Source organism: Callorhinus ursinus, unplaced genomic scaffold (genome assembly GCF_003265705.2).
Source record: "Callorhinus ursinus isolate GAN/ISIS: 27379988/994484 unplaced genomic scaffold, GSC_fseal_2.0 scaffold3, whole genome shotgun sequence".
Taxonomy (NCBI): domain Eukaryota; kingdom Metazoa; phylum Chordata; class Mammalia; order Carnivora; family Otariidae; genus Callorhinus; species Callorhinus ursinus.
In genome coordinates, this window is record NW_027397065.1 from 28,133,460 (window position 1) to 28,203,199 (window position 69,740).

The following is a 69,740-nucleotide window of genomic DNA, read 5'->3' on the forward strand; positions in this document are numbered from 1 at the left end:
AAAAGGCTCAAGAGCCTACTCTGATGGTGGCATTTATCTAAAACATAGGATGCTATACCTTCAGAACAGGTAGTTCAGAAAAACTGGCCTAATTTAAATTTTGACTGATGTCCAAGAAGGTCTTCTCATCTTAGCTACTTTCAATTTGTACCCAAAATGCACTCCAAACTGAAGCAAGAGTCAACCCATCAACTAAAAAACTAAGCCATGTCTTGTGTAAAAAAAGGACTCCAGGAAATTGGTTCACCTGTACTCATGATACCAACAAGCCAAAGCATTTAAAAAAGAAAAAAAAAGACAGACACCTAAACAAATGTATACCTCCATTTGAAAAATAAAATCTGAACTCAATCAAATGCCCTTAAAGTTCTCTTAGCCAGTCCTCAATGCAAAGTTAATTGGAAAAAATCTGAAAAGAACCAAACTCATACAACAGAGATAAATTTAAAAATCAAAGTAAAATTTCCCCAAAAAGCCTATCATTAGCAATAGGCTCTCAGCCATCAACTGATAAGCAACCAAAAACCAGTAAGTTGTTTCCCTTTAATTTGCCTGTATATGTACATTTATGTATATATTTAAGTTGTACCAAAAACTGCTTACAAATGGCAATTCCTGTGAAGTAGATGATGATGAAGTTCCAGGTAATTCTAGCATGTTTCCTAATGTACTGGTACTGGAGTCTGGATCATCCTGAAAAGATAAATTTATTGAGTTTAATTGCTCTTCTATGGTAACGTTTGTATCTCCTAGTGAAAAGGGGGCTGGGAGAAGGGCTGCTTTTTCATTGCTGCCGTCCACTTCATTTCTTTGCTTATTTTTCTGTGTTTCAGTTTGAGGAGCTAATGGCAAGAATGGCGATTTGACTGCACCGTGTCTACTCTCTGGTGTGCTGTCTTGTTCATTTCCCATGGCCACGTCTACACCATTCTCTGATTTAGGCTCATAATTGCAGGTGGCATTGGTCTGAGTTTCCTCAAAGATCTCCTCTATACTCTCATCCTCTGTGACTGGCTGTTCTGGGTCCATTTCAGAATCTACATCTGCATCGTCCACACAAGTAAAATTCTCAAAGTGCAGAAAGCCATTCTTGATAGTCTTTGTTACTTTTACCTGGAGTTCAGGGGAGTTATTACAAGAGGGTTCCTGTTTCATAGCAAGTGCTGTTGGACCACCAGGACTCAAAGAAGTGCAAACAACTGGCGACTGAGCTCTTGAATCACTTTTTTCAGGGTCTTGAAAGGATTCTGATCCATCAGCAGACCCATTTAAATACTCTACATTGATCATGGAGGCCAAATCCTGTAGTCTCCGCAGTGGAATGTAACAAGATGGAGAATCTTGTCCATAAGCATTTTGGGATGTTCCACTGGCAGTCGATAACTGCATAGTACACCCATTAAGTGGCTCAGAAAAATTGGATTGACCATTACCGAAAGGGCTGTCCTTGTCTTCAGGGGCATCTAAATTCACTGGATTGGAAAAGGGCAGCAGACAATTTCTTCTAGATAGTTCACAGGTCTGATCCATCCTGGGCCAGCATCAACCTGGAATCCAAAAACAGCAATTAATCGGAGTTTATAGGCCATTTGACTCTTATCTTCAAAATGGCAGCCAATTCTCAAGGCCTAGTGGCCTCGATGCCTTTTTGCTGCACTTCCATGGGCGGAAAAAGTTCCCCAGCTGACGATGGAAAAATGGCCTCGGTGAGCCTCCGCAAACTCCATCTTCCCGGAGCTGGGCAGATCTTGCCACATGCAAACAGCCCGTCCCTTTTTCCTGCACTGCAGACTGGTGGACAGTTGGGCTGAACTAAAATTAAAATCCCTTTGGCAGTAGAAATTCCTAAATCTCAAACAGGAATCGCCCTCCCCATCCCCCGCCGGGGGGAGGGGGGGTGTCCAGCGGCCGGATCTCCAAAAGGGAGGGGGCTGTAGGGCTCCAGGGGGGCTCCCGGACGCTGCACAAAAAGGTTACCCCCCCCTTCCTGGCTCGCTCGGGCGCAGCGGTCACAATAGCGCTGCACCCTGCGCCCAGCCGGCGCTGAAGCCCTTGCAGCGGCCGTGCCCAGGCCGCAGGCGAGTCGGCCGAAGCGGGTGCACCCCGAACCTCGCCTTCCAGACTGCAGGACTGCTCAGTCCACGGCTGCAGGGCCCAGAGGCCGGGACGGGCAGGGGGAGAGAAACGGAGGCAGCCGGTGAAGCCGAGTCAGGGCAGCAGCAGCTGCTACAGCTTGACAAACATGGCTGCTGCCGACGCCGCCGCCGCCTGCCCGGGCCGCGCTCCTTCCCGCAGCCGCGGCAGCACCTCCTGGCCGAGCCGATCGCACTCATCAATATTAAGCAGCAAGCAAAGTTTGCCGCAGGAGGGCAGCCGGCCCCGCGCCCACCAGCCGGCTACCCGAGGGGAGGCGGAGGCCGAGGTGCGCGCGGGAGGCCGGCAGGGCAAGGGCCGCGCCGGGAGGAAGTTCGCGGCGGCCGGGCCGGCTAGGCCTGAGCCCGGCTGGTAGTGATGGAGGGGGAGGGGGCCCGCGGCTACAACGCCGCGGGCCACCAACACCGCGCCGCGCCCGGCCCTCCCCCGCGCCCCTCACCTCACGGCCACCACCATCTTCCCCGCCCGGCCACCTCCTCCCTCCTCCTCGCGCCTGCCCGCCACCCACCCCAGCGCACTAGTTACCGTGCCCCGCGCCCCCTCCCGGGCCGGCTGGGGGGAGGGGGTGACCCTCATTACACTGGGGCGCGAGCGGAGCCTTGGGGAGAGAGCGGAGCCGCTCGCCGCACCCCCCTCCCCCCGCGTCTCTCTTCAGGGGAGAAGGCAGCGAGCGCGACCTGCCCCGGCCTATTCCGCCGCCGCCTCCTCCTCCTCACACCCCCACCGCGCGCGCCCCCGCGGCGGCGCGTGCGACCCAGCGCCTCGCGCCGGCCCGCGTGCGGCTGGGGCACCGAGTGCGCGCGCACCCCTTCCCCCACCGCGCGCGCGCTCCCTCGCCTCACTCTTCGGGGTTCAGGGCGGGTGAAGTCGGGCTCGCGAGCGCGCCGCCCAATCAGCGGAGCCGCCGCTGCCGCCCCCTCCCCTCCCCTTGCGCGCCCGCTCGCGGCCCGGGCCTACGGGCCGGCCCGGCTGCCCGGGCGGGGCCTGAGGCAGGCTCCCCAGGGGCCTCGCGCGCCTCCCCGGAGTGTCTGGGCCTGCGGGCGTCGTGGGTGGCACTCAGATCCCCTCACTTACCTCGGGGCGCTGCGCCGGCCCCGAGCTGCACACGGCTCCTGCACCCTACCCAACTCGAGCCCCAACCCCGGCGGCACCTGGCCGGGCTGAGGCCTGTCCGACCGCCCCGCCAGCCCCGCTCGGGCCCGCGTCAGTCCCGACCTCCATCTTAGGTTACAGCCCGGCTCCCCATCCACTGGGCACCTGCCCTCAGCCCGCTCGGCTCGGCCCGAGGCCAAGGCAACCCCCCCTCCTACCGCGGGGCTCACCTGGGGGCTTGGGCTGGGGTCTTCGAGGCCTCAGGCCCCGAGCAGGCGCGGCCGCAGGTGAACCCCCTGCCCGGCCGCACCCCAAACCCACACCACCATCACCACAGACCAAGCTGAGCAGGAAACAAAATGGAGGCAGCAGCTCGGGTCTGCCTCCCCGAGCCAAGCTTGTGCAGCCTCAGGGCTCCCTCCTGCCGCAGGCCCGACGCCCGCGAGGCAGGGGGCTGGCTCGTCCCGGGCAACACAGGCAGCCGCCCTAGAGCAGCGCAGACAGGCCGGGGACTCGGCCCTTCGGTCCCCACAGCCCCTCACCCACCACCCTTTCCCTTCCCCCTCCCCCTCATTTCTCTCCCTCCCCCTGCCCGGCCTTGCGGGGTGAGCAGCGACCGGGAGCCGGGTCGGGTCGGGTTACCCGCCCGGGCACTGCTTGCCCGGCCGTGGGTTCGGCCGGGGAATGAGGCCAGGCGACCCCCGCGCTGAGCCCACCCCCCGCACCGGAGCCGGGCAGCAGCCTGACAGCGCGCCCGCACCTCGGCCTGCCGCCGTGCGGCCCCCGCCCTGTGAGGCCGTGTCCCCTGCCCGGGCACCGCCGGGACGAAGCTCCCTCACCACCCCCGGGCCCAGGGGTCTTCGCTGCCTCGGGCGGGGCAAGGGGCGCGCTGGGGGGAGGGGTCCACTAATCCCTGCACCGCCTCCCGCGCCTAGTCTGGGTCTGGGCCTGGCACGGGGACTCGGGCCGCGGGCGCGGGCGGGCGTCAGTAGGTGTGTGCGCGCGGGGCAGGGGACGCGGGCTGGGGGCCCGGAGGGGCCGCGCCTCGCACCGCGGACGCTGCAGTTCTCCGCACCCAGGCAGATGGCCCTCTCGTGCCACAGCCGCCCAGCGCAGGCCGCCGGCTCTGCAGCCCTGATCCCCCGGGAGCGCGCGCCTCGCCCCTGCGAGCCGGGCTTCGGGACCCCGGCGGAACTGCGTTGGGAGGGCGGACCGCCGGGCTGGCCCAGCAAGGTCTAATGGCCTAATCTTCGGCCCGGTGCTGTCTGCTCCCAGGGCGCCTTGGACCTCGAGGCCTGCACCCAGCGCCCCGGGCCCCGCAGCCCTGGCCTAGAGCGGCCGCGATGCATCCAATCATCAAAGGCGGTGCAAGGACAGGTCAAGGAACCCAAACCCAGCCTCACCCCGGGACTCCGGCCCCCTAGGCCCTTCCCCCAATTCGGTCTGACTCCGTCGCCCCCTGGGCCTGTACCCCGGCAAAAAGCTCACCGCGGCAGCTAGCTGTTACCAAAAATGCTAAGGGCATCCTCGCTGTTCCCAGAGAAAACCACGATCTACCGCCATAAAAATCCCGCCTCCTCCAGAAAGCCTTCTGTGATTAGAGTTAACTCCATCTCAAAGCTGAGGGCACCGCCCTCGAGAGCCACGTGACTACCATTCCTCCCTGGGCTTAGTAAATGTGCATAATTATTGCCCCAGTGGAGTGTTTACCCGCAGCCCTTCTATCTGTTAGCCGTGAACCCACTTGGGAGAAAGGCCACTTTTGGCCTTGCCCTGTACGGTATCGGCACGGGGATCCCTAAACTCCACCCTTCAGCCTTTCCCGTCCTTCACCCCGAGATTGGTCCCGGTAAGCTAGGAGCTCAGGATGCCCCTAACCTCCTACTCTCCAAGGCCCACAGACCAGCCATGGAGGCACACAAGTAAACACAGGCTTAGCACACCGTAAGTGCTGGGATGCAGGCCCTGCCAAGACAACAAGCAGACTTTCTGGAAGGGTAGATTACCCCCTGGAACCAGAGTAATGCCCCCCCCTCCAACTATGACCCCATAGGGGTCCCAGGGGGCCTCTGAAGGTTCCCAAGTGCAAAGTAAGGTTGGCAGTGTTCTGTGCACTAGGACCAGCCAGAGAAGAGCTGGGTCTACACCCCAGGGTCCCGCCCTACAGGGACCAGCCCTTGTTCTGCTAAGGAGAAACTCCTGCCAACCCCTTCTGGGCAATTCAGTGGGGAAGCTTTGACTGTTTCCTTCTTCACACCTAATAATTTGAGCTAAGCATTTCTGACTGACAATTACACCCTGCCAATTGCCCCAATTCATCAACGCTCCTCTCAACCTTTTACTTTCCCACAGACCATCCTGAGGGCCTCAGAACTGCCCCTGTTTGGCCTTGAGCCAGTCACTTAATAGCCCCAAGCCTCAGTTTCCTCATCTGTGGCTTCCAGTGCACAGGGTGGCGTGAGGTTTCTCTAAGGTAAAGGTCAGTTTCAGGGGCCTGTACAGACTAAGCACCTGATGAATCCTGAAATTAATTCATTGCTTCATTCGGCAACCATTTCCTGCATTCTGGGCAATATGCTGGGTGCTGGGAAAACAAGGGTGAGATGCCTGCCTCAGGAAGCCCCAGGCCTCCAGAAAAGACAGTTAAATAAAGGTGCTAAGGTATGAAGACGTGCTGGGACCATGGTTACTCCCAGAGCTGACCTCTGGACATCACTGCCCTACAGGAAACCCTCTTTCCAACGTCCCAGCCCCCAAGAGAAAGAAGTAGGGGCCAAAGGGAGACAGGCAGCTGGGATGAACCTGCTGGGCCTTGGGGAGGCTGGAACCCCAGGTAAAACCTCCTGGACTTCCCTGGGGTGACATCAGGGGGCCCTTCCTGCCTCTTAAGTAGAACTTGACTGCAGTGGTCTCAACTACAACAGCCTCCCTCTGGGGCCTCCGCATCCAGCATGTCCTGGCCAAGCACCTCCTGTGGGTCAGTTCTGGGTTGAGGGGACCCACAGGACCCCATATTCTCACAAGGACACTGGCTCTTGAAGTCAGGGAAGAAGGGACAGGGCTCTGTCCTACCCTCCTCATCTTAGCTCAGGGAACTTTTCTGGGCCTGAGTCTCCCATCGATAAGACAAAGATTAGAATCAAATACTTGCTAAGTCTATGCTGTATACTGGACACCATGCTGGGTACTTGGCACACATTAGTTCCTTTAACCCTTCAGCAGCCCTGTGAAGAACTGAAGTCCAAAAGTTTAAGCTCTTCTGCAAGGTCTCAGGGCCTTAACTGTCACCCGGTGTGCTTGGCCTTGTATCTGTTGCTCTTAGCTGGCACACAGATACCATCTGTGAGTGCCCAGCACAGTGCCTGCCTCACCCACAGGTGCTCAGGAATTTAAGTGTCAGGCAGTGAGATTACCTTAGCTTCAGTTTCCTCATCCATGAATTATGGTTACTGATAATTCCTACCCTGCTGAGATAGATACTTGTCAAGGCATTTGGCCAGTGTACAGTGACCCCTTTTTTCTTGGAACTGCCCCCTTCATTCATTCATTCATTCATTCAGCAGATATTTATTGAGTTCTCCACTCATAGCCTTGTGAGGAAGGCAGATAAGTGAAAACAAGCTAGAGAGCTGAGCACTAAGAGAGAAGCTAAAGGTGCTGGGAGTTCGGGGCGGGGTGGTTCTCGGGGACAGTCAGGGAAGCAGTAACAGGTCTCAGGTGAGGATGGGAAAGGCCATGGGTGCCTGATCATGCAGGGCCTTATTGTTCAAGTTAAAGAATTTAGGCTTTCTCTAGAGGGCTGTAGGGAACCATAGAAGGTTAAGGAGCAGATTCTAGATCACATCTATGCAGTACAAAGCTCACTCTGCCAGCAGTGTCCAGAAGAGATTGATACTTCCCCTAGAAACACATCCTTGGCCAGGGCCTTGCCTCTGGGATATGCTAGAACTGCCTTGTTCCAGTAACAGTTGTGGCTTCTCCTCCTTCGTGCCAGATGTTCTCCAAGACACCCTCTCATTTAGTCCTGAGTGGGGCACTGTTGTTATCTCCATCTTCCAGAGAGGAAGCAGCATGACTTTGTCAGAGCCAAACTCCTAACACATCTCCCAGTTCAAGCTCTTCATCCCTCCTGGACATGGGCGTCATCTGCTTTCTGACTAAACAGCCAAGTTTGGTAATTAATCCCAAATGCTGCTGGTGAACACCACAACCATCCCTTCTTATGGGTCTAGGACTTGAGAATTCCTTTCTCTTCCCACTCAGTGGTTTCCCCAGAACTGGATCAGGCTTCTACTTAAGATCAAGGAAGGCTTGGTCACATCTGAAGCCATACAGCTTTCCAGCACTGTTTCCTTTCTACCCCAAATACCAGGTTTCTGTCTGCTAACCTGACCCTGTAGCCCAGCCCCAAGGACTCAAGTTTCCACCTTCAAGTGTTCTTTTTCTCAGACATTCTCCTTTGAAAGCCCTGTGTGTGCTGGCCACTAACCCCTGCCCTTTTGCCCTCATCACTTCCTTGGCTGCCCAGTGGACTCCCTGTGCCAGGACAGGCCACATTTCATCCAGCCTGTGCCCATGCTCCTCCCTTTGCCTTTTCTCCTGTTCGGAAAACTCCTGCTCAACCTCCGGGGCCCAGTTTAGAAGACTCTGCCTCCTGGAACCCTTCCCTGATCCCACCCCAGCATGAGCCACTGCAGTAACTATTGGCTTCCAAATATGGTCCCAGCCAGGGACAACAGGCTCAGGGCGTGCACTTCTCTGATCTCCAATGACCAAGCCCAGGACTGTGAGGCTCAGAGTAATTACCAGAGAAACATTTCCTGATGCCTGATCTGTCCCCTCCCCTCTTCTCCAAGCTTGTGTCTCCATTAGACAAAAGAATTATGGTTTGAATTATGGACCAAATGGGTAAAACTTCAACCCTCCCTAAATGGATTCTCAGATGTTTGGGAAACACACATTCCTCTGTGCCAGACAATGCTTTCAGAAACTGTAAGACAATCTATAGGAGCTGGAGTCAGATAGATATGGGGTCAGAAGAGTAAGAGAGCCTATAGGATCTGGAGTAAGAGAGCCTGTTAAGTTGCACCCTCAGCCCCCAGCCTGGCACTTCTGAACGTACTGATTCCAAGGGGAGGAGTAGGAAGTGGACTGGGGGGATACAGCCTGCAGCCAGCAGAGTGGTTGCACCTCCTACCTGCTAAGGATTACCATTTTACGTTCACCCCCTAATTATCTCCCTGCATGCAGAGCATATTATCCTATCGTACAGTTGGAAATAGAGGCAGGGGCACCTGGGTGGCTCAGTCGGTTAAGCATCTGCCTTCGGCTCAGGTCCTGATCTCAGGGTCCTGGAATCGAGCCCCGCGTGGGGCTCCCTGCTCAGCGGGGAGTCTGCTTCTCCCTCTCCCTCTGCCCCTCCCCCCACTCGTGCTTGCTCTCTCACTCTCTCAAATAAATAAAAAATCTTAAAAAAAAAAAGAAAGAAAAGCAAAGAAAATAGAGGCTGAGAAAGGAGTGGCTTGTGAAAGGCCCTGCTCTGGCAAGTGGTGAGATGGCACAGATTTCATACCCAGTGTCATTCCAGAAGTACTAGAAGGAGGTCAGGTAAGATAAAAACAGAGATGAGACTCTGAGGTAAGGGCTTAGCGAAGTAAATGGTCTTCCACATTTTTGATCAAGTGCTCCTTTAAAGAATTTCCAGAGAGTATGTATATTAACCTGCTCACAGTTGAAAGGTGACATCTAATTTGACTTTTTTTTTTAGATTTTTTTTTAATTTATTTATTTGACAGAGAGAGAGACAGCGAGAGAGGGAACAAGAGAGGGAACACAAGCAGGGGGAGTGGGAGAGGGAGAAGCAGGCTTCCCGCGGAGCAGGGAGCCCGATGTGGGGCTCAATCCCAGGACCCTGGGATCATGACCTGAGCCGAAGGCAGACACTTAATAACTGAGCCACCCAGGTGCCCCTAATTTGACTTTTTTTGAAGTCATATATTACAAGTAATATAATTTTTGGTGTATTATATGTGCACTTTTTTTGAGATTTTATTTATTTGAGAGAGAAAGAGTGAGCATGAGCGGGGTTGGGGGGAGAGGGAGAGGGAGAAGCAGGCTCTCCGCTGAGCAGGGAGCCCGACATGGGGCTCCATCCTAGGACGCCTGGATCATGACCTGAGCCAAAGGCAGATGCTTAACTGACTGAGCCACCCAGGCGCCCTGTATGTGCACTTGAAATTATTTCTTCATCAAAACCTTGGGCCTATAGATTCAGCTCTATTGATCTAGAGAAAACAGCCCCCATATTTCTAAAATGGCAAAGCCAGGTCCCATCATCAACTCCCTCAGCCAACTGATTGACTATCAGTCCAAAAAGATGACTGCACTTCTCAATGAAAGCCATTATGCTATTATTCATCCCCATGACAACCATCCCCTGCTGGGTTCTAGTCCTGGGACAAACAGCCTAGAGCCTTGCCGTGAGTTTGTAGTGAGGTCCTTGGGAAGCTCTGAGGGGTCTCCCAGCACCCACTTTCCTGAGGAGCTCTGCTAGGGAGATTTATTTGGATGAAATGTGGCTTTTCTCATAAAAACCATCTGAAAGGAAACATGGAGAGAGGCATTTCTCAGGTAGACCAAGGATTTTATATGAGAGGTATGTAAGTATGAGAACTTGTTTCATAAACTTCAACCATGTCAGAACAATCCAGAAAATCTTTTGCACCCATCAGGTACAGACTTCAGGCAAAAAATGTGATTGGGAAAACAACCATGCTCAGAATACTCTGGAAAATCTTCACATCCCCAAGGTGAAGACCTTAGGCAAAAACTATGTTTGGAAAATGCATGAGTGGCAGCAACTGTTGGAGAGGGGCCAGAGAGAGAGGGATTTTTCTGAAGGCAGAAGAGACTTGGTCTTGTGTAAACTATTCCACATCAGGGCCTGTGTTTGCTGTTTACTCTGCCTGGAAGACCGCCCTCCCACGTCTCCCAGGATTCTGTCAATCAATTCAAGAGTCCGTCTTCAGACAGGGTTTCCTGGCTCCTCCCTCACCTTGAGGAGCCCCTCTCCACCCCAGGTCACTCTATCACATCTTTCTTTTGAAGTGACTTATACCAATTACTATTCTCCAAAATTATCTGATTTTTTTTTTACTCCTTATTTCTGTTTTCTTTTTACTGAGATATAATTCACACACACCTTTTAAGTGTACAATCCAGTGGTTTTTAATATACTCACAAAGTTATGCAATCATCATCATTATGTAATTCCAGAGCATTTTCATTACTCTAAGGAGAAACTCTGTGCCCAGTAGCAGTCACTCCCCTTCCCTCCCTTCTCCTAGGCCGCAGCAACCACTAATCTACTCTTTTTCTCTATGGATTTGCCTATTTTGGACATTTCATATAAATTAGATTATATAATATGTGGCCTTTTATTTATTTAAAACATTTTTTATTATGTAATCTCTGTGCCCAATGTGGGGCTTGAACTCACGACCCAGAGATCAAGAGCCACATGCTCTATTGACGGGCCAGCTTGGTGCCCTTAGTACGTGGTCTTTTACTGAGTATAATGTTTTCCAGGTTCATTCATCCTGTAGCATGTATCAATACTGCACTCCTTTTTATGGCCAAATAATAGTCTATTGTACAGATAGACCACATCTATTTATCAATTGATGTCCGTCAGTTCATGGATATTTGGCTTGCTTCCACTTTGGGGCTATTATGAACAATGTTACTTTTAACATTTGTGTACAAATTTTTGGGTGGACATATGTCTTTATTTCTCTTGGGTATATACCTAGGAGTGGAATTGCTGAGCCAGATGGTAACTCCATGTTTAACTCTGAGGAATTTTCTGAAGATGTTACCAAAATGACTGCAACATTTTACATTCCCACTAGTGATGTATAAGTGTTCCAGTTTCATCACATCTTTACTAACACTTGTTGTTATCTACTTTTTTGAGTACAGCCATCCCAGTAGGTATAAAATAGTATCTCATTGTGATTTTCATTTGCATTTCCTTAATGATGCATCTCCCTAATGATGACTGAGCACATTTTAGTGTGTTTATTGGCCATTTGTATGTCTTTATCAGATTATTTGTGCATTTTTAAAATTGGGTAATTTGTCTGGGACGCCTGGATGGCTCAGCTGGTTAAGCATCTGCCTTTGGCTCAGGTCATGATCTCAGGGTCCTGGGATCCAGCCCCACATCAGGCTCCCTGCTCAGTGGTGAGCCTGCTTCTCCCTCTCCCTCTGCCTGCCACTCCCCTGCTTGTGTTCTCTCTCTCTCTCTCCCTCTGTCAAATAAAAAAATAAATTCTTTTTTAAAATTGGGTAATTTGTCCTTTTTTGTTGCTGTTGTTGAGTTAAAAGAGTTCTTCACATATTCTGGATACAAGTCCTTTATTGGATATAAGATTTATAAATATTTTCTCCCATTCTGTGGATTGCCTTTTCTCTTTCTTGATGGTATCCTTCAACATACAGAAGTTTTTCATGTCTGGGCAGTCCGACTTGTCTATTTTTTCTTTTGTTGCTGTGTTTCTGGTAATATCTAAGAAACCATTTCCTGATCCCAGTTCATGAAATTTTACCCTATGTTAACTCCTAAGAGTTTTATAGTTTTAGCTCTTACATTTAAGGCTTTGCTCCATTTTGAATTACTTTATAATGTGAGATGGGGATCTAGCTGTATTCTTTTGCATGTGGCTATCCAGTTGTCCCAGTACCATTTGTTGAAGTCTGTCTTTCCCCATTGAATGGTCTTGGCACCCTTGTTGAAAAATCAATTGACCATAGAAGCATGGATTTATTTTTGAATTCTCAATCTGTTCCATTGACTGATAAACCTATCTTTATGCCAGTACTACACAGTCTTCATAGCCTGATTTGGCGGGCATGGGAGAGGCAGTGGGAAAACACAGGAAATCTAAGGAGAATTCCAGGGAGTTTCCAGAGAAGTCAGTGGTAAGACCACCTGAGGCCTGACAATCAAAAAGGCCCCCCACCTCCTGGGTTCCTGGGTGGCTCAGTTGGTTAAGCGTCTGCCTTCGGCTCAGGTCATGATCCTGGAGTCCCGGGATCGAGTCCCGCATCGGGGTCCCTGCTCGGCACGGAGTCTGCTTCTCCCTCTGACCCTCCCCCCGTTCATGCTCTCTCTATCTCTTTCTCTCTCTCAAATAAATAAAATATTAAAAAAAAAGGCCCCCCACCTCCCAAAAAAGTCCTGGGTCCCTCATGTGGAGAGTCAATTTATGGTCTAGAGTTGATAATAAGCACCTTGGGGAGACTTTCAGAGGCCTTAAATGATAGGGCATCTCCAAGATCAAAACTGGAAGCACAGGCTTGGATAGTCAATGGGAAGGTGCAGTTGGTTTCAGAAGGTCTAATTAGTTTATTAATGAGCCTACAGCAAAAAATAAGATCAGAGAGGAGGACTTGGGGGTCTTCGAGTGGCATCTCCAGCCCTGCCCAGGGAGGGATCCCAGGGGGCTGCCAGGGGATTTAGGGCCAGGATGAGCCTGGGTCTCCAGGCCTGGCAGGGACTGAAGCTAAACCACAGTGACGGAGGCCCCTGCTGCCTTTTACATCCCAGGCCTGTGACAGTTAGGGGTCAGAAACACCCTTGGAACACCCTGTTACATGCTTCCCGTGTGCCGACACCAGCTCCTCACTGTGGCCTAGGACTCCTTCCAAGATGTGGTCCTGCCTGCAAGTCCAGGCTCATCATCTACTTTATTCCCCTCCTTCTCCACCCTTCAACCATACCGACCTCCTTTAGTTCCTGGATGCAGAAGGCCTTGCCCTGTTAGTCCTAGCCTTCTCCACAGTTCCATGTGGTGGGTCTCTAGTGTGCCAGCCGGTGTTTGAGAAGCATCATGCTCTGAAGTTATGAACACAGACTGTGGCCCAGAAGGCCTGGTTTGAACCCCCAGCTCTGCCACTTAATAACTATGAACCTCTCTGTGCCTGTGTATCCTCCCTGCAAAGTGGGATTGTTGAGAGTTAATATGAGCTTTAAATAGTGCCTAGCACCTGTAGAGTTCTGCAGTGGTTATAGTCATGATTATCATATTGTTCTAGTGAGGCTCAAAGAGATCAAGGTCTGCCCAATCTCTCAGAGCTGGCCTTCAAAGATGTTCTTCCAGTATACCCTGTTGTGTCATAAAATATCCCCATCTAACGACTGAAGTTTTCTGCATTATAAATCCCATGATTTTGTGTACTCTGTTCTACTACTACTGTTTCTGTAGGTTAAATTTACCCTTGTGAGACCAAATGAAGGGATTGTGGGGTTAGAAGACTGAAAAGGCATATTGGCACATCCTTGTTGACAAGCAGTTTACATTCTAGTAATGTAATAGGAGTAAAAAGTAGCCTTGGGGCACCTGGGTGGCTCAGTCGTAAGCGTCTGCCTTCCGCTCAAGTCATGATCCCCAGGGTTCTGGAATCCAGCCCCACATCAGGCTCCCTGCTCTGCGGGAAGCTTGCTTCTCCCTTTCCCACTCCCCCTGCTTTGTTCCCTCTTTCATTGTGTCTCTCTCTGTCAAAAAAAAAAAAAAAAAAAGTAGCTTTAACACAAGTCTGAGCATGGCAAGGATGGCGAGCTCCTTGAGGAGAGCAGTATCAACAATCATAAAAAATATAGCACCTGGGTGGCTCAGTCGGTTGGGCATCTGCCTTCAGCTGGGGTCATGGTCCCGGAGTCCCCGGATCGAGTCCCGGGATCGGGACTTTACAGTCCTCACAAAAATACCTAGGTATTAGCAGTCCCATTTTATAGATGAGGAACCTAAGGCTCAACAATATTAAACACCTGTCCTTGGCCACATGGTGATTGAGTGACTTGAACTTGATTCTGTCTTCCTTCAGATCACCACTTTGGGAGCGCCTGGGTGGCTCAGTGGGTTAGGCGCCCGTGACTCTTGATTTCCACCCAGGTCATGGTCTCCCGTGGTGTTAGCGAGGCCTGCATAGTGTTCCGGGCTGGCAGAGTCGGCTTGGGATTCTCTCTCTCTCCCTCTCCCCATTCAATAAGTCAATAAAATCTTTAAAAATAACAAATCACCGCTTTGGACCCGTGGGCCAGGCATTAGAACCCCGCCAGAGAGTGGAAAGAGGATTTAGCAAAAGGGCTTGTGTTCTTGGCTTCTGGGCGGGCGGAAACGGGGCGTGGTGGGAGGAGGCGGGGCACAGCCTCAGGTTCCGCGAGGGCCGGAGGGCATATAGGCACGTGGCCCTCCCGGCCCCAGGTCCCGTACAGTTTGGGACACCGCATCCCTAGGAGAGCGCCTCTGATTGGCCGGCTCCGTCAGGTGAGTCCCGCGGACCAATCAGCGGCGGCCAGGCCTTGGGGCTGCCAGATCCTCGCTGCTGGTGTGGAGTATAGGAAAAGGTGGTCTTTGTTGGGATGTACCCGGAAAAGGCGGCCAATACCAGGTGATGTCCGGCGTGCCAGACCTCAGACCGGGTAGTCCGCTGGCCCTCCATGTCACCAGCCTTTCCCCAGCGCTCCCAGAAGACGGAAGTCCACTGTGCCAGCCCTCCTCTGGGGATCTGGATCCCGCCCTCCTGATTCCTCCGGCTTTTGTTCATCTTGCTCCTCTTGCTCCTCTGGAGCTCCAACTTTCCGGTCTTCTTGCTCCTTCCTGGCAGCCCACAAACTGTAGTCTCTCTCTTAGGAGAAAAACCTCAATGCCCCTCTAGCCAGACTCTGCCTCTTCTCCCCTCCACTGCCTCTGGCCTCCCTTCTTCAAATCCTCCTTCATCTTCCTGCAGTCTGTCTTCAGGTCACCAACAGCCCCACTTTGACCAAATCTGGTGGCATTTCATAACTTTTGCTGCACTTCTGGGAGCATTTGACTGTTGACCTTTTGGAACTGACAAGGTTTCCAGGGACTCCCACTTTTGTCTGTTACCCCTTCTATCAAGCCTTTCTCTATGCATTCACATTGCGGGGATGCCTCCCAATTTCCCTGTCCAGCAAACAAGCCCACTTTGCTGATCATTTACCAGTCTCCTTGAGGGATCTCATCTACTCATCACTGGCATTCCCTAAATGCTGGCAATGCCTGAGTCTCAATCTCTAGATTTGTCTCAGAGCTCCAAACTCATTACCTGCACATCTTAGGTACCTCAGGCTCAAGGTAGGTTATTCACTCAATATTTATTAAGCGACGTGCTCATTTATAATATAAATATATAAATATTTGTTGCTGTGTGCCAAAAATTGTCTCCTGTGACCAGCACACAGTAGATGCCTCATTACTGTGTAGTGATTTCTTTCTTTCTTTTTTAATATTTTATTTATTTATTTGACAGAGAGAGACACAGCGAGAGAGGGAACACAAGCAGGGGGAGTGGGAGAGGGAGAAGCAGGCTTCCCGATGTGGGGCTGGATCCCAGGATCCTTGGGATCATGACCCCAGCCAAAGGCAGACGCTTAACGACTGAGCCACCCAGGCGCCCCTGTGTGGTGATTTCGTGTAGGAATGAATGTCCGGCCTAGAGCCTGGCACAGAGGAGGTGCTCAAAGTTGCCTCATCCCTCGTCCTGGTTCCTCTCTATCCTGGGATGGAAACAGTCCCATCACCTCACCTCCGGTGCAAAAGCCACATAATTGAGCTAAACTTCAGAGAGAGAAAGCCAGAGTCAAAGTTCTCCTTGTTCTGTCTAACATTTCACTCCCACGGTAGTCTGATCTGTAGACTCAGCAAAGGCAGCACTGCCCTAGTGATGGGAGCAGGAGCTCTTAGAGGAACCTAGAAGACATTGGAACTTCGCTCTGGTTTTGGCGGAAAGGGGGGGTGAAGAGGACTTTCGTGTTACACTATTGCCACCGTGTGACTAGCTGGGGAATTACATACATAGGGGTGGTTCTCCAGCCTGGGAAGGGCTACCTGAACACAGGTTCTCTGAGCACTGAGAATGTGTCCCCGGCTGCCAGTGTCTTCCTCTGCTGTCCTGGCTCCCGCGGGCCTCCAAAGCCAATGCTGTCACCTGTGGAGGAGGAAGCATCTCACCCCTGGGTTTAGGAACTATCTGTGCTTCTCTGACTCCAAAACTTTTGGGGGCTTCTCAGTGTGGCATTTAAGACCCTGAAGAGCTGGTGCCCTTGACACCTGCTCTGTGCTTGGAACTCAGGGTGACCTGTTCTGGACCTGCCCAGAGATGCTGTCTCTGCTTTCTCCTCCCTTCCCAGCCAACCAATCCTCCCCCCTACCCCCCTGCAGGCTTTGTTTGTCCTGTCACCTCCCCAGTGAGCATGTTCAGTTCCTGGGACAGTATTATTGTGAACAGCAATCTTTATTGAGCACCTACTATATGCCTGGTGCTGTGCTGGGCCCCTTATGGGCATTTATTCCATATATTCTTCACAAACCGCATAGAGCAGTTTCCTATGATAATTCCGATTTTGTAGAAGAGGGTGCTGAGGCAGAGAAAGGTAAAGGTAAAGCCAGCCATCAGGTGACAGAGCCCGGGCTGTAACTGCCAGCCCAGCTAGTGTGCTGAAGGAGGCAGACAGACTCTGGCTCAAATCTCATCTCTGCCACTCTCTACTGACTTCCCAACTTTGAGACCACTGTCCTGTCCAGCTCTAAAATGGGATGGCAGGGGCGCCTGGGTGGCTCAGTTGGTTGTGTCTGACTCTGGATTTTGGCTGAGGTCATGATCTCAGGGTTGTGAGATCAGGCCCCCAGTCACGCTCCTCGATGACTCCTCCTCCCTCCTCCCAAATAATAAAATAAAATGGGATGGCAGCTCCCACAGTACACTGGTTCTGGCTCTGAGGGGCAGGCAGCAATGGAAACCTAATGCCAGAAGATGAGAAGTTGGGGGCAGGGGGCTGCAGTAGGCAGCCCGAGCTGGTGTGGAGCACACTGGGCTAAGTAGGGGTCCCGTCTGGGAGGCTACAGCCCCAGGCAGCAAGAAATAGGGGCTCAAGGGTCCAAGCCCACATCATCTCCCATCTATGCAACCCCTACTTATTCTCCCCACACCCACTTTAGCCTCTTCAGTGCCTTTCTCTCTTGGCAGCCTCGTGTGGGTCTTTCCAAACACACATCTGATTGTGTTCTTTGCTGCAGAAAATTTTGTCATTCACCAGGGAATCAACCCCTCATTCCGGCCCGGGAGCCACGTGGGGGTCTGTGGCTGCAGCCCTACCAGCTCTGTCAGCTCTGTGATTCTCTCTGGTCTCTAGCCCCATGCCATTTCCTTGAAAACATTGTAGGCCTTTGCACATGCTGTTTCCACTGCCTGAAACACTCCTTCCCTCTCCTCTTTGCCTAGTTAATGTCGGGGTGCTGGAAGATCTCCTCCAGGCTGATGGGGAATTTGAGACCTGAAAGAGGAGTAGGAATTTGGAAAACCAGTAGGGAGCAGAAGAGTGTTCTAGGAAGAGAAAACCTGTGAAAAGGGATGGAGATGCAGGGGTCCAAGAGGGGTGGGGGAAGGAGGAAGAGCAGAGGGAGAAAGTTGGGATTGAAACTAACAGGAATGAGGGATGCCTGGATGGCTCAGTTCGTCGGGCAGCTGACTTTGCCTTGGGTCATGATCCCAGGGTCCTGGGATTGAGTCCGCATCGGACTCCCTGCTCACTGGGGAGCCTGCTTCTCCCTTTGCCTGCTCTGCCTGCCACTCTACCTGCTTGTGCTCTCTCCCTATCTCTCTCTCTGACAAATAAATAAATAAAATCTTAAAGAAAGAAAGAAAGAAAGAGACTAATAGGAATGAAGTGTGCCTAAGGCCAGGGCCAAATCCTCAAATGCTTTGTTAAAGAGCCTGGACCCAGGGGCCCCTGGCTGGTTCTGTAGGAAGAGCATGCAACTCTTGGCCTCAGGGTTGTGAGTTTGAGCCCCCACGTTGGGTATAGAGATTACTAAAAAATAAATAAATAAACTTAAAAAAAATGGGGCCCCTGGATGGCTCAGTTGGTTAAGCGTCTGCCTTCAGCCCAGATTATGATCTCGGGGTCCTGAGATAGAGCCCTGTATCAGTCTCCCTGCTCCCTCCTCTGCTTCTCCCTCTCCCTCTGCCCCTCCCCCCGACTCGTGCTCGCTCTCTTCTCTCAAATAAATAAATGAAATCTTTAAAAAAAATTAAAAAAAAAAAGAGCTTGGACCCAATTCTGAGGGCAGTGGAAGGTTTTTGAGCAGGGATAATTATAGTAGTTTTGCCCACCTGGGTACAGTAGCAAGGGGCTTACCAGCACTATTCTGAAAAATACAGCACCCAGAACTGAATGGTCCTCCAGGAATGACCTGATCACCACCAGCAGGGGAAGACATCTCTTCCCAGGATCCCTGGGTGGAACCTCTGTAGGGATATCCCAAGGCCCCTCCCATCCCCACTCTACATGAGGATGAAGTGGGATGCTGCACTTCTTGTCGCTTCCAGCAGGTGGCACCATCACCCCAGTGTGTCCCCCTCCACTCTAGTCCCTGTGCTGGAGACCCCTCCCAGGGCGCAATTATAAGGCAGAGACCTCAGAGAATGGAAGAGATGGATGAGGAAAGGAAAGCCAAGGGATGAGGCTGGGGGAGGTTGGGATGCAAGGCATGAGGATGGGAGAGTTAGGGTGGTGGTGTTTCCCTGTTGCTTTTTTTCAGAGTCAAGCACAGCACATTGGTCTGACTTAGATTTTCACCATTATCTGCCCTGCCCGCCTCCTTGCCACCCTTCTTCAGGCCCCTGAAACACTCACGTGGACTCCACCTGGTCCCCAATTCTTCGCCCTTTTGCATCTGCAAGTTCTTGAACAACTTCCTGCCCCCATTAGCAAATCCTCTTATTCTACATCTTAGATCAATTTCCACTTCTCTCCATCCCCTGGCCACCCCCTGGTCCAAGCCTGGGGGACTGCAATGCAACTGTCCAGGATAATACTGGTCCCAGGTCAGATAATAAGAGGGGAAGTGGACAGTCCCTCTATGGCCTCATTATTTCTGTCCCCTTGGGAGACCACGTGTGTATTTTGGGAGTGCTGTCCCAGTTCCCAGCTCTGTCTCTAGACTGCAACAGTCCCCTCACCCATCTCCCACATCTGCATCAGCAGTCCCTTGCTTCCTGGTCTCTTCACTCCCCTAGGGATGAAATCCACAGCCTGCAAGGCTCTCTATAGTGTGGCCTCATCTCGTACAATGTTTTCTCTTACTCTGTGTATGTTCTGCCCAAGTGGCGAAATTAGGATGCCTCAAATTTTCCCTACTCCTGCCTGCTTTCCAGACCTTCGCAGAGACTGTTCCCTCCGCCTGGGATGCTTTCATCCTGCTAATCCCAAGGCCAAGTGCTCCCCTCCTTCACCACAAATACCACTTCCTCATGGAGCCCTTCTCTGAGTGGAGTCAGGATCAGTTACCATTGTAGATGCTCAGAGCTGCAGAAAATTGGCCTGGGGAGTCTGTGTTTAGTCAGCACTTTCCTGGGAGTTGGTTTAATGTCTCTTTCCACCTCTAGATTTTACCTCAGGACAGGAGCCTGTCTTCATCACAGGGTATATCCAATGAGTAGAATGGCACCTGGCCTGTAGTAGGTGCACAATAAACGTTAAGTTGATTTACTGTGCCTTCTGGCCAACAATGGGTGCACACACACACTCAGACCCTCTGCCTGGTTAGCTCTTCATTCTTCTCAACCTGAGCACCCAGGTCACCTCCTCTGGAAGTATCACTGAACTTCACTGGGGAGACTGCTGCTCCTGGGCTTCATTCCTTTGTCTGTTTTTTTAATTCCCTTTGATCCTCATTCCCCACTCTTATCACCCTGCCCCTTAGGCAGTTGTGCTAATGATTTTGTCTGTGTTCTCATAATGTGTGTTTTCTGTGTCATTTCTTTCGCGCGAATCGCTTTATGCGTTAGAGCTCATTCCACTTCTTACCCTTTCCCCTCAGCACTAGGTTTCTGAGGTCCTTCCATGTGGCTATGTCCTTGGGGTCCTCCGGACATGTTACAGATCCATCTCCCAGTGATGGACTTCACATGATCTACAACCCTACCCCCAGCCTTCCCGTGTAGTCATTTTTGAGGATTGAGAGTGGGGTGTGTACAATCAGGGCAGAATGGCTAGATCACAGGGTATGTGTGTATATAATTAGCTGAAAGCTCCCAGACAGCTCTGTCCTCCAGTCCAGAAGGGCCCCCCATATTCCTGCCAACACCTGGCATTCTCTAGCTTCCTAACTTTTGTCAGTCTAATAGGTGCAAAATGAGAGCATCTCTTGGACTGACTCTTCTTGAGTGTTAGGATTCTCACATGCTTGTTAACCTCTGTGTATCCTTGTCAGTCAATTACCTTGTCATATGCTCTCTGTATTTGTATTTTGAGGTATGTCTTTTTCTTGTATATTGGCAGTCCTTTCTTAGTTATTGGTCCCTTGTCTACCATGCTATCCTCAACATAGTGTGGGGGAATGCTGGTTTATAAGCAGATACCCTGAGATTGTCTTTTTTTTTTTTTGAGAGAGAGAGAGAATGTGAGAGTGAGCAAGTGGGGGGGAGGGCAGAGGGAGAGAGAGAATCTTTATTTTTATTTATTTATTTATTTGAGAGAGAGAGCGTATGAGTGGGGTGAGGGGCAGAGGGAGAAGCAGGCTCTCCACCAAGCAGGGAACCCAACATGGGGCTCGGTCTCGGGACTCCAGGATCATGACCCAAGCTGAAGGCAGACACTCAACCGACTGAGCCACCCAGTCCCTCCCCCCGTTTTTTTGTGTGTGTTTTTTTTTAAGATTTTATTTATTTATTTGACAGAGAGACACACAGCGAGAGAGAGAACACAAGCAGGGAGAGTGGGAGAGGGAGAAGCAGGCTTCCCGCCAAGCAGGGAGCCCGATGCGGGGCTCGATCCCAGGACTCTGGGATCATGACCTGAGCCAAAGACAGATGCCCAACGACTGAGCCACACAGGTGCCCCTCTCCCCCCGTTTTTAAAAGATTTTATTTATTTGTTTGAAAGAGAGAGTGAGAGAGTACAAGCAGCGTGGGGAGAGGCAGAGGGAGAGGGAGAAGCAGACTAAGACATACACTTAACCGACTGAGCCACCCAGGCGTTGCAAGGGAGAAAGAATCTTAAGCAAACTCCATGTCCAGCGAGAAACCACATGTGGGGCTCAATCTTATGACCCTGAGATCATGACCTGAGCTGAAATCAAGAGTGGGATGCTCAACCAACTGTGCCCTCTAGGTGACCCCCCTGAGCCTGTCCTTTAAGGGCAGTGACAGTCCTGAGGCCTCCCTGGGTTTCCACAGGACTGGGCCCTAGGTCAGAGGATGGGTTGACCATTCCTCTGTGGATACTGTGGGGGCTCATCCTGAGGGGAGGCTATGTGTACATTGCAGGGGCATTGTCTCCGCTCCCAAAGGACTTGGGAGGCCTCTCTGAGATCAGCTTGCTAGTCTGGGATTTGAATTTTGAGTTTGGGAAATTCATTCAATATGTACTCATTCCATGAACATTTATGGAGCACTTATGTGAAACACCCCATTGTAGACATTTGAGGTATGGCTGTGGACAGGACAGCCCCCTAGCTTCTCAGAGCTCACCTTCTAATGAGGTAGCAACCACTAAAGAATGAACAAATAAGATAATTGCAGAAGAAAACAAACAAAGGGCTAAAATATGGAATAACAGAGGGAGGACTTTAGCCAGGGTGGTCAGGAGAGGCCACTCTTAAGAGGTGACCTTTGTTCTGAGAGCCAGCTAGAAGAACCAGGGGACTAGGTTTCCAGGCACAGACCAGCAAGTGCAAAGGCCCTGAGGTTCATGTGAACTTGGTGATGCAAAAAGAGAAAGAGGCTCACTGGGGCCAGAGACTAGATGGAGGAGGGGTAAGTGAGGGGTTTGGGGAGTGTGGGGGGGTCAGTTTGGGCTGTGTCTAGTGGGCCTTGATTCCAGCCTGGGCTGGTGTGTGAAGCAGGGAGGAGGACAGTGTAGCTGTTTAGGAGAGTGCTGGGCCCTAGAAGCTCTGCAACCCACTCTGGGGCAGCCTGAGGTTTGGGCCAGGCAGCCTTGGAAGCTGTCATGTATGCAGAGGGGATACCTTTCTTCTCTGGTATTTTTTCTTTACTTTATAAGAAAATTTTCTATTTTTAATTTTTGTAAACGTACCAGATACAAAAATAAAAAGAAACAAAGGTCCTACCTCGCCCATCTCAGCCACCTAGTTTCCCTCCCCAGAAGCAGCCATTGTGACCACTTGCCCACTGTTCCTGAGCAAATGCATCCCTACAACCTCAGGCACATATTTCACATGGGTGTGAACACACTGTGCACACTGCTTGTACCTCAGATTTTCCTCTCACTAGTGTAAGTTGGGGAGAATTCCTCATCCGTGCACTTAGAGCAGCCCCTTTGTGAAGGCTCTAGAGCTGTCCTGTCAAGACACAGCTCTTTAAATGAACTAAAATAGGGGCGCCTGGGTGGCTCAGTCAGTTGAGCGAGCAACTCTTGGTTTTGGCTCGGGTTGTGGTCTCGGGGTCGTGGGATGGACCCTGCATTGGGCTCTCGCCCTCTCTCCCTGCCCCTCCCCCTGCTCGTGTGCACATTCTCTCTCTCTCTCAAAATGGATAGATCTTTAAAAAAATAATAAATGAACTAAAATAAGCCAATCAGTTCCTCAGTCACAGGAGCCACATTTGGCTAGTGGCTACTGTCTTGGACAGCACAGATCTAGAACATTTCCATCATTGCAGAAAGTTCTGTTGGACACTGCTGCTCTAGGGAATTCCATTCTATCCATCGTTTATTTTTAACCTGTCTTCAGGGGTTGCTTGGAAGGGGCCCACACCCATAGGGGCAGAAGCTCTGCTGTGTTTGTGAAGCTGTCCTTGGCATATGCCGTGGGTCCTCCAGCAATAATAATAATCTTGGTCCTCCAGGATCCAAGAGCCGTTTCGTTTTAAAGATTCTAGAGCTGTGCTCCTGATATGGGTCACACTGTCTCAGCCCTGCCAGCCAACCCACCTCTTCTGGGCTTCAGTTGTTGAAGGAAAGGGCCTGTCTTGCTGGGAACCACATCGTCACCATTCCAAGTCATTTAGTTCTTTGACAAGCCTTAGGGTGGCCTGCTCTGCACTGGGCCTGAGTTCCCAGAGGTGGAGGCTGAGAGACCCCTGCTCTGAGTGGGACAGAAGGAGACATAAATGGGTCATACTAGTCGTACATAGAGGCAGAATGCCTCAGCTGCGCTGCGAGGTCAGCGTGGGCTTTCTGGAGGAGGGGATAACTGAGCTGAGTCCTGAAGGGTACAAGGGTGACCTGGAGTTCGAGAGCTGTGAGGAGCCCACAGCCATACTATGTAGGGCCAGTTGGTGAGATGAGTAGGGCCCTGTCAGGCTGGGCCCAAGTACCCACACAAGAACATGAGCCTGGCACTGGGGGGCCCGGAAGGAGCTGGCCTCATGGAATGTGAGCCGCCACCGGGTTGGAGAGGATGTGGAGAAAGGCTGGGTGTGTTCAGCTGTTGGCAATTTCACGCCCCCTCCTCAGCCATTTCTTGGGGACAGGCCCCAGCCGTGGGGCCCAGGTGCCGACAAAGGTCAGATTTCTATAGCAAGAGAATACAAGGAGATTTCCTCCAGAGGGGAGCCCTCTCCCCTCAGAGAGAACTGCAGCTGCCTCAAACACATACTCCGGGATTAGGCTAAATCCTATAGCAGGTGGAGAAGTGGGAGGAGAGACTCCCAGTTAGGGAGCTGGAGTGCGGGAAGGGGTGGGCAGTGGCCAGCCCGGGTGCACACCTGAGTGTGTCTGTATCTGGGAATGGGTCCCTTTATTGTCCTTCAAGGCCATACTGTGCCTTAGTTCGGCCAGGCGAGGCTCTGGATTTTGGGGGCAGGAACAGTAACTGATAAATTAGATCAAGGGCTATACAAGCAGAAAGAGGCGAGGGAGCATGCAAGAAGACTCAGAAAAATGGGGGCAGTTTCCCCTGGGGAGCAGAGAGAATGGGTACAAGGGGTTGTTTTTTATTGAAAATCTTTCTTTTTTTAAAGATTTTATTTATTCGTCTGACAGAGAGAGACACAGCGAGAGAGGGAACACAAGCAGGGGGAGTGGGAGAGGGAGAAGCAGGCTTCCCGCCGAGCAGGGAGCCAGATGCAGGGTTCGATTCCAGGACCGTGGGATCATGACCTGAGCCGAAAATCTTTTGTGCCATTGGAATTTTGGTTTAAATTGTTTAAACTGTGGGGGTACCTGGGTGGCTCAGTTGTTAAGCATCTGCCTTTGGCTCAGGTCATGATCCCAGGGTCCTGGGATTGAGCCCCTCATCGGGCTCCCTGCTTGGCAGGAAGCCTGCTTTTCCCTCTCCCACTCCCCCTGCTTGTGTTCCCTCTCTCGCTGTGTCTCTCTCTGTCAGATAAATAAATACAATCTTAAAAAAAAAATGTGTTTAAACTGTGAATGCCTCTTTAAAACCGGGGTTTTCCAGGGGCATCTGGCTGGCTTAGTTGGTAGAACATGTGACTCTTGATCTCGGGGTTGTGAATTCGAGCCCATGTTGGATGTAGAGATTACTCAAAAATATAAAAATCTTTATTTTTATTTTTTTATTTTTTTAAAGATTTTTTATTTATTTATTTGACAGAAAGATAGAAGCACTAGTAGGCAGAGAGGCAGGCAGAGGGAGAAGCAGGCTCCCCACGGAGCAGGGAGCCGGATGTGAGGCTTGATCCCAGGATTCTGGGATCATGACCTGAGCCGAAGGCAGCCGCTTAACTCACTGAGCCACCCAGGCGCCCCTATTTTTATTTTTTTAAGATTTTGCTCTAGGGGCGCCTGGGTGGCTCAGTCGTTAAGCTTCTGCCTTAGGCTCAGGTCAAGATCCCAGGGTCCTGGGATCGAGCCCCGCATCGGGCTCCCTGCTCCGCAGGAAGCCTGCTTCTCCCTCTCCCACTCCCCCTGCTTGTGTTCCTACTCTCGCTGTCTCTCCGTCAAATAAATGAAAATTTTTTTTTTTTAAGATTTCATTTATTTATTTGAGAGAGAGAGAGTGAGAGACAGAGAGCACGAGAGGGAAGAGGGTCAGGGGAGGGAGAAGCAGACACCCCGCCGAGCGGGGAGCCCGATGCGGGACTCGACCCTGGGACTCCAGGATCATGACCTGAGCTGAAGGCAGTTGCTTAACCAACTGAGCCACCCAGGTGCCCAAATAAATGAAAAATTTTAAAAAAATCTAAAAAAAAAGTTTTTTTAAAAGATTTTACTCTATCCATTTGATAGAGAGAGAGAAAGAGAGCATAAGCAGGGGGAGCAGCAGGTAGAGGAAGAGGGAGAAGCAGGCTCCCCGTGGACAGGGAGCCCAACGTGGGGCTCGATCCCAGGACCCCAGGATCACGACTCGAGCTGAAGGCAGACGCCCAACCAACTGAGACACCCAGGTGCCCCAGTAAAAATCTTTAAAAAAAAAATTAAAGAAAGGGGCGCCTGGATGGCTCACTCAGTTAAGCGTCCAACTCTTGATCTCAGCTCAGGTCTTGATCTCAGGATTGTGAGTTCAAGCCCTGTGTTGGGCTCCACACTGGGTGTGGAGCCTACTTAAAAAGATAAATAAGTAAAATAGGGGCTCCTGGGTGGCTCAGTCAGTTTGTTGTCCAACTCTTGGTTTCGGCTCAGGTTGTGATCTCTGGGTCATGGGGCTCCACGCTCAAGGTGGAGTCTACTTGAGATTCTCCCTCCCTCCTTTCCCCTGTGCCCCTCTCCCCGGTCACGCGCACGCTCGCTCTCTCTCTCAAATAAATAAATAAATAAATAAATAAATAAAATCTTAAACAAAAAAATTAAATAAATAGTAATAAATAAAACCGTGGTTTCCAAAGTGTGCTGCTCCAGACCAGCAGCATCTGCATCCCCTGAGAACTTTGTTAGAAATGCAAATTTCCAGGCTTCACCTCAAACCTACTCAATACAAACTTCTGGGGTGGAGCCTCACAATCCAAGCTTTCCAGGTGATTCTGATATATGTTCAAGTTTCAGAACTACTGATTGAAAAACTATCAAAGCAGTGCTTGCTTCCTGGTGTTCAGTTTTGGGGAAGGAGACTATTGAGAGCATCTCCTCTTTAGCCTCTGAACAGGGGGGCTCAGCAGGGAGAGGAGGCCTCTTGGAGAAATGAGGTTTGAGTGAGATCTACAGGGTGAGTAGGGTTTGGCTAGACGACAGTGGGGAAGAGTGTGCCGCAAGAAGCATGTTCCCCTGGGGGAGCCGCCCATGTGAGGTAGCAGGGTTGAAGGCCATAGGGCTGGAGTTCTGTGCTAGGGCGTTGTGAATGTCCATCCACCCTGGTACATGGACGTTCTATCAGCAGATGTCTCCTGCTTCATGCAAATCCGGAAGCTTTCCTGGTTCTCGGAATACTGGGCAGTCGGGGCTGTGGGAATGAGTTCTGCACTAGGACAGAGCACTTGGTCCAGAGCACCCAGTCTCCCACTTGCCCCCATGTAACCGCGGGCCAGTCACTTCTTTCTTCTGAGCCTCGGTGTCCTCATCTGGGCAACAGGAACAAAAGTGCTTTCCAGGAAGGGCAGCCATGAGGAGGGAATGAGATCATGGCAACCCGGCCCTGGGGGCCATTCCCTCCTAATCCCTGAGCAACAACAGCCATTGTGGACTGAGCACTTCCAGCCATTCTCTGAGACATGTCATCATTCCTGTGTTTCAGGCTCAGAGAGGGTAGCTTCGGTCATAGCATCCCCCCCCCCCCCCCCCCCCCCCCCCCGCCACACACACACACACACACATTGTGGACAACCTGATCTTCCCTCCCAGGTGCTGATTCCCTCCCAGCATCCTCCTGTTCCCTGGCTTGCACTTTCCAGATTGGGGCCGCTATCTGTTGCTCCCACCAGAGCCCTGACTAATACACACACACAGCCAGTGAGTGGCCGAGTCTAGAGGTGACCCAGGGCTTTTTCTGCAAGCTCCCAAGGCCAGTATCACTGGCTAGGAGGCCACTCAGAACTCTAGCAGACTGAGGGGACAAGGCTCCAGATGCTGCCATGCTGTTCAGAGAGGCTTGGGGGAGGGGAGATGGAGCAGGAAAGCTTGCATGGGGAATTAGCAGCATCTGTCTCATTCTGACTTGGGATGTCAGGAATGTGGCAAGCGTGTGCCTGCCAGGGATGCTGGCAGGGAGGGGGCACAGGGTGGGTAACTGAGCTCCTCCTGGCCCCTGAGACCAACCAGGCACCATCTGCCCCTGTCACTCTGAGTGACCTGACTCTGGTCTCCAATGTGCATAGGACCTGCCGGGAACCTGGACTTGGGGGAACTGGGAGAGGGTCAACTCAGCTCCTTCCTTAGTCCCCCATCCTTGTGACCTTGGGCCTGTCACATTCCATTTCTCCGTCATTAAATTGGGGAGACTGATCTTTGTCTGGTGAGGCTGTGGTGAGACACAGTAGCGGGTGGCTGAGCCTAGCTCCACAGTGGGCTCACAATGGGAAAGTGGAGAAATGGGAGTTCTCATTCGTCATCCCCTGTCCTTATACACTACTCTAGCCTCCCAACCCTTTCCTCCCCCAGGTGGATTCTGGGACCTGCCTGTCCTGTGATTGACTGGGTTGGGCACAGTGACCTCCAGTGGGAGACTAGGTTTGGGAGGGGGGCTCAGTCAGAAGGAGAGTGCATAGGTGGGGGTGTGAAGAGACCCAGAGCAAGAAGAGAAGCGTGGCCGTGAGCTGCTGCTCAGTCTGCCAGGACAGCCCACACCCTCTTAGATCCGGGCCCTTCTGACCCTATATGTATTTTCAGCTGCCACCCTCTGGGAGGCCATGGGACAATCCAGGTGGCCCTCACAAAGGGTCTGTCCTGTCCCAGGAGAGGACAGGCCAGGAGCGAGCACCAGGCGCTGGGTCAGGTACCTCCACCCTATGGTTCAGGAGCTGGAGAGCAGCGGTAACTGGCTGGATGGCCCCCAGGGAAGGTTCCAGGCTCAGAGCCCTGGGAAGCTGATCTCCCTGCTCCCCCCAGAGGGTGTTTGAGAACAGGGCCATGGCGGCCTCTCAAACAGAGGACCAGGCAGGCAGGGACAGCTGCAGCCTAGCTGGGCGGCAACCAGCTGCTGCCCGGGAGACTGGCCAGGGTGGGGCGGGGCGGGCACAGCCCCCACAAGCCCCCAGTCTGAGCAGCAGAGCGTGGGAGCGGGCAGCAGCCTCGAAGCTGGGTTTCAGGCTTTCACGCTGTGTTAACGGTCAGCTTGGTTAATGCTGAGCAGATGGGGGAGGGGTGCTGCCAGCTCCCTTGGGGACAGTCCCAGGGCAGGCACATGCACATGCATGTGCAGAGGGTACAAGAGTTCCACCCAGCGGATAGGGGTGCCGTGTGGACTCCTCTGCCATTAGCGCTCATTCAGACCATCACGTACACAAGATGGTGCTGGTAAGACAGACCAAGACAGAGGTGCACACAGGTTCCTGGGGGCACCCTGGGGTAGCTGTAGGTGGATGCAAGCCGGAGGCCCGGCACAGAGCCCTCTGTTTGTATCACTCAAGCAAAACTCCCAGCTTGGGGATCCCTCCACCCTGTTTCCCCTCCATCCACTGCAGGGAACACACCAGGAACACAGAGGTTTATTTCAAAAAATAATTTATAAAAGGCCATTTGCTTCTGTGTTTTCGGCAGGCTTCCAGCTGCTCAGCTAGGAGCACAGGGACTGATGCTCTTTCCACCAAGATGCCAGGACAAGCAGCAAAGGGGAGGCAGGGGAGACCAGGGGAAATGGGGTTCAGAGGCCCAAGACTTCCCTGGGTACAAGGAAGCAAGGAGGTTTAGGACAGTTCTACAGCTAGGTCCAGCCAAACCCCTGGATCAAGGACTGAGTGCCAAGGCCGAGGAGGCCAGGCAGAACCCTAACAATCAGGCCATCAGAACACTGGGGCCATGACTGCAAAGGCAGGGGCAGGGCCTTAAGACTGGGCGTGCAGCCTGGCCTGGGAATCCGAGGCCAGAGCAGGAAGCCTCATCTAGGGACCCCAGGAACAAGAACGGACCTCCCCAAAGCAGAACTAGAGCTCTGGGACAGTACCCTGAAGTTGGGGCCTGAGGCTGCCGAAGTCAAGCGCTGCCAGGTTGCAGCTAAGCCGGGGCGGTTGAAGGCCACCGGCCTGCCTGGCTACCCAACCTTGTGCCCCAGCTCATGTCTGTGCCGCAGGGAAGGAGAAGGCGCGGGGCCCCAGGGGCAGGGGGTCGTGGCAGAAGACAGAGTCGATGGAGGAGCAGATGCTGCTGGCATCCCCACCGGTGGGGGCGTAGGGTCCAAAGGTCAGGCGGAGGTCTAGGTACTACGGGGAACAGCGCCGGTCAGTCCGGGTGGTCAGCTGGGATGAGGGCCCAAGGGGAGCGGGCAGAGGGGGATGAGGGCCCGAGGGGAGCAGTACCTCCTCGGAGACGGCCAGCAGGACCTTGTCCAGTGCCTCCACCAGCTGCTTGAAAGTAGGCCTCTGAGAGGGCGCTGCGTGCCAGCACTCTCGCATCAGCCCGTACCTGGCGGGGGCGGAGGCTCTGTGTCAGGGGCAGGGTTTCATGGGGGGCAGGTAGGGCCACTCAGCGGAAGGGCCCGGACACAAGGCTAGGACCTCCCCTTAGGGCTGAGGAGGGGATGGTGACAGTGAATTAGGAGGCTGGGCCTTAAGGCCAAGGCCAAAGGCCGAGGATAAGGACTGTAAGGTTGGGGAGAGGGGTGTGAGGCCTCACAGCTCTGGGGGGCAGTTCGGGGGCCGGTCCATCCGATGGCCCTCCCGCAGCAGTGAGAACAGCTCCTCCACGGGAATGCCGGGGTACGGGGAGCCCCCGAGGGTGAAGATCTCCCACAGCAGGATCCCAAACGACCACCTAGAGGCAGGACCAGGGCTCAGCAGGGCGCAGCTTTGCTCCCTACTCCTGGGGCTGGGATGGGGGACCTCGCAGGCCTGATCCACCACGGAGTCTGGCCCCACTCAGGTCCCAGGGTTGTGCGACCTTGGGCAATTGCGTTGCCCTTTTTGTGGGGTAGGACAATGATCGCTGGCAGATATTCCGGACCCCCAGCCTCCAGGACTCACACGTCACTCTGGTGTGTGTAGACTCGGTCAAATAAGGCCTCAGGTGCCATCCACTTGACAGGCAGGCGGCCCTGGATGGGAGAGGCAGGGGCATTGGCGCGAAGTCCCACAGGTCCTGGTACCCCCCAACCCCCTTTCCAACTCTGCCCCGCCTCCCTCACATTGCTGGTTTTCTTGTAGTAGTCAATGTGGTGGACACCACGGGCCAGCCCAAAGTCGGCAATCTTCATCACATTGTCCTCTGTCACCAGTACGTTCCGGGCAGCCAGGTCCCGGTGGATGCACTGGGGGTAGGGCAGGGGACTTAGGTTTATTAGGACACGTGGCTGGATGCTGGGCACACTGTACTTCACAGTAACCCTGAGGGGAGGCATCATCCACTCGTTTCACAGATGAAGAGGTCAAGATTCAGAGATGAGAGACTAAAGCTAACTTCAGGGCCCACACCCTCCTGCCCACATGGCCTCTTCCCTTGCCCCGTGAGTTAGGGCCTGCGAGAGGAAGGACTGCGGACATGCAGTGTCAACTGTGTACGGATGGGGGGGTACAGAAAGGCTTGGGGACATTGAGACAGGGCAATGGAAAAGGGGAGAGAGGGACAAGATGAGGACATTCAATGCTGGGGGCAGGACAGTGTACAGATGGAGCAGTGAGGATGCTGCCCACCACCCATACCTTCCTGGACTCTAGATAGTGCATGCCTCGGGCCACCTGGTAGGCGCAGGAAACCAGGGCAGGGAAGGAAAGCGGCCCCTCACTGCTCCTCGGCCCGTCAGGGCTGAGGTCGGGGCCTGGGGGCCGCCGGGCCCTCAGGAACTCCCGCAGGTTTCCCTTGGCGGCACACTCCACAATCACATACAGGGGCCCTGTAGAGGTGAAGGGAACAGGGAGGCTGCTGAGGCTACGGCTCCATACCCCACCGTCCCTGCCCTTAGCCCCTTCCAACCCACCTTCCTGAGTACAGACGCCCAGCAGATTGATAATGTTCTTGTGTCGGCCAATCAGCTTCATCACCTCCATCTCAGAGACCAGGTCTGCCAAGTCCTTGTCGGAGGCGTTGTCTGCAGGGATGACAGCCAGGGTATACACATGGAGCTGCAGGGTCACGGACAGGACATGGAGTGCTGGACCTGGAGTCACAAAGGTCTGGACCCGAATCCCCGCTAGGCTGTGTGGCCTTTAAAAAAGTCTTCTAACTTCTCTGAACCTCAGGATCCTCTTGTATCAAAGGGGACAATGGATCATGCCCTACCTCTCACAACAGTTGCAAGAAAACAACAAGATCAAGGGTCTACAAGAGGTGGGCCTCTCTGTGAGTGGGACCAGGAAACAGGAGAACTCTGAATAGGAAGAAGCTCTATCTGGAGGTTTGGCATTAGTTCCCGGATGGGGTGAGAGCTCCTGGGGGCGGGAAGCTGCCTGGCGCCCTGAGATGGGACTGGGGCCTGGTGTGCATCTGGCCTGAGAATTCAGGGAGCGTCCAGTGGGGTGCAGCTAGGGAAGGCTGGGAAGAAGCTGCTCCAGATTCTCTTGAGAAGGCTGAGGACCAGGGGCTGACCTGTGGCCCTGGGCCAATGACATACCCTCCCTGCCAGACCTTACAATGCACATTTCTCAATCCCTGCCTCCCAGAAAGTACCAGGTGGCCCCAGCTGTGCAGAGGGGAGGGGATTGGGGAGGAGAACAGTGGTTTGGGCTGCTCTTGTAGAGGGGGTGGGGGACAGCAGTGAGAGGCTCCGATGGTAGGTCCCAGGTATGTCCTATGCACTTTGGGGCTGGTGCTTGGACTGTTCTCCTAGACTGGTGGACACAGGAGGACAGATCTGGGAAGGGCCCAGGGTTGGGGGGCTGAAGGTGTGACTTGGGGGTACTCAGAAGGAATGAGGTGGAAGCCTATGAGGCTGACAAGGTTATTCAAGGCCAAGGCTGACATGGGGCTAGGGCTGAGGTGGGGGTGTCTGACCCCAGTCACCCCAAATCCTTAGTCATCATCATTCCAGTGGTTAAGATTTTACGTATCAGGCACTTTTCACAAACCTCAGGCCAGGAGGTAGGGACTATTATTTACTCCCAGGTGACAGGTGAGCGAATCAGCTTTGAAATGGCTTGCAAGGGTTGGTAGCAGAGTTGGGCCCTAGGCCCAAGGGTGGGATCCTATAGCCTTTCTGGCCACCAGTGTTCAATTGGTAGCACCATGAGCCTCTTCTGTTAGTCCCAAGGCCACAGCACGTCCCCTGGGGACACCACTCACCCTTGAGCATCTTGACAGCCACGGTGCTGGCTTGGTCAGGCCGGGTGGGGTCCATGCCGAAGGCCTCTGCCCGCACCACCTGCCCAAAGCAGCCCTCACCCAGCGGCTTCCCGAGCACTAGCCTGGAAATGAGAATGCCGGGGCCTCAGCCATGGGAACGTCCTTCCTACCTGGAGCCTGCACGCCCATCCTCTCTCCATGCAGCGTACCTGTCCCGGGGGAACTCCCACAGTGGGTCGAGAGGTAGGTCTAGACTCACAAGGCCAGCGAGCAAGGGAGGGCCACTGGAGGAGAGACGGACACCCCGCACCAAGGAGGAGCTTGACTTGGCCGAAGAACCCGACTCCAGGGAGAACTGTAAGGCGGGTGACTCGGTCAGCCTGCTAGAGCTGAGCTGGGCTGGGGAAGGCAGGCCAAGAGCTTCACTATGGGGACACGATAGTGGGTGGGGAGCAGCATGGTACCTGTCGGGCCAGAGGGAAGCGGGACAGCTTCTGCACGGTGGCGGGCTGCCTGGGGTGCCGGCTGATGAGTACCTGCCCTCGATACAGCCCGGCCAGCAGCAGGAAGACAACCAGAGCCAGAGAGCCTGACACGTACAGAATGATGTCCGTGTACCTGGCCTCTGGCGCCGCTGCTGTCCATGTGAGGTCCTCCTCTGCCCACAGACAGACACATATACAGGCAGAAAACGGATTGGTCAGTGGTTAGATGGCCAGCCCTAGATCCTCTAACTCAGGCCTCACAGCTCCCAACACACACCGGGACACTCACCAAGAAAGCTGCAGTTATATCCCGCCCTGCACACCCCTAACCCAGAGGGTCACATGGCAGTCGCATGTGGACATGCACAGAAGCACTGCCACTCGAGGAATCAAGCCCACAAATCCGCATGCTACGTCCCAAGCCCCACAGGCCAAGAGACACAGCCTGCTGCCGGGTCAGAACGGGATTCTTGCAGCCTCTCCTGGCCCCCTCGAGCGCTCACCTGGCAGCACCGTGAGCCAGGCTGACTGGTAGGAGAGGCCAATGGAATTGCCCGCCAGGCAGGTGTACTCGCCCGCATCCTCAGCTGACACGTTCCGAAGGTATAGGACCTCCACCTCTGAGCTATTGATGTCTGCTGTCTGGGGATAGGGGACATACTCAGGGGTCACAACAGGGCCAGGAAGGAAGTGGGGCACCACCCCCCACCTCCATGCCCCATGGGAGGACAGTAGGGTTCAGGGGCTGGTAGGGGCTGGACCTTCAGGACTTGCACGTAGGGGAAGCCGTCGGCCCCAAAACTGCTGCCATTGATGACGATGTGCTTCAGCCACTGGATGTGGGGCTGGGCATCGCTGTACACCTTGCAGAGCAGCTCGACATTGCTGCCGGCCACAGCTGTGGTGTTGGCCGGAAGCCCCGCCTGCAGGATGGGCCGGTGCGGGGACCGCTCTGGGGGCCGGGCCAGGCGGTCAACCCTGACCAGTGGCACCCACAGAAGCACCCTGGTCACCCGCCTCCAGCAACCCCCCCCCCCCGCCTCAGCTCAAGGGAGGGAACTTCCTGATATGCAACTCAGACCTTGTCCACCCCTGCTTACCCTGCTGAAACCTTCCATAGCTCCCCATTGCCTTTGGAGTCAAGGGCAACTTCATAGTCTAGCATTCAAAACCCTCCACACGCATGGCTCCCTGCTTAAATGCCACAACCCAGGCATACACCTCTTCACAAATGCATTGTATTCATTACACCTAGGACCTTGATTCAGCCTGGGCCCTCTGCCTGGATGTCTCTCCCACTTTTTCTCTCAGCTGACCCCTGTTCCTCCAGGCCAACATTACCCCCCATGCTTCCCTCCCACCCACGGGGACACCTAGGGCAGCTTGAGCCATCTAAGACTGAGTCCGTCTTGCCTGCCAGACTGGGCGCTACCTGAGGGCAGTGCCAGGGCTCCCACCCCCAGACCGCCTTGCCTGCCCGTCCGCTCACCCAGCACATCCAGCAGATAGCTATAGCGGATGCTGCCCATAGAGTTCTCCACGAGGCAAGTGTATGTGCCACGGTCCGAGGGCACCACACTTTCCATCACCAGGCTCCAGTGCTGGTGGCGCAGCTGGGGGCAGGGGAAGCATCTATGAGTGGCCATCCACCTGTGCCCACCCAGGAGTCCAGGGCAAGAAGAGGCTAGATCCTGCCCACAGGGTTCTTCTCAAGTTCTCCAGGCCCTGGGGAGGCCAGGCCAAGGCCAAGAAGTGTCTGAACCCTTGGTTTGAGCTTTTGAGTTTTAGCATGGCCTCTTCCCGGCTGTACCACCGTGAGCCAATTTTTGCCCTCTCGGAGTGTCAGCTTCCTCACTGCAACCTAGAGCTGACCCTGCAGGGTCTTCCCAGGAGAATTAGCTACTAAAACTCCATACCTGCCAGTCAGTGAGCCTTCCCACTTCACAAGGAAAGCTAAGGCTGAGAGATTAAGTCACTGGCGGGAGGGTAGCAGAGTGGGGACCTGAATCAGAGTTGTCCCAGTCCGCCGTCTAGTGCTCCTTCTAAGGCCGGAGGCTGCCTTCCTCATTAGAGAAGGAATGACTTCGAGGTCTGAGCAGACCATTGGGGGAGTGAAAATGGAGGAGCGGATGGTCTTAGAACCTAGAGACTCACCCGAATGCCTCCAATGCGATGCTCCCCATGGAAGTCCTGTCCATCCTTGAGCCAGCGGATGGTGGGCGTGGGGTTGCCTGCAGCTGGACAGCGGAACTTGACAGTGTTCCCGGCAGGCACTGCATGAAGTTTTTTCTCCATGCGCTGAGGGTGTGTCCAGTAGGGAGCTGGAGGGGAGGGGAAAGGAGAACTCAGTGCCCCCAGGATGACCACCTGTTTCCACACAGGTCTCTTCTTCTCAGTGACCAGCTGGGAGGTAGGGAACTGAGTCCCTGAGGACTCATACTGACCTTGCTGGGGGTAAATGTGCCCATTCAAGGGGCCCCCGTGGGCTTTAGGGTCCTCATTACCATTGCTGGAGGGCAAGGAGTCTATGTCAGGGACAAAGAGAGATGTCTGAGGTCTAGGATGGGGAGGGTCTCTCTCCCCAGGCACCCTTTAGCCCCTGGTAGGCCCCCTTACCATCTACAACCAAGGTAACATTGCGCAGGACAAGCATGGAGCCTCGTGCCAGGCAGAGGTAGCAGCCAGCATCCTCCGGTAGGGAGCTGGCGATCTCCAAGCGGCCCCTCCAGCCTCGTACCCGGCCAGCAGGCGGTAGGCGACTGCCTTCCTTGTACCAGTGGCCACCACGCTCAGCCCGGCCACAGCATAGCCGCACAGGCTGCCCAAGGGCCACGGTCAGCTCCGGCTCTCGCTGCTCCGGGCTGGGGGCCAGGCAGGGCTCTGTGGGCCAAGGGCAGAGGTCAGTGAGCCCCCCACAGCCCCAGCTGAGGGAGCCCCCTGCGTACAGAGAACATGCTGCACAGGCAGGGCACAAGCATCCCTCGACACATGCTGGACAGCTGCTCTTCAACATACACACATCATCACATGCTACAGACACTGTATGTGAGGCAATTGCCATGCCTCTGTGTGCATCACGCACACGGTGCAGAGCATACATGCTGGACTGGGCATGCCATTGCCACACACAAACACACACCCACCACATGCTATAGGTGCCACATCCAGGGCACATGCCACACCTCCAGGGCACAGCACACTCACGGTGCATACACCACACATGCTGCTGGGCCTCCCAAACCACACACCCGGTGCACAGAACACACACACACACACACACACACACACACACACACACACGCGCGGCCAGGAGCTCACCACCAGCTCTGCAGCCCAGCTCAGGACCCTTCACCCTGCAAGGCCATTCCTCTCTTGTGGACATAGAGATAGGTGGACGCTTGCTGGGAGCCAGACACTGAGTCTCAATGGTTGAGCCCTGCCCTGCTGTCACCTCCTCAGGGACTGGGCCAGGTCCTTTCCAGTTTTGCTTAGCTAGTAGCCCCCTCCAGGTTGCCCTCCCCTGCCACCCTCTCCCACCTTAAAGGCCATACCTAGCTCCATTTCCTCAGAGGCTTCAAGGGACAAAGCTGGAGCCCCAGGCACCTCCACCAGGACCCCCAGCAGGGCCAACAGCAGCCACATATCCTCTCTGCTGCTCACAAGGACCCAGGCTGGGCTTACCACCAACTGCCTTCCTGCAAAGGAGGGAGAAGAACTCCTGCTGGGCATGCACCTTTGGTGGTGCTATTCCCCTATTTTGCAGATGAAGAAACTGAGACCAGAAGTGGTCAGAGGACTTGTCCAACACCCCCCCCCCCCGCCCACACAGCAGCATGGCAGAGACTGGAAGAGGCTCTGCCGTTGCCAGAGCCCAAAGCTTCTTCACAGTACGTTGTGCAGGGGGGCAGGGCCGGGCTTCCTGCTCTCCTCTGGTCCTGCTGAGACCCTGGCACAAGTTCACAGAAAGGGCAGTTTGGGGATTCTTTCTTTGGAGGAAAGCAGAGAACGGAGACATATCTTCTGCTCGCTCTCAGCACACATAATTTATTTTTTGCTGAATAAATGAATTTATTGCTGAAGAACCCAAAAAAAAAAATCTAATACAAGGCCAAACTTCAGCATCTGGATGTTATCTGAGCTGACCCACACTTCTTCTAGCATTGCTGACATTTTCATGGCCAGCTTTGAATACCTTCAGTGGCAGGGCACTCACTCCTAACAAAGCAGCACATTCCATGGTGAGCAGAAGTTCTTCCTCATTCTGAACCAGAATGGCATGCTGGGAATACATCTGCTTTTTGTGTCCTCACAACTCTGTTTGAGGCAACGGGCTCTATGTCCAACAAAGCCAAGTTCTAATCCTGACTCTTACCAACTTGCAAGTCCCTGTCCCTCTCTGGGTGCTGTCCTCCAAGGGCTGCTTTGAGGATAAAAGAGACCATATATGTAGGGGTTGGGAACACAGAATGTTGGCATGTTCTTCCCCTCCCTCCCCGTGACTCTCACCCTGGGTCTGCCTTTGGCCAATTACCTCTGATTCTGGTGCGGTTCCTGTCAGGTATGATGTACACACCCACCCTATCCATATGCCAACAAGGATGTCTCCATCTCTCAAAAGAACACTCAAAACAGCCTCAGCTGGGGCAGGGGAAGAGGAGACCAACGTAGTCCCAGGGGACTACTGGCTATTACCTGGGGCTTCATAAGTCAGGAGGCACTGGTGTCTATGAATCTATCTTGCCCAGGAAGCTCACTGCACCCTCTCTCTTCAGCCACTGCCCCCTTCCAGCTCTGGCTGAGGCAGGGGGCACTTAGCTTGTCCTGACCAAAACCATCACCTCCCCCATCCAACTGTTCCTTCCCTGCGTTGCCCCCGCAGCTGGGGCATCATCTCTTCCCATCTGCCTTCACCCCTCCTCTACTTCCAGTCCCATCTGCCTCCTCAATCCTTCTCCAGTCCATCTCACCTCCCTTGCTTGGACCCAAGGCAGGCCATGGTCATCTCTAGCTTGGGCCTTTGCAAACATCTCCCTTGGCTCTCTAGCCTCCACTCTCCAGCAGGGCTTTAGAAATTACAAGTATCTGCCATGTCACCACCCCATATCCCCAGCTTTCAAGCCCTTAATGGCTGCCCATGTCCAGCAGGGTCCAATCCACAGTTCATCCAGCATTCTAGGCCTCCCTCCCTGCCCTTGTCAATATCTTTAGTTGCACAGTCTGCTCCTTCAACCTCTTCAGCAGGAAAGCCATTGGCTTTCAAAACTGGGCATGTCTTCTCTCTTGCACATACATACCTCTGTGTCCCCATTTCTCTTCTCCACCCGACTCAGATGCCACTGTCCCTGCACTCACCCCCAGTTTCCATGGCCCTCTTCCATAGAATCCCCCTACCCTGCTCTGCTCTGCAGGGAGAATAGCCCTCTGGGTCCACAGCTCCAGTTGGGAGAGGGGCCGAGGCCTGGGGATTTTATTCCCATTCCTAGGCTGCCCCGACCTTGTTAACCTCAGGACCCTTCCTCGGATCACACGCGGCCGCAGACAGACCGACCCACCGCCTTGCTCAGAGGCTGATGGGCCTGCCTTTGGCATCAGACAGTCCTGGGTTCTCCTCCAACCTCCCGGACTCAAGCGTTGGGGGACCCTGGGCAAAGGACCGCACCTCTCGGATCCTCAGCTTCCTCATCTCTACTCCGGGCGCGCAGACGGTCCAGCAGCCGAGGGACCAGCGCGCTTTTCTTCCTCCACCCTTACCCTGCCACCCTGGGGGGAGGTGCGAGTCGGCAAGTCCAGAGGGGGAGCTGCAAAGACAGCCGGCCCGCCCCCGTCCGGTGGGCAATGAGTAACCAGCTCCACGGCCAGGGTGCTCTTTGGACGGAGCGGGACAAAAGGCCCTGTGTGCGCTGCGGGTTACTGATTTACCGTCTCCTCCACCCCCCTTCCGAGAGGACGCCCAGGTCCCCAGTGCTAGGAGGGGGCAGCTCCCTGAGCCCAGCTGCCGCTCGCCCTCTGGCGGCGGGGAGCGCAGCCTGGGCCTGCAAGGGATCGCGGCTCACCTCGAGCCTCTGTGCTCCCGCTCCAGGCACAGGGTCCCGGCTCACCTGGGTCCTCCGCGGCCCTGCTCCCAGCTCCGGCCAGTGCCGACACCCGCGCCCAGCGGGGACCGCAGACTCAGCCGGGGCGCTCCTCCGCCCCGGGCCAGAGAGCCAGGAATGCACCCGCGACAGCGGGGTGGCCGCGGGAGGCCCAGCGCCCCGCCCCCCTCGGGCCCCGCCCCTCCTGGACCAGCTCTATCCTGACAGCGGCTTGGCTGGGGACAACCCAGCGCCCCGCCCACCCCCGGCCCGGCCCCTCCTGGACCAGGTCTACCAAGACAACCACGACGCGGCGAGTAGCACAGCGTCCCGCCCACCTGGGGACCAGTCCCCAGACCCAACAGAGCCGAGTGTCCCACTGGGTCAGCCCAATCCCGGGGCCCCGCCCCGGCCTGCCATCAGACTCCGCCTCTTTTGCCGCACCCAGACCAGGCTTCCAAGTTTTAGTTATTTGCGTTATCCTGTGCTCTTCACCCCTTTTAGGGAGCAACGCCCAACAGTCCTGACCGGCCAGCCTCCACAAACCTTGGCCTAACCTGGCTACTCTGTCTTCTGTCACCATACAGTGGCTAGGAGATTCCCCTCTGCCTCCAACCGCACCCATCCGTTCTCAGCACAACCTTTAGAGTGATATTTGAAATACAAATCTGGGGGCGCCTGGCTGGCTCAGTTGTTGGAGCATGCCACTCTTGATTTTGGGGTTGTGAGATTGAACCCCACGTTGGGTGTAGAGATTACTTAAAAATAAAATCTTTTTTAAAAAAAGATTTTATTTATTTGAGGGGGGAGGGGCAGAGGGAGAGGGACAAGCAGACTCCTCGCTGAGCAGGGAGCCCAAGGTCCGGCTGGATCCAGGGACCCTGAGATCATGACCTGAGCCAAGTCAGCCACTTAACCAACTGAGCCACTCAGGCGCCTCTTAAAAATAAAATCTAAAAAAAAAAAAAAAAAAAAGGAAAGAAAGAAAGAAAAGAAAGGAAAAGAAAAGGAAAGGAAATAAATACAAATCTGATGCTTTAAAACTTTCCACTAGCTTCCCATAATGATTCTTGGCATGACCTGGCCCCTGGCCACATCTCCAGACAAATCCTTCATTTCTTTCCTTGGTCCCACTCTATCTCTGGGCCTTTGCACATATGATTCCCTCTTCCTGGAATGATTTTCCCCTCCAGGTCTGGTTGGTTCCATCTCATTCTTAGATGTCAGAGCACTTCCTCAGAGAAGCCCTCTGGACCTGCCAGGTTCCTCTTAGATGCCTTCTGTCCTGTGAGCATGGAGAAAGAAGCAGGAAGTGAAGTGATTCAAAGCACAGATTTCAGGACTCAAATCTCAACGCCATCACACTTGGAGTAACCTTGGCAGGTTAGTCCATCTCTGTGTTTTCATTTTCTCATCAGTAAAGTAAGTATAATGATAGTATCTTCCTCATGAAGTTTTTGCAAAGAGTAAACACGTGTAAGCCTGTAGAACACTGCCGGGTATATGACACTTGCTTTGTAATGTTAACTATGATTATTTAGGACCTGTTATTTCTTCATCTTCATGGAACATTCCAGAACTGTAACTAAACAGTTGTGTACATAGAAGGCAGGAACTGCCTACAGACTTCAACATTGTATCCCAAGTGCCTGGCACACAGTAGGTACCCCCAAATAGTTCTGCCCCACCTTGCTCAGGTCTGCCTCACTTGCAAGCATCTCTCCCCTTGAGCAACTAGACAGTGGCCGAACTAGGAGGGCAGCTGAACTTTGACCTCTGCCCGAGCCACACCTGAAGTCTAAGCCCTCCACTCCGGTTGGCTTCTTGAGGAGAAAGGAAACCCCTAAGCTGGGGTCTCAGACTCATCTCCCCGTGACCCTCTGGCTGGTGGAAACCCTGCCCTAAGGGAAGCAGTTTCCTTTCCCATTGTTATGCAGAGGAGTCTAGCCTTCTCCACCCTTACTCCCTACGGGATAGAGGCTTTTCCTTTGCATAACTAAAAAGCCCAATAAAGTGATTTTTTTTCCTTCTCAAACAAAATAATGGTCTCCTCCCAAAGATAAATCAAAAAATAATTGGCTATCTTTTAAAACCAGCTGGTTCTGATTCCCCGTATTCACGGTCCTTCCTTGCTGGAGCACCTGGAAATGTTGAGGCTCCTGGCACTGGGGGAGCCCAGCAAATGGAAGCCTCCAGCACAAAGAAGCCTCACCGGACCTCCTGGACTCCTGGAGAGATCCAGCTCCCCACCTCTGGTCCTCTGCTGGCTCCTCTTAGTGAAGGTGGTTGTTGGGGGGTAGGGTGAGCTGCCAGCAGGGGCTGGACCCCACACAGCTTTCATTCAACTTCCAGGCACTTCTCAGGTTTACCTGAGCCAAAGGCAAAGGAAAGGCTTTCATAGCCCAGGCTGCGCAACCTCCCTGCCTCCTGAGATGCCCAAATTCCTTAGACTGGCAACCATATACTTCCCACCCCCCCAAGTCTGCACATCCCTTGTCCACCTCCCATCCCACACTCATGACCTCTCACACTGACCCTCTGTGGCATCTGATGCTCTTTCACGTTATTCATTCATATACACATTCATTTGCCAGGTGTCAATTAACGGTTCATTATGTGGTATGCACCGTTCTAAATAGTGGGGATAAAGCAGTAATCTGACCCAGCCCCTCCCCTTCAAGGAGCCGCTGACATTGTAGTGGGGAGAGATGGGAAAGTAAACAGAACACAGAAGGAGACATGCTGAGGAAGTCTGCAAGAGGCATCCAAGCCTGTCTCCCCATCATGGTCTCACTCTCTTGGTAACAATCTTCCACCAGTTACATTCGCAGTCTCTCTCAAAACCTTTCAAACATGACCTCTCTCCACTCTCTCCCTCTCTCTCTTTCACATACACACACACACACACACACACACACACACACACACACACACACACACCCCTAGCAGGGGCTCAGGAACCTGCCATCCTAAGATCCTGCCTTTAGCCTGCCTCTGCCTCAGTTTCTCTATCCAGAAAATGGGCACACTCCTGCTTCCTTTTCCCCAGGGATGTTGGAGGAAGTGAATGAGTTAAGAGATGGGAAAGGGTTTCAGCAGAACAGGAAGCAGGGAGGAAGTTCTTGCCTTGGCTGAGCTCCCACTGTCTGCCAAGTGACATGCTAAGCTAGGTGTTACATATGCATTATATCCTTTGATCCTCCCCCCAAACCAAATATGGTTAGAATCCTTAGCTCCATTTTGCAGGTAAGGAAACAGAAGCTCAGGCAGATGGAATGACTTGTCTAAAGTCATGTAGCAGGGCGATTGACTGGCTTAGTCAGTAGAACATGTAACTCTTGATCTCAGGGTCATGAGTTCAAGCCGCACGTTGGGCATAGAGCTTACTTAAAAAAATAGTGAAAAAATAAAGTCACAGGACTGAGCCTTGAGCCCTGATCTTCTGGGACAAAGAGGGAGAGCTCAGGGTGACTCTCCACAGAGTTGGGATTTTTAGTATATGTGCTGCCGAAGTGAGCACCAGAGTTGGGATTTTTGATGCTACTGCATCAGCCTGTTTTCTACCCCCATCCTTAACTTTAGTCCAGGAAGGTGCATACTCACCCAAAGGTGAGGCACTGGGCACTGCTCTCCCTGCCCATTTGGCTAGTACTGATGGGGCACCTATGAAGTAGCAGGCCCTAGGCAGAGGGTTGCAGGCTCTGGGCTCCCGAAGTGCAAGTCTGGGACAGGAGGGACTCCTGAGGCCAGGCCCTGCCCCCCACCTGCCTGAGAGCAGAGTTGGGGGGAGGGGGCAGACGTTGCCTGGTGCCGACCATGTTGCTCTTGGATGGCAGCCGGGCCCAGGGAACACTGGGGCTCTTGTGCGGAACGGCTGCCCTGAGCCCCTGCCCAGGCCCCATTCCAGCCTAGGCCTGGCCCAAGCCCTGGCCTCTGAGCCAGCCCTGTGCTTTCTTGTCTTCTTTCCTTCAAAATGATTTTTATTTTGAGAAAGTTTTAAAATATATATTAAAAAATGCACAGGGTAATATCATATACTTGCTACTCAGAATTGACAATTGTTATTACTTTTTCACCTTTCTAACCCCTTTCACCCTGGCTTCTCTCACAGACTCCAAGGAGGTCTGGCTTGGCTTGTCAACACGGAGGTGACACTGATAGCAAGTCAGTGGTGAAAGGTTGGGTGTTAGAGCCAGAAAGATAAAGGTTTGAATCCTAAAAACTTGGGACCTTCGACAAGTCACTTAACGTTAAGCCTCAGTTTCATTTTCTGTAAAATGGGAATAATAGCTTTTCTGGGAGGACTCAGTGTAATGATGTATTGGAGCCCAGTGCCAATGCCTGGCACATAGCCCATGCTCAGGAAAAAGTGGCCAATATTAATAATAGCAGCTGTGGGTCTAGGTGAGACCTACCCAAATGTATGAGTAACACATTTTTAAAAAAATTTTTTTATTGTTATGTTAATCACCATACATTACATCATTAGTTTTTGATGTAGTGTTCCATGATTCATTGTTCGTGCATAACACCCAGTGCTCCACGCAGAACGTGCCCTCTTTAAGAGTAACACACTTTTGTGACCAAGAGGGAGGACTGTTAGGGTCACCCCTGTCCCAACCCTTATATCTCCTCATTCCCCACCCACTGGGCAGCTTTAAGTCCAATTTCTACCTGGGGAAAACAAAGCTATGAACTGCCGGCTGCCAGGGCATCATGGTGGAGGCAGGGAGCCTGGTGCTGATGTTGGCAGCCTGGGACAAGATGAAGCCAGACAGAGGGGGATGGGCTAGGAGGAATCCAAGGTTCTCTTTGGGAGAGTCCTGGTGCTTCCCAGAGTCTCAGCAGCACCCTTGGCCCTCTTGTCTGCTGGTCCCAGACGCTGTGGACCCATGACTTGGGAGACTTTCAGGGTTTTCCAGACTCAGCTCTCTCTAGACTTGGGCCTACAAACCTCACACCTACTGGGGCTTGGCATGCATATATTTTTGGAGGAGAGAGGGGGCCAGGACAGCTGTGAGGTGGCAGAAGCTGGGCAGGAAAGGTTATAGGGCTGGTAGTCTGCATCAGGAAAGAAGCCTCAGAGGGGCCCTTACCCGTCTCTACCTTGCCTCATGCCCACCTGGACCATATAGGATTTTGTCTGGGCACAAAAAAACAGAAAACCTAAATGGCAAGGGCTTTAACAAAACAGGTTAATTCGTCCCTCATTAGTCCCAGGTCTCCCAAGTCTGGACATGGGTGAAGGTGGGTCTGAAATGAGGGTTGAGGTCCCTTTAGTTCTCTACACTTTCCCCTACTGGTTGCAAGATGGTGGCTTCAGCTCCTGCCATCACACTTGTGCTCAGGCAGGAGGAAGAAAGAAGCCACAAAGAGTCGAATCTCTATTCAACTACTTCTGATTTTATCTCTTTGGTGAGACTGTAATACATTGCCACCCCTAACTGCAACAGAGGTCAGGAAGGTCTGCTAGAAAGAAGGGGTGACTGAACATCAGGCAGGCTCTGTATCATCAACCTTCTCTGATGATACAGGCTCTGGTATCATCAATCTTCAGTGCCAAAAGGACTTCTTCATTATTATTATTTTTTAAGTAAACTCTACCCCCAATGTGGGACTCAAACTCAAGACTCCTCCGAGATCAAGATTTGCATGCTCCACTGACTGAGCCAGCCAGGGACCCCACCAAAATGACTTCCTTAAAACACCGATTTAGGGGCGCCTGGGTGGCGCAGTCGGTGAAGTGTCTGCCTTTGGCGCAGGTCGTGATCCCGGGGTCCTGCGATCGAGTCCCACCTCAGGCTCCCTGATCAGCAGAGAGCCTGCTTCTCCCTCTCCTCCCTACTCATGCTCTCTCTCGCTACCTGTCTCTCTCTCTCTCTCTCTCTCTCTCTCTCAAATAAATATATAAAATATTAAAATAAATAAATAAAAAAAATAAAAATAAAACACAGATTTAACCAACTCACTCCTCAGCTTTAACTACCCTTTCCCTCCCTCCCTCCCTCCCTCCCGCTGGCATGCGCAGCTCCTCAGCCTGGCACTGGGGGCCCTTGGAGACTGGTCTCTGCCGCGCTGTCCTGCCCCACGTCCCCGCTGCTCTGTGTGCCCGCTGCCCCAAGCTCCCAGCGAGCCCTCCTGAACGTGCCTTAGTGCCTTTATACTTGCTGTTCTTACTGCTGGGTGTGTCCTTCCTTGGTCCTGCCTCTCCTCTTCCCTTCCCTCCAGCCATCACACCAGACGACTGCCATTCAGCTTTCTGGACTCCTCTTAAGTGTTCCCTCTTCTCTGAGAACCTTCCTGACCACCTTGAACTGGACATCTGAACACCTTTCCTCTCTCTGAAAACAGCTCTTCCATTTTCTTTGAGGTCCTGGCCTTCCCCTACTCCCAGCCCAGTGGGATTTGGGGGGAGCCAACTTCTCCCTGGTTCCTGTGGTGGGCATGTGCCCCAGGACTTGGCTGATGAGAATATTCCATCCCCCAGGCTATTATTATTGGGTCAGGGATGAGCATGTGACCCAAGCAGGGCTAATGAGAGCCAGTCTGGGTCTTTCATTAGAACTAATGGGAAACTAACACTCTCAGAGGTTACTGAGGCATGAATATGGAAGCCTAGCACTGCTTGAGAGAGCCTGCTTATGAATGAGGCCAACACAGGAAACAAGAGGGCCAGGAGACCGAGCCTGCCTGGATTCAGCCATGCCCCAAGGCAGAAATTACTACTTTGAACATTTCATTAATGTGAGCCAAATTTTTTTTCTTAAGCTAATTTGTCTTTTTTTTTTTAACTCTTTATAAATAAAAGGCCCCTAATAAATGTCCTCCCAGTAGAAATGACTCCTCCCTCCTTTGTGTCTCCACTATCCTCTGTTGGCTCTCAGGCCATAGTATTCACCTGTTTACATGTCAGTGAATTCATCACGTCATTGCCCTATTTCTTTAAAACCTTTCAACAGCTTCCTGTTGCTTTTATTTTTTATTTTTAAAGATTTTATTCATTTATTTGAGAGAGAGGCAGAGCACAAGCAGGGGGGGTGGCAGGCAGAGGGAGAAGAAGGCTCCCCACTGAGCAGGGAGCCCGATGCGGGGCTCAATCCTAGGACCCTGGGATCGTGACCTGAGCCGAAGGCAGACGCTTAACCTTACTGAGCCACCCAGGCGCCCCTTCCTGTTGCTTTTAGAATAAAGACCTGTGTTAGTTACCTACTGCTATGTAACAAATTACCCCCAAACTTAATGGCTTTAAATAACAAACATTTGGGGATGCCTGGGTGGCTCAGGGACGCCTGGGTGGCTGAACTTAAACTAGCTGGAGTTTGTTTCTTTCGCTTTCAGCAGAAAATCTTGATACACCCTGGGGGACCTGGGTCCTGCCAGTCTCTTCCCTTATCTGGTGACAGACTTTCCCTGTTTCAAGGTGATAAGCATCATCTTGCCTCAGGACCTTGGCACATGCTTTTCCCTCTACCTGGAACATCCTCTCCCCACCTCTTCCTGCTTACCCACGGGCTAATTCCTATTCACCCTTCAAGTCTCAGCTTGCGTGTCATTTCCTCAGAGAGACCTTCCCTGCTCTGCCTCCCCCTGCCACCCCACGCCTAGGCTCAGTCCTCCTATATAAGCTCTGGCTACACTGGCATTTTCCTTTTAGTTATTTTATCACAATTGAATGAGGGCTTCTAGGACATGAAATTGTGTCTCATTCCAGGGTTCTGGCATATAGTAGGGGCTGAGGAAAAATAAATTCCTCTTCCCACACTCTCTAGGGACCTCTGTCTTTACCCTAACAGCCCTCAGACACACACTGCTCAGCTTCCATCAGACTTCCTGACTCTCAATATTTTCATTCAGGTGCAAGTGAACAGATATCCCAACTCAAAAGGGCTTAAGCAAAATAGTGAATGTATTGGCTTATGTAATTTTAAAGTCCAGGGGTGGATCAGCCTTCAGGAACAGCCTGGCCAAGACTCATTCTCTCTTTTGCTTTCTTCCCTATGGTTCCATTCTCTGGCAGGTGCTCCCCAAGAGATGACAAAGAAGGCTACCAATGGCTCTGGGCTCAAAACCTTCCCATTTAGCAACTCCTTCCCAACTGTTCTAGCAGAAGCCAGGAGGGTGGAGGTTATCTCCACCCAGATCACATCAGCTGAGCGTGGGGTTCCTCAAAGAAGAAGAAAGGTAAATAAATACCAGGAGGCCCCAACAAGGTATGGTTACTATACTTGGTGATTCTGGAAGACTTTCTGCACAATAAACCATTCCTGCACATGGTGATTTAAAACAATTCTGTGTTGGGGCGCCTGGGTGGCTCAGCGGTTAGGCGTCTGTCTTCAGCTCAGGTCATGATCCCAGGGTCCTGGGATCGAGCCCCACATCGGGCTCCCGGCTCGGTGGGAAGCCTGCTTCTCCCTCTCCCTCTCCCCCTGCTTGTGTTCCCTCTCTTGCTGTGTCTCTCTCTGTCAAATAAATAAATAAAATCTAAAAAATAAATAAATAAAACAATTCTGTGGATTAGGTGGGCTCAGCTTGGCAGTTCTCCTGCTGGTCTCTTCTGAGGTTGCTTATGCAGAATGTGCTGTGCTGGATGGTCTAGGATAGCCTCCTTTACATGCCTGGAGCTGGCTGCTGGCCTCTCTCCACATGGGCTCCCATCTCCACTTGGTCTAGCCCAGGATTCCTTTTATAGTGGCAGGAGTGGAAGCTGCAAGGTTTACGTTCTAGCCTTGGAAGTTGCACAGTGTCACCTCCCTGCATCCTCCAATCAGAGCAAGTCTCGAGGCCAGCTCAGGTTCCCCATCTCGGTGGCCTGAGTGACAAAGCCACGTCACAAAAAGCACACAGATGCAGGGAGGCAAATGGCCTCATGAGAGGCCATTACCGAAACAATCAACTGTACTCCACAGCCCCTCTCTTCTAGGTCCTTGCACTTACTCTCCTCCCAACCTGGGTCCTTTGACTTTGATAACCACCGGAAGCTCAGCTCCTTCAAGAAGTCTTTCTGTGAAATCCTAGCAATAGTCCCTACCAGCCCGGGGCGCCTGGGTGGCTCAGTCGTTAAGCGTCTGCCTTTGGCTCGGGTCATGATCCCAGGGTCCTGGGATCGGGCCCCGCATTGAGCCCCGCATCGGGCTCCCTGCTCAGCGGGAAGCCTGCCTCTCCCTCTCCCAATCCCCCTGCTTGTGTTCCCTCTCTCACTGTCTCTCTCTCTGTCAAATAAATAAAATCTTAAAAAAAAAAAAATAGTCCCTACCAGCCCATACCGACTTTTACCTTATCCATGAATTGACTCAATCGCTAAGCAGTTATTTAAGCAATCACCGTCCTCTGCTGGGCACCAGAGACCCACTATGATAAGACCCAGTTACTGTCCTCAAAGAGTTTCTAGTCTTAAAGGAGGAGACAGGGAATTGACATAGTATATTAAGGGCAATGCTAGAGGGGGCACAGGGCATCATCAGAGAGCACAGAAGGACAGCCAACTCAGCCTTGGGGGTTGATGATCCTCTTAGGATCGCTGGGTTGATAGGGAAGCTGGAACTTGTATTAGACAGTACTCCTGGTCGTGATAGAAACCCACCTTAAATTGCCTTCAGGAATAAAGAGTATTGACTTATAACTAAAAAGTCCTGAGAGTATTGGTTTCAGGCTTGATTGGATCCAGGTGCTCATCAGAAATCAGTCACTTCTCAACTCTCAGCTGTTTTCCTCTGTGATGATTTAATTTTCATGCAGATGGCCTTTATGTGTTGGCAAAGATGGCTACTAACAGCCCCAGACTTATTCTGATTGCCAGGGAGTGGGGTCAGTCTCTCAGAACTACAGGACTACAGGTGGAAGAATGGAAGAGAGATACTACCCAAGGGAAAAGAGTATAAGAAAAGCTAATGAGTAGGGCGGCCATCAGGTGTTCTCCCAGGCAGGTGACTAAATTACAGCCTTCAAACAGTGTCCTCTGGAAGGAAGTGTCCTAAGGGAAGGGCAAGGGGGCGTTTGGAAGTAGAAATAGCATGTGTGCTAACAACAACTTGGAAACATGGCAGTCAGATCCCTCCATGTCTACTTCTTGGTTGTGTAAACTCTCCAAGATTTTGCCTCTGAGTTTCCACTGTAAAATCGAGCCTTTTCAAGTTCTTGAGGGCCAAATGAAATATCAAATACAGGGGCTCAGGAAAAGTCATCTTATTCTCTTCAGTCTTCAAATAGGCCCTGGGACTGATCTGCTTTGTCCAGCCAAAAAAAAAAAAAAAAAAAAAAAAAAAAAAAAAGGCAAGTTCTCCCCCTAGTGGCCACCAGGGTCATTGCGCTGTATCGTTGACGCATTGACAGAACCGTCCTAGGTTTCTTCTGAGTTTTGGAGGCCCTGGACAGATGAAGCAGGATTTGTGGACAGCGAGCCTCGGAGTGCCAGAACAGGGACATGCCTGCCCTCTCTGTAACGTGGGCTTGGCACAGGGCAGAATAGGTGAGGTTTTTAGGTGGAGAGACGGCCAGAGGGAGAAATTGTTTTTTCCTGCTCTATTTGACACAGCTGAACAGAAGGAAGATCTGGTTAGGGATGGGAACAGCTCATCTGGTAGGGGCTGTTGTGAGGGAAGGGCTTTCTTTGTTACCTCCTTGGGAGAACCCCTAACTGCCCAACCATCACCACCTCTTCAGGACTCAGGCTCAAACTGTGACTTCTTACAACTTCGACCTGACAGAAGATAGCAAGGCTTCAGGTCACATGAAGTTAGTGGCAGGGCTCAGACAACACCCAGGGACACTGAATCCCAGACCAGTGTCCTCCATGACATGCTTCATGGCTGCTATATGGCCACATACATAGCTGCGGGTCTGCACTGAGTGGTTATTACATCCCAACTTGCTTTTCATCCAGCTCTGGGTTAAGAGCTTTACATGCATGATTCCATTGTGTTCTCCTCAGATGTCATTGGCTGCGGAACCTGAGGTGCCCCTGAGATGCCTGGGCTAAGCTGAGGGTCCTTAGCAGTGAAAGGTGACTTCTGGCTGGAGCCCTGGGAAGAGCCACCTCTGGCCAGCATGTCCCCCCCTGCCCCCCAGATTGAATTAGGTTTCTGGCATTTCATAAATCATTGACACTTAATACAGGACTCTGTGCCAGATGCCATCTCCTTCTGGCCTCACATCCCCAGGGAGACCCAGGGCTTACTTCAGGCCAATAATATAAGGAACATTTACATAGTCCTCATTTACATAGTATCTATCACATGTCAGGTACTGTAATTGTTTCATATGCATCTATTCTTTTAATTACCCAAACAACCCTCTAAGGTAGATAGTAATGTTTCAGGAGTAGGTACAGGGCAGTTTGCCAAGATCACACAGCCCTGAAGAGCTATGATATGAACCCCTGAACCCCGGCTGCCTGACTCCAGCTTGAGTTTTTGCTGCTACACTAGACCGCCTCTTCAGGGCTGACACCTCTCCCTCCATGAGACCTTTCTTAGCCACCAGAGTCACGGGCATGAGCTCCCTCTGATGTTTGCCTGTTGGATTGGGTATTGTGGGTCCTGGGCACTGACATGAGAGACCATTCCAGGCTAGGGAAATTCAAATCTGATCCCAGGGATGCTCAGAGTAAGAGGGGCCCTGATGTGAAGTCATGTGCCACAACAATGTCCAATATTAGAAAGACTGACAATACCAAGTGCTATCAAGTTGTTAAGTTGGTAGAACCACAGTGGAAAACCATATGGTAGTATCTAGACGAGCTAAACACACACCTATCCTATCATGCAGCAATTCTATTCCTGGGTTTATGTGTGTGCATGTACACCAAATGACACATACAAAATTTTTCATAAGAGCTTTATTTATAATAGTTCAAAATGGAAATAACCCAATCGTCCATCAACAGAATGGCTAAACTGTGGTGTATTCATATAATGGACTACGACTACACAGCATGAAAAAAATGAACTTCTCACACACACAAAAACATGGATGAATCTCACAGACATAATATTAAGCAAAAGAGGATGTGATTCCATTTTTATAAAATTCAAGAGCAAGCAAAACTAATCTATGGTGATAGAGGTCAATACAGTGTTTACTTCTGGGAGATAATAACTAGGAAGGGGAACAAGGGAAACTTCGGGGGAGCTGGCAGTGTTCTGTATCTTGGTCTGGAGGGTGACTGCCCAGATGTGCACACATATGTAAGCATTATCAAATTGTACTTAAAAAATTAGAGCACATTACAAAATGTAGCTCAGAAAGCTAGGGAAAAAGTGGTATTTCAAATAAAGACAATTTCTGGGTATGGCTTAAAGCAGTTATTTTTGCCCACCCCCAACCACTCTTCTCCCTTAGTCTGGAAGGAGCCCCACACTTTCTTCTTTTCTCTTCCAGTCAATGTGTTTTAGGTGGAGCTCATTCTTTCCCAGGCCCCAAATCAGGGCACCATTTCCCCTAGTTGCAGTGACTGGTTTAGGAATCGGAACAGGGCCAAGTTGGCTAATGAATCAATCCAGAATTTTTTCTTGGAACTAGTAAGAAAAGATGTTTTTTCTGTACTGTAGTTGCCTATCTATCAGGATACAAGCCTGGAGCTGCCACTGGCCATCTTGCTGCCTTCTGGAGAGTCTGCCTGAGAAAGAGGCCACATAGAGGAAAGCAGAGTGAGATTAAATTCTTCCTGAAGACAGTGTGTCAGAACCTGGATCTAGCCATCCCTGTACTGAAATTTTTCATTTGGTGAATCAATAAATTTTCCTTTTTAGCTAATCATTTTGATTTCAGTTTATTACAGTAATAACTAGAGTCTAATACACTGGAAGTCTTGGGTAAAATTATGAAAAGTATGCGGGGGCTTGGAATATAAAATAACCACTGAGCCTTGTCCAATCTATTTTATGGTTGCTTGCTCTGTGAGACCATAGCCCTGCCAGAAGGTGGGTGGCACAGGCCCAGGGGTCCTGTGGGAAGGATTCTGGTCCTTGTTTGAAAAGGGTTCCAGACTAGCAATCTAGAGAACTGGATTCCACTCTCCATTTTGTTGCTTCTTAGTGGCAGGACCTTGGGCAAGATACTATACCTTTCTATAAAATGGAATATCATTACTTAGCTCAAAAGGCTGTTATGTAGATCAAATGCAAGTTTCCCAACTTCTCCAGCTTTTTCATACCCTTAGGTGAGTTAGTGCCCGCATCTGGGCATTCTCATTGCACCCTTTATGATCCTCTGACCATCGCCATAATGATCTTTATAGTGTGTGAGCTCCCCAATGGCAAGAAAATGTTCATCCCTGTGCCCTCTTGCCAACAGGGCTGGGCACACGGCTAGCAGAGACTCCTGAATCCAGACTAAGGTCTTATGGGCCAAGGGCTCATGATCTGACAGCCCACCCACCCTTCGGCCCTTCATTCCCTTGCCTGATAGATGAGGCTGATTCTGACACTCTGGATAAGGTAAGAAGGACTCCAGGGAAACTGCTGGGACAGTCCTGGGCTTTGAATGCTGAGAGCTGAGAATCCACCATGGGGGCTGCATAGGGCCCTTCCCAGCTTGTCAACAGCAGGTGCCAAGAACAGTTTGCTGAGTGAAGAATGGGGGCTGAGGCTGCCTGGGTACCCTCCTCAGATCTGGCTGTCTGAGACAAACATTGGACAAAGGGCTCCTGAGGCCATCACACTCACTCCTTCCGTAGATCATTTCTGGGTCATAGAAAAGCTTCCTGCAAGAATCTCTAGGCCTATAAGTTGATGGAACAAACCTAGTGCTAGTAAGAGCTGTGTTGGGAAAGGCCATCTTTCCTTATACACCCTCATTCATTCATACATTCATTCATTCAACAAACACTTCATGACACACCACTCCACATTAGAGAAGTAGAGATGAAAGAGGCTAGGTCTCAGCCCTGAAGGGATTAGCCTGGAGAGAGCCATATTGGACACAGCCTCCATTTTGGCTTCCCCGTCTGTCTCCTGCCCTGCTCCCCTGCATCTCTTCTCCACCGAACAGCCAGAATGATCCTCTCAAACAAAGTACATTCTCAGCTCAACCCCCCTAAAGACCTCCATAAAGCCCTCAGTGACAGGGGGAAGTAGAGTGGATGAGGTGGTATTAAGTTTAGGGCGCCTGGGAAGGCTTCAACAAGGTTGCCAAGCAATTTAGATGTTTATCTCTGTCCCACCTCTTAAGATCAGTATTTGGAGCTCTGGGAGTCTGAGAGGGGCGAGGGTAAGCGGTCAAGACACACATATTAGATCCAACGGCAATCTGGCACCAAATCCCAGGTCTGTTAAGTTGCAGTCTGGCTCATGGGAGAAATTCTTTATTTAGATGCTTCAGTGACCAAGAGACAGAGCATATGCGCACGCACACACACCCATACACAATACAGCAAGGCGTTTCACAGGCAAAGGGACAGGCAATCGGGGGACAAGGCCATGAGAGCAGCTAGGAGCTTCTCTGACTCAATGAAGAGGGGCCTATGATGGTGACACTCCTTGGAATTCCTGCTTGAAAGCTACAAGGAAAAATCCACTCCCATTGAAGTCCTCAGCTATAAAACACAGCAGAGTTGGAGAAATCGAAGCTTGGGGCCTGGGAAACATCTTTTTCCTCATTGCAGAAACCTGTACCAGCTCTCTTTTCTTTCCCTGGGGGTCGTAGCCTGTTCCCTGGTACCCAGGAATCTCCTGGTGGATGATGGGAGAGGGCTAGCACCACAGCAACCTGGGCAGGTGGTCTGCTGCATAAGGAGAAGGAGAGGGCTAGAGGGCCAAGGAGCAGCGATGAACCTCAGAGCTGGCTGGCATGAGGTGGTTTGCCTTTAATGGCACAGAACCATCAGAGGAATTTGCATATGGGGACTTGCCCACATGCCCCTGGGTCAGAGCACCTCTCTGACAGAGGAGGGGAAAGGCCCCCCTTGGAGCTTTCCATGATGCCATAGGGTACTGAGGCCTCCTCCAGCTCTAGCTTTTCCCCAGCTGCTGCAGATCCTTAGCACCATTCAGGAACCGTGGAGCAGGGACAGGAAGGACAGCACTGCTCTGCCGGGACTGTGTCATTGCTCCAGGAGGAAACCTCGCAGTGGGCAGAAAGCTGTCTAACTGGCCAGCGTCTGGTCGCAGGCTCAGGAAAGCCTGTACTTTTTGAGGAAAAGGGGAGTGTCATATTAGCTCCAAGCTTCCGTGGAGCAGCCAGTTCCATCTACCCTTTCCCACCTAGGCCAAGGTCCGGTGTGAAAGCTCCAGGTTTCACTGGAGCTGCCTAGAGCCCAGGGAGAGCTCGGTTCTTTAGCTGCAGACACTGGTTCAGAACTGACCTGCAGAGGAAAGACAGGCCTGGGGCTCATGACATATGGCCCAAAGAGGCTGGGGAAGGGGAAAGGCCATCCTCCAAACTGCTACCCCGTGAGGCCCCAGGTCCTCTCAGGATTCACCCCCTTCCCTTGTCCCAACCTACAGGGCCCATTCCAAAGGGGAAAAGCAGGGGTGAATTTCCTTGGACCAATCGGAGGCTACCTGTGGCCCACTCCTGCCTTAGGCCTATGTGTTCTCCAGGTATAAGAAACGAGGAAGAGGGAGCCAAGGGCTGACCATGGTCATGGGAAGCTGGCTCATGGCTGGTTCACCCTGGGATGCCAGACAGAAATATCTCTAGTCTTCCAAGGTGGCTGAGTCTTTCTGAATCGGCTGCCTTTGCACTGGAATCTGGCCCAGGGGTGATGCCATTGTTTTTGGTGACCTGTAATTTGAGAAGGAATAAATGCACAGGGTCAGTTTGTGGCGGTTGTGATGGTGCTCCAGGTAGTTTATTCTAAGGATAGTACAGCTCTTCCAGGGCCCTGGAGTAATAAGGAGGGCAGCTCTCCTTTACTGAGGGCCACTGCATGCTATGCACAATGCTTTGCTTCCAGCATCCTATTTCATCCTCATGGCAATTCTACAAGGGGGAGGAGATAGTACCCCCATTTTATATATGAGGAAACTAAAGTTCAGAAAAGTTTAAGTCACCTGCCCCCAGTAAGCTTTTTATTGTTGTTTCTCATTATTCTAAAAAATCCCCCCCTCCCCGTGTAAGCTTTTTGAAAGTGTGGTTGATTCAGGATGGCAGCCCATGTCTCTCCACTATACCAAGCCATTTATTCTGCCTACAGGGCCCTATATGACCCTGTATGACCTGGATAGTACAGACTGATCATTCTCCCTCGCACACTGAGTCAAAAGTGGCTCTCTTGTCACTCTCCATCCCACTCTCTGAGCATCTAGCAACACCTGATATTGTCTTATTTGTTTATGGATTTGTTTAGGATCTGCTTCTACCACTAGATAGGGATCCAAAAGATCAGGGAACACTACTGGTCTTGGTTCCTACTGTAGCGCTAGTGCCCCAAACAGGGCCTGGCACATAATAGGTACTCAATAAATATTTGTTGAATGAATGAAAGCTTACCTCTAATAGCTCCCCTTTTTGGTACTAGCACTACACATACATTATCTCTAACTTTCATGTCAAACTCCACTTGGAATGGCAGAGCACAATGAATGCACTTTGGAATCAAAAGATTTGAATTCTGGGTCTAACTCCAAGTAACTGTGCAATCTTGGGCAAGTCACTTAACCTACCTGACATAAGGTTTCCTTGGGTTGGAAAAGGGGGGGTTTGTGTGTCTTTAATTCAGAGCTGCTATTGCGAATTAAATGAGACTAAATTAGGTGTTCAACAAATTGTATCTATAATCTCACAGAAAAGGAAGTGGAGGTTCAGAGAGGTTTACTGATTCACCCAAAGTCCCATAGCTGAAAGTGTAGGAAGAAAACAGTAAATGCTAGCATTTTCAAGACGGGGTAGCCCCAGGGTAGGGCTCTGGCTGGTTCCAGGTGGTCTACTGAAACTGCCACCAGTCAAGCTGCAAGGAGGGTATGCTGAAATGGGAGTGAGCCTCTCCCGCTGGATTGTGGGGGCTTGTGTCAAGGTCATATCTAACAGAAGCCTCAAGAGTCCTCCCAATTTAAGATATATATAAAAATAAATAAGAAGATCTGCTGCAATGTGGGAAGGGAAACTTCAGGCAGAGAGGACCAAGGACATTTTGACTCTAATATTCTGTGTTTCCACCACCTTTAATTCATTCAGCTCTGTGAGTAATACAGAACCTACCACCAAAGTCAAAGAAATCATTTTAGTAGACTTGCTTGCCTGAAACTCAGTTCCCTCATCTATAAAATGGGGATATTCCCATCTCAGAAAGTTACATAATGGCACACTGTCCACACTACCCAGTTCCCTTCTGAGAGGAAGGGACAGAACCACATGAGCCCTCCCCTGGCCAGGCCCTAGCCTCCTCATATCGCATGGTGCCACAACCCCCTTATAAGCATGAAGCCTTGGAGGGGTGTGCTGTGAGCCAGACAAGCTTTAGTTTGAATTATAGGCTCTGCCTCATACTATCACTTGGAATGGTGGCTGCCTTTGTCTGTAATAATTCCTTCTTCCTAGGGCTGTTGTGAGGATTACCTGAGAGAATTTGCTTGGCATATGCCCTGTAACAGAAGAGTGGCTCAAAGAATGTTAGTCATGTTCAAGGTTTATATGAACAGATGACTGATTCTGTTTACCTCTTTCCTTCAAAGCACTTATCACAATTTGTAATTATTGGTTGTTTACTTGTTTATTGTTTGTCTCCTCCCATCAGAATGTAAGGTCACGAGAGCAGGGCCTGGGTCTCTGGCCACCACTCAGAGGGTGTTCAATAAATATTTGGTCAAGGAATGAACAAACCTGGTCATATTTGGTAATAACCTGTAGAGGGAGCTCTTGCCATAGAATTGATGACAAGAATTCTTTAGGCTGGTGGTGGGGACCAAAAAAAGCTTGCTTAGTCAGACTGTTAAAGGGTAGAAAATCTAAGTACTTTTAGGAGACCACCAAGGAAACTATGTTTCTCTACTAAAACCTTCAGCCCAGCAGGTCCAAAGGCTGCAGAGAAGCTGACGGGAGAAAAGCTTAAGGAGGAGACACTTCTTTCTGCTAACTGATTGATTTTCTGTTGACTGAGAAAAGGCTGCCAGGATTCCATTTTAGCAAAGGAATACTTGGCTTTGTTTTTATTTAGAAGCCCTGAATTCTTGTTGCAGACCCTTGAATTTCAAAGGACGATTACTCACTGGTTCTTGTGTTTGAAGCCGCTGACATGAGCTTGATACTGTTCTATGGAGTTCAGTACTATCTTACACGTCTTGCAGGGGTAGCCCTTCCCAGCTGAAACACACATAAAAATCAAGATGCTTAGTTATCCAATAAAATGGGACCCGGGGACTGCTGCTTTTGACAGTAAATGCCCTTCTGAGGATGTCAGATGGTGGGGTGAGGTTAGGTGGTTGGTCCTGATGAGAATCCCAGAGGGCCTCATTGCTCATGGTGACAGAGGCTATGTGCCTGTGTACTTCCTGGGATTGGGAACCTCCTCATGCCCTGCAGCATCCCCAGCATTGAACCTGGTCCAGAGTAGCTGTCTGCTGAGTAAATAAAAGACGGACAGAACAAAGAGGTGACATTTGGTCTAACTGTCTTTTCTACCTTCTAACTGTGCTAAGTGGCCTCATTAATAATGCCCTTCACTGAGAGATCTCTGGGAAACTGTCACTCTCCTTGGGCTTGCAATAATAGTAATTAATGAGAATGCCTGCTATGAAAATTAATCTGTCTTTCTACCTTGGGGCCCACAGACACCCAGTCTCACTACCATGGTTGATCCAATGACAAAGTGGTCTTTGTCCACATGGTCCAGTAGAGAGCATGGGTCAGGAGCCAAGATATGGAGCTGGACTCCTGGCTCTGCCTTCATGTGATCTTGGCTAGATCCCTTCCACTTTCTGATCCTCAGCTTTTCTCAACTATAAGCCAATTACACCATAACTTATAACCATAATACTTAAAATAAAAAGCAGCATTTAACCAAGTACCTGATATAGGCCATGCACACTAAATAATTTTGTCTGGCCCTCATAACGATCCTGTGAAAATCATTACCATTATTTTATAAGTGAGGAAAATAAGGCACAGTCACATGTCTAAGAACACAGAGTTAGGAAGTGGCAAACTCAGGCTTGGCTGGCCACAAAGGTTGTACTTATTCTAGCATGCCAGATATTAGCTGTACACATAACTTCAAGAGCCCTCTGGTTCTGACGCTTTTCCAATCATCTGTCATCCTAAAGTTTCACAACTCCGGAGTGAGATCACCTAGGCTCAAATCCCAGCTCTATCATTTCTTACCTGTAGGACCACAGGCCAGTTACTTAACCTCTCTGAGATTTGGTTTCCTCATTTGTAAAAGTGGGGCTTCTCTGAGACTCAGGTTCCTTACCTATAAAATGAGGTTAATATTAGTATCAACCTCATAAGGTTATTGTAATGGTTTAAGTAAAAGCATTTGACACACAGTAAGTGCTCAACAAATGTGAGCTTTCATCACTAGTATTATTTTACTCTTATGGGTTCAGCGTGTCAGTCTGGTAAAGAGGTGGAGCATATCTTTTAACCAGCCTTTTACTATGGCAGCTGTAGCTACTGTGAACACCAACGATCGCCTCTACTCCAATAAACTAGCCAATGTTCCCAGCTACATTTGTTTCCTTTGTATCTTCAGGTATTTCCTGGAAGACACATCCCTTAAAAGAATTTAAGGGGAAAATTATTGCAATCAGAATTCAGGTCCTTTTTAGACATTAATGGACAGAATTTCCAGAAGCCTTTATTTCAAACCCTCAGTTCTTCTCTCTCTAAACTCTCTAGGGGGTCTGATTCATTCCCCTGACTTTAATTACCACCTAAAACATATGAAACTACCAATATTTAACAGCTACTGACCTACCAAATGGCAGTATCTCTAACCCAGACCTTTCCTTTGAGGTTTAGAGCTGTATATCCAACTGTCTACTTGGATATCTCATGGGCATCTTAAACTTAAGCTGATGAAACCTGGCTATCCACCTAATAGCTTAACACTAAACCTGGTCACCATTCTTGACTATTCCCTTTCCTTCACCTCTCACATTTTTTTTGGTAAAGATTTTATTTTTATTTAATCTCTTACACCCAACATGGGGCTTGAACTCACAACTCCAAGATCAAGAACTGCATGCCCTACTGACTGAGCCAGCCAGGTGCCCCTTGCCTCCCACATTTGACGGCCAAATCTTGGCAGTTTTACTTCCAAATAGCTCTTGAATCCATCTACTTCTGTCTACCTTCTCCACTGCCACCTTAGTCCAAGCTCCCATCTTCTTCAGTATGAATTACTACAATATCCTCACTGCTGGGGTCTCCATACTCCCCTTCCTCCCTGTTCCAAAACATTCTCCACTTTGTAAGCAGAATGATCTAATAATGCTTAAACTGTCAGTGGCTTCCCAATGCTCTTAGGATAAAGGCCCAAAGCCTTAACATGATCACCACCACCATGACTGGATGCTTGCTCATCTTCCCAGGATCGTTTTGCCCAACACTATTTTCTCCTTACGCTCTGGGAAGCCTTCCTTGATCCCTGCTCCCCCATCTTAAGTTATCCCATTTTGTTTCCTTTTTTTTTTTGAAGAAAGAGAGCGCACACATGTGCACAAGCGGGGGGGCGGGTGGGGCAGAGGGAGAGAATCCCAAGCAGATTCCCCATGGAGCCAGATGTGGGGCTCGATCCCAGGACTCTGAGATCATGACCTGAGCCAAAATCAAGAGCTGGGTGCTCAACCAATTGAGCTACCTAGGTGCCCCCCTACTTTTTAAAAGATTTATTTATTTATTTGAGAGAAAGAGAGAGAGCAAGAGCAGGGGGGGAGGGGTAGAGAAAATCTTAAGCAGAATCCAAGCCGAGTGCAGAGCCCAGTGCTGGGCTCGATCTCACAACCCTGAGATCATGACCTTAGCCGAAACCAAGAGTCAGACGCTTAACCGACTGCTCCACCCAGGTGCCCCATTTTCTTTTTCTTTAATATTTTATTTTTAAGTAATCTCTATACCCAACATGGGGCTCAAACTTACAACCCTGAGATCAATAGCTGTACACTTGGGATGCCTGGGTGGCTGTCAGTTAAGTGTCTGCCTTTGGCTCGGGTCATGATCCCAGTGTCCTGGGACTGAGTCCCGCTCGAGCTCCCTGCTCGGAGGGGAGCCTGCTTCTTCCTCTGCCTGCTGCTCCCCCTGCTTGTGTTCTCTCTCTCTGACAAATAAATAAATAAAATCTTAAAAAAAAAAAAAGAAAAGAGTTGCACACTCTCCTGACTAAGCCAGCCAGGTGCCCCATTTGTTTAGTTATTTGCTCAATGCCTACCTTCTCTGCTAACCTCTAAGCTCTATAAGAACATGGGCAATACCTGTCCTGTTCACTACCATATATACAATGCCTGGCATAAATTAGGAAAGAACCTAACAAATATTTCTTGGCTATATATGAATTTAACAAGACCTGAAAACTTGTCTTATGTAGTAGTTGAAGAAACCGGAGGGATCAGTATGGGGCAGAGAAAGCAGACCTGTTCTATGTAGGAGGAAAGGCCCTACGTAGGAAGAGAAAGTGATGGGGTAAAGCAGAGGAGGATCCCAGTAACCTCGGGATGTTGAATGCTCTGGCATTTGGAAGGATTTGACTGCCTGAAATGCAGGCTTTAGTTATGGTATTCTTGGATAAACAAGAGACATATGAGCCTTAATTACAAAGCAAACTCCAAGTCTTTGCTCTGCTTGGTGGATGCTGCAACTTCTGCTTGGGGGAGAGATCTGGACACTCTGGGTCATCTCACATTTGATCCATACTTGTCAGGAGACACTTTGACAAGAGCCCCATGGAAACTATTCTCTGGACCCAATATAGAACTTGACCTGAGTTTCAATGCTGGCTCTGCCTGCTGCTGCCTAGTGTGGGACTCAGGACAAATCACCTCATCTTTCTGATCCTAATGACCTCATTTGTAAAATGGGGATAATCAAACTTGCACAACAGAGCTGCTGTGAGGATTAAATCAGGTAATTACATGTGAGAGCATCTAGCTTAAGCCTGGACTGCAGCCGCCGCAGGTAAGTATAGGATGACTGACTGATAGAAGGAACAAACAAGTTTTGGCAGAGGCCAGCAGGGAAAAGTCAAGCTGCTAACAAACCTAAAACCTTTACTAAGGCGGAGTCCCTATCAGCTCAAGTCACTGCTTTGCATATCCTAGATCAGCATCCCACTCTGTGGGTAAGAAGGGGGTCAGAGTGCATTCAGTGCCTCTACTGATGTCCTGTAGTTGGAAAGCCTCCTGTCAATTATACTCAGAGCTGGAGGCAGGAGGAAGGAGTGTAAGTTTTGGAGCCAGACAGAGCCAGAGACACATACTAATACTGTCACTTAACAACATCAGGTCCTATCAGCTGTTTGACCTTAGGCAAGTCACTCTGAGTCTCAACTTCTTTATCTGTGAAATGGAAAAAATCGTACCTATTTTTAGGAATGCTGAGGGAATTAAATTATAATATATATGTTAATATCTAAGGGGGTGTGATACCCCTGCCCCCTGCCTAGGTTTTCATGAAAAATTTTGGCTGGTCTGTAAAGCAGTCAGATGCCTTAAGCAAGAAGAAAGGACCTAGGATACAGTTCTAGGATTAAGTATGGTAATTAGTCTTAGACAAATGGAGGAGTAGATATAGGAAGGAGACTTTGGCTTAAGATAATAGAATGGATACAAGTTAAGATAAGCAGCCTAAAATATGGCAGTGTCTAAGTCCCGGCAGTGGACAGAGATAATGAGAAAATGACCAGGGCAGGGCCAAATAAAGGAGGGCCAGGAGCTGGAGCAAAGAAGTGTCAGCTGCAAGAGAACCCTGGGTCATGCCGGCTGGATGCTATGTTGTCTCTATCAGTCTCAGGCCAAAATAGGAGGGTGTCATAGAAGAAGGGTTCTGAGGAGCTTGGTTCTGAAGTTTCCAGATTCCTCAGCATATGGGGCTGATCCTGTTAAAAGGGAAGGCACTACTTGTATGTGGGAACACTACGTAAATATCCAATTTTCTGTTTTTTCTTTTTTAAAGATTTTATTTATTTATTTGACAGAGAGAGAGAAAGAGCGAGCACACAAGCAGGGGGAGTGGCAGGCAGAGGGAGAAGTCGCCTTCTCTTCTGACGTGGGACTCGATCCCAGGACCCTGGGATCATGACCTAAGCCGAAGGCAGACGCTTAACCAACTGAGCCACCCGGCGCCCTGTAAATACCCAATTTTGAAGAGGTTTATAAAGCAAGGTCCTTCAGTGGCACTGGAAGAACACTCCTTAGCACCCTGCTGAAGCCACTGTTTCATGCCCATCTCATCTTGTCAGTACTGCTCAGTGACGACCTGTGTTTTATGGCTGCTTTGGGTTTGGGGGTTATTAGAGACGCATGATCTCTCCCCTTGTTCATCTGTGGTCTGGAACATCTACAACATCTGGGTGTTCACCTTTCCAGGACTGTGGCAAGAGCACAGATGACTCTGAGCAACAGGTTCCCTGAGGCCAAGTTGTTTGTACTTGGATGCCATGGGGGCCTCAAGGGTTGACTGTCTGGTGCTGCATCTCCATGGCCTGGGTGGAAACCCTGAGGACCCATTGCATGCTCACGTAGGCTCCAGGAGACAGGGACTCTTCCCTCAATGAGGGAACACAGTAGGTGCTCAATAAACATTTACTGACTGAATGAAAGAGAAAATAACAATCTTCCCCTCCCCTACTCTTATTATAAGCCCTAAATAGTTACTGTGATTGGGAAGGGCTCTTTTTTTTTTTTTTCAAAGATTTTATCTATGTATTTGACAGAGAGAGACACAGCGAGAGAGGGAACACAAGCAGGGGGAGCGGGAGAGGGAGAAGCAGGCTTCCCGCTGAGCAGGGAGCCCGATGCGGGGCTCGATCCCAGGACCCTGGGACCATGACCCGAGCCGAAGGCAGACGCCCAACGACTGGGCCACCCAGGTGCCCCTGGGAAGGGCTCTTAACTCTTCATGAATGCTTACTCCTGTGATGCTGACTGGCATCTTGAAGTCAGGGAAAAACTAATGTTCTCTGAGTCAGAGTGGTGTCCTTCACACTATCCCAAGGATATAGGCAGGCCTGAGCTGCTGAGAGATGAGGGGCCCTGAGGATACTCTAAAATCTGACAGAGGCTACTGAGGTCCTCACATAGGAATGTGGATGAGAGGGAGCTTAAATCAGAGGTTGCAAACTGGTGGCCCTTGGCCCAAATCTGGCTTGCAGACAGGCTTGACTCACACAGGGTTTAACATTTTTAAAATTTGGTAGCACATTTAAAACTGAGGGTTTTTTTTTTTTAAGATTTTATCTTTAAGTAATTTCTACACCTAACATGGGGCTTGAACTCAGAACCCCAAGACCAAGAGTCGTATGGTCTACTGACTGAGCCAGCCTGGTGCCCCTAAAAATGAGGGGAATTCTTTTTTTTTTTTTTTTTTTTATTTATTTTATTTTTTTTTTTAAAGATTTTATTTATTTATTTGAGAGAGAGAGAGAATGAGAGCCAGAGAGCACGAGAGGGAAGAGGGTCAGAAGGAGAAGCAGACTCCCTGCTGAGCAGGAAGCCCGATGTGGGACTCGATCCCGGGACTCCAGGATCATGACCTGAGCCGAAGGCAGTCGCTTAACCAACTGAGCCACCCAGGCGCCCCAAAATGAGGGGAATTCTTAAAGAAATCTGACTTTCTAGAGTCTTTTGAAAAACAGAAGATATGGTAGTAACTAGCTGGAGCTGCCTAGGAGAGGCATATATTCTTCAGCTGATCAAATCCCCTCTTGGCTCTTTCACTTATTTAAATTTCCTGTCTGGTTTCTGCAAGCATTTGAGTTTGCAACGCCTGCTTTAGGAGATGTAAGGAAGAAAAGGCATAGCTTTGGTAGTCGGGGGAACTCCAGTGGTCAGGGCCTGATCCAGCTCTGGGTGTGAGCTGGGCCCTCTTACCTGATGAGTCAGTGACAGCAGGGTCTGCCAGCCGCCCATAGTGTGCCATGAGTTTGAGCTTGGTTTCCTGTTTCCTGTGTTTCTTGCCCACATAATGTTGTTGAGCCATGACAGGGTCGTTGAAAGTCGCATGGCAGAGGCTGCAGAACTTGTCTGGGTCTATCATCTCTCTATTCTGGTGCAAGGCTAAGGTGGAGGCCACAAGGAAAGGGTTTGTAAGGCGTTTCGACAGAGCTGCGGTGAGAGAGTTCAAACAGAAACAATGAAAAGACCCCGAAGGTGCCAAGCTTTCTAGTCTGCTGAATGGAAAGAAAGGCTGGGTCACTAATCACACTTGCAGATGTGGCACTGCCTGTATGACTCACACAGGGAAAGCCTTCTCTAATTGGGAAAATTGGGAAGATTTGGGGGAGCTCAAAGACCAGCTACTTGATCAGCAGCTTTCACTACTTCAGGTACATGAATCCTGATTATCTCATATTCTGAGGAGGCTTCTGCTATCAAGTTGCCCAGTTACAACAGACTAGAAACATACATGTTTGTAGTCTTTTTATCCCTCAGAATTCCTGAGAACTTCATAGCAAGTGGGACAAGAAATTTGGATGTTTTAGTCCCACCCTCAAAGTGCCCTAGTTACAGAGCTGGGAGCCAATGCACAGATGTAGCAACTGAGGGCCTGAGGACCTGGAGGGTCATTTAGAAAAGGCAACCACACTAGGGAGGCCTTTTGGGTTACACTGCCTTCTAGGCTGCTGAGTAGGGGAGAGAGGGGATGACACTGACATTTAGTTACATGCTTTGTATATGTTATTTCCTCCTTTGGTCCTCAGAACTATCCCATGAGATAGATATCATTTTGCCACATTATAGAGAAAAAACAAGGTTCAGATGGGTAAAGTGACTTATCCAAGATCACCCTGCTAGCGAGTGAACCTGTGTGACCCTAAAGACTATGCTGTCTTTGCTATGCCAGGCTGCCAGAATGTGGTAGGGTAACCTGAGGGCTACAGATCATGCTTTCACCTTCAGAAAACATCCCTGGCTTTGGTCAATGAATTCAGTTAGTCAGAATCTGTTATAGGCATATGCATAAGCCTCCTGTGGGTCAACATATATCCTGATACTGATGGCAGGCCAGACTGCTGCTTTATGAAGTGGATGCCAAGACTCACTAATGAGTCCACGTGGCTAGAATGGTGTCAACCTAGTAACCACTGCTTTAAAAATGTGGCCTAGAACCCCCACCAATGGTGGAAGAGAAGTGGGGCTCAGCAGCACTCAGATCGATGGCTCAGATGCTTGTTCATACCTGGACCACTTCAATGGGGGAAGTTTCGAGGATTTTTAGCAAGCCAGAGGAAACTTGCTGGCTTTTCTCACAATGATTTTCCAGCATAGGAATCTCAATTTCCCTGACCACTAACTTTCCCTGTCCATTGTTTCAGCAAGTCACTTGAAAAGTAATGCACATGTTGTAGAATACTTAATATATGAGAAACTATTCAGTATGTGGTGTTATGTTAAAGAAAAAGCAGGTTATACAGCAATCTATTTATGTCCTCAATTTTGTAAAATAAACAAATGAAAAAACATACCGGTGATGCATGGAAAAAAGGCCAAAGGCATAGAGTAAAAGGGTGTGTTTCAGTATTTTCCAACTTTTCTACAATGAATATAGATTTTTCACATCAGAAAGGAGAGACAATAATGGTTGTTAAGACATAAAAAGGTCATTCTTTAAAAGATACTGAAGAGAAACATCAGAGGTAAATGGTTAAGTAAAGTTGGAGGAACCGCTTTATGGACAACCAAAAAGTAACAACTAAGGGGGTCTTCTCTCAGGAAACAGCTGGAAGTATGTAAAGAGTATTCTACAGGGGTGTTTGCTGTACTGTTATTTATAAATATCAAAAAAGGGGAAGGGGGAAATGTTCAACATTAAAGGAATGGTTAAATATGGTATGATGGGCTATTATATAGTCATTAAAATGTTTATAAAGAAGTTTTTAATAACATGGGGATATACAAATGTTACATTAAACAGAAAGCGTATAAAATTTTACACACAATATGATCTTATCATTGTTAAAAGATATATGCACAGTCTTTATGTGTTACTGGTATTCTGAAAATGTCACCAATATATTAATAGTGTTTCTCTTTTGGTGGTAGGATTTGGGGGATATTTTACTTTCTTCTTTGTACTTTTTGCATCGTTTGTGCTAGAATTACTCATAGCGAGTATGCATAGTATCATTTTTATAAACACGATAAGGCTAAAGTATTCTATGTTTATATGGACATATATATATGGATTTAATCTGGATATACATAAAACAACTATACACACAGATACACACAGATACACATAACAGAAGATTATAGGAGAAACAGTACTCCACAAAATGTTAACAGTGGTTATCTCTGAGTGGTAAAATTATAGGTACGTTTTCTTTTCATATACCTATATTTTCCATATTTTCTACAACATGCTTCTATTACTTTTGCATTAGAAAAATGTTTAATTTCAGAAATAGAGTTCTACACTCACATAATAACATGGAAATGTGCTTAAACTACAAAATTCTGTGAAAAGTAAAAGCAGGATACAAATGGTAGATGCACTTTGATTACAACTATATCAAAACTTATCTGTATGTGGCAAAGCCTAAAAATGAATATGGAAAATAATCTCTTTGTATGGAATCTTTGAGACCTGGCATATTCCAGGAAATTTTCCCATTTATGGAAAAGATCAATCCATATAAAGATAAATGACCTTATAAAGTTCTGTTCTTAAGATAGTTTCCCTTGGCCTAATGTTTTAATCTCTTTGGTACCATTCATGGTTCCAACACCGACTTTATTTTTTTTTAAGTTTACGTATTTTTTTTTTTTTTTTAGCAATCTCTACATATAACGTGGGGCTTGAACTCACGACCCCAAGATCAAGAGTCACATGCTGCACTGACTGAGCCAGCCAGGCACCCCCAACACCAAGTTTAAACAAAAGCCATTAGTACTAGTATAACTTAATGATGAACCAACCATAAGCGAGGCCAATGACATGCTCCAGGTGGTGGATGCCTGAGCAAATACTACATTTCATAAGGGGATTCCACTTATGCTGGCTATCTCAATGATGGTGATAATACTAACAGCAGCAGCTGTCATTTACTGAGCATCTATTAAGTCCTAGGTTCCTTATATACATTATTTCATCCTCATAACCCATAAAGTAGATAGTACTATTAACATTTTATAGGTGAGGAAACTCAGGTTCAAAGAAGTTAAGTCATATAGATGGTAAATAGCAGCATCAGGATTTAAACCTGCATGTCTGTGACCTCAAAGTCCATATTCTGTTGTTTCATAGCATGAAGTAGATTTGGGTGTGTTTAAGAGGGTATAATTATGAGTGATTTTTCACCTTATCTTCAAAGTCTTCCAAAACACTGTTGTCTTGTTTTCATAATACAGTATTATAAAAAAGAATAATAAGTGTTATAAATAGTACAGCCAGTTTACTTCTTGGTCCAAAATAAATAAAGAAGCAAAAATTACCAAGAAAAAAATGAAATAAAAATCAAAGAACTTTCATTCTTGGCTGACTGCAGTTAGCACAGGTTAAAAATTCCCAGAAAGTCAGGAGTTAATGAGATGAGAGTGGGGGTTGAGTACCAGTGGTGACAAGATAAAGGGGACTATTTTAGAAGTCACTGCACTGGAAATGAATTCATGACAGTTGCAAACATGGCTTGCTGGGCACCAGTGGCAGCACTAGAGTATCCCGCTTTGAAAAGCAAGTCCCTGTCTTGAGGAGAACAGGCAGCTTTGAGGATTAAAGTGAGCAGGGCATAACCTGAGCACACGAAAAAGACAAGGATTTAGCTTTCAACTTGGAACACATGGTAATAAGGGCAGGTGGAGGCTGGGAGAGAAAAACCTAAGTGGGAGAGGTAGGAGATAGAATGCTCTCATGGTATGCACGGCCTGGAGGACTTTGGAACCCCTAATTATAATTATTTGTCAGGACAAAAGCTCAGGGCTAAGATGCTTCTACAGAGAAAAACTGATGTAACCAAAGAAAGGGAAGGTAGGTGAGCACAACTCTGAGGCTGCATTTCACTGAAGCTGGGTCTACTTTGATATTTTTAAGGGTTCTCAAAAGTAGTTCAACCTCTCCAAGTCTGTGGCCCCAGTGAGCATTTCTGGTAGCACCTGGCATTGGTGCCCTGAGGATGGGAGGGGTACCGATATAGCACTACTCAGGAAAACCAGTACCTTCCACCTTAGTGGATTGCTGCTTCAGCTTTAAGTTCTTTGCGTGGGTCTTCCCCAGGTAGTGCGACTGGGCCACGACAGGGGAGGAAAAGGTCATGTTACAGATGGGGCAGCACTGGTTCTTGTCTTTGCTTCTGCTGCTCTTCTGGTTGGGAGAAAGAACACAGGTCTGATCACGCCACTGCCCAGCCAGAAAATCTTCAATGGTTCCCCATTGCCCATAGAAGAATGGGAATTCAAGGCCCCCTTCACATACTAACCCCAACCTACCTTTCTGGATCTTTCTCCAGCTACTTCATTTCAGGCTCTACTCACCATTCCCCACTTTATTCTCTGTTGCTTCCTTGCTTTGCTTGGGCCATTCCTGCTACCTAGAATGATCTTCCTCTTTTCCTGCCTGGCGTGTATCTGCTTAGCCTTCAAGGCCCATATATATATACACACACACATATGTCACTTCTGGGAGATTATTACGCAAGAAAACCATTCAGTACACAATTATTGAGCTGCTTTGTGTGGGTATTCAGAAAAAGTTAATCATCTTCCATCTCTGCATGCCCAGAGTACATTAAACAGACCTTTATCATACCACTTGTCATCCAAACTGACAGTGTCACAGCTTAGGAGGACTTTGGGCATGGACCACTGGACTCATCTTTGTTTCCCATCCTTAGCACCCTGCTGGAGTCTGGCACACAGCAGATATTCAGGGTTTGCTGAACAAGCAGATATTTGGGTTTTATTTGTTGATTGTGATTAGGCCAGAAAACAATGTATTTCAAGCCTATGTTAAGAGCTCCCAGCTCTCTGAGGTCTGATCTGTGAATAGTATTTGTTACAAGAGCATTTTACAATTTTGGCACTATTGACATTTTGGACTAGATAATTCTTTGTTATAGAGGAAGGGGAATGTCACTTCATTTGAACTACTGGACCACCCCGAGGGTTGAAATAATCAAGATACAAAGAGGTGAAGTGACGTGTCCAGAGTCATACAGTTGGTCTTGTCTTTCTGAATTCTAAATCATAAGCAGAAGGGCCACTAGGGGATGGGTCCAGTGACTTTGGAGAAGGATGAGTAAGGCCCTTCCAAACCTGTGACCTCTATATATAATAGGAAGCAATCTGTAAATTTTCAGTCACTGAACATCCACTAGGAATTGGAATTATACCTCACAATACCCTTAAAAGGTAGGAATTATTATCTCCATTTTATGGGTAAAGTAGAGAGGTGAAGTGATTTGCCCAAAGTCACCAAACCAGTAAGTTGCAGAGCTGGTATCGGGCCCTCATCAGTGGACTTCTCATCCCATGACATTTGAACAACCTCCCATGGAACAAAAATAATGGTACCCCTGAGGGACTAGGATTGTTTCAGCATAATTCTCAC

At 50.4% G+C, this 69,740-nt stretch overlaps 3 protein-coding genes across 18 annotated transcripts in view; all 3 read right to left on the reverse strand.

Moving 5' to 3' along the window:
• NSD1 (nuclear receptor binding SET domain protein 1) overlaps window positions 1–3,616 on the reverse strand; it is a 148,071-nt gene extending 144,455 nt beyond the window's left edge. The window contains exons 1-3 of one of the 5 annotated variants that reach the window (XM_073889549.1): window positions 3,477–3,614; window positions 1,434–1,547; window positions 604–693 (exon numbers count right to left, since the gene is read on the reverse strand). In XM_073889549.1, the coding sequence (XP_073745650.1) occupies window positions 604–693; window positions 1,434–1,463 (120 nt within the window). In that variant the 5' untranslated portion in view covers window positions 1,464–1,547; window positions 3,477–3,614. Of the gene's footprint in view, window positions 1–603; window positions 1,548–2,679; window positions 2,942–3,476 lie in introns of those variants that run through there. The other 4 variants (XM_025866966.2, XM_025866965.2, XM_025866964.2 and 1 more) reach the window with 4 other exon arrangements.
• Window positions 3,617–28,820: 25,204 nt separating this feature from the next.
• Window positions 28,821–39,235, reverse strand: FGFR4 (fibroblast growth factor receptor 4). 3 transcript variants are annotated; one of them, XM_073886391.1, is made up of 18 exons: window positions 39,135–39,235; window positions 36,588–36,731; window positions 35,653–35,916; window positions 35,481–35,561; window positions 35,191–35,357; window positions 34,526–34,649; window positions 33,798–33,988; window positions 33,540–33,678; window positions 33,016–33,209; window positions 32,761–32,906; window positions 32,552–32,673; window positions 31,251–31,361; window positions 30,976–31,166; window positions 30,462–30,584; window positions 30,301–30,371; window positions 29,954–30,091; window positions 29,638–29,743; window positions 28,821–29,541 (listed from the first exon to the last, which is right to left on the reverse strand). In XM_073886391.1, the coding sequence occupies exons 2-18, from the start codon at window positions 36,676–36,678 to the stop codon at window positions 29,395–29,397; spliced, it is 2,406 nt and encodes an 801-aa protein (XP_073742492.1). In that variant the 5' UTR covers window positions 36,679–36,731; window positions 39,135–39,235; the 3' UTR covers window positions 28,821–29,394. The 3 variants fall into 3 exon arrangements, with proteins under 3 accessions (XP_073742492.1, XP_073742494.1, XP_073742497.1); XM_073886393.1 differs by having other exon boundaries at window positions 39,090–39,235; XM_073886396.1 differs by lacking the exon at window positions 39,135–39,235 and adding an exon at window positions 38,696–38,783.
• Window positions 39,236–53,390: 14,155 nt separating this feature from the next.
• The window catches only part of ZNF346 (zinc finger protein 346), a 70,009-nt gene continuing 53,659 nt past the window's right edge, over window positions 53,391–69,740 (reverse strand). For 5 of the 10 annotated variants that reach the window (XM_073889613.1, XM_073889609.1, XM_073889602.1 and 2 more), the window contains 4 exons: window positions 68,351–68,495; window positions 64,067–64,300; window positions 57,251–57,344; window positions 53,391–54,827 (listed from right to left, as the gene is read on the reverse strand). In XM_073889613.1, the coding sequence (XP_073745714.1) occupies window positions 54,740–54,827; window positions 57,251–57,344; window positions 64,067–64,300; window positions 68,351–68,495 (561 nt within the window). In that variant the 3' untranslated portion in view covers window positions 53,391–54,739. Of the gene's footprint in view, window positions 54,828–57,250; window positions 57,345–58,361; window positions 58,453–64,066; window positions 64,301–68,350; window positions 68,496–69,740 lie in introns of those variants that run through there. The other 5 variants (XM_025866977.2, XM_025866979.2, XM_073889616.1 and 2 more) reach the window with 5 other exon arrangements.

Coding starts and splice junctions, on each gene's coding strand:
- FGFR4 (XM_073886391.1), bottom strand. CDS start 36,678: ATGTGGCTGCTGTTGGCCCTGCTGGGGGTCCTGGTGGAGGTGCCTGGG. Junction 35,917..36,587: donor CTCTGAGGAAATGGAGCTAG/GTATGGCCTTTA, acceptor CTTGGCCCACAG/AGCCCTGCCTGGCCCCCAGC. Junction 35,358..35,480: donor GCACATTTACCCCCAGCAAG/GTCAGTATGAGT, acceptor CCTCCCCTCCAG/CTCCCTACTGGACACACCCT.